At 46.3% G+C, this 71,716-nt stretch overlaps 2 protein-coding genes and 1 long non-coding RNA gene across 3 annotated transcripts; 1 reads left to right on the forward strand and 2 right to left on the reverse strand.

Annotated features, from left to right (window-relative positions):
- The first annotated feature begins 19,720 nt into the window (after positions 1-19,720).
- LOC120836229 lies at positions 19,721-36,210 on the forward strand. Its single transcript, XM_042287751.1, has 7 exons — positions 19,721-19,878; positions 20,540-20,621; positions 20,704-20,930; positions 21,743-21,794; positions 24,091-24,196; positions 27,175-27,319; positions 36,079-36,210. Exons 1-7 carry the CDS (start codon positions 19,843-19,845, stop codon positions 36,208-36,210), a joined length of 780 nt encoding a protein of 259 aa, XP_042143685.1. The 5' UTR covers positions 19,721-19,842.
- An 8,547-nt stretch (positions 36,211-44,757) lies between these two features.
- LOC121046314 (piggyBac transposable element-derived protein 3-like) lies at positions 44,758-46,243 on the reverse strand. The gene is made up of 2 exons (XM_042287731.1): positions 45,220-46,243; positions 44,758-45,158 (listed from the first exon to the last, which is right to left on the reverse strand). The coding sequence occupies exons 1-2, from the start codon at positions 45,799-45,801 to the stop codon at positions 45,006-45,008; spliced, it is 735 nt and encodes a 244-aa protein (XP_042143665.1). The 5' UTR covers positions 45,802-46,243; the 3' UTR covers positions 44,758-45,005.
- Positions 46,244-46,525: 282 nt separating this feature from the next.
- Positions 46,526-47,700, reverse strand: LOC121834001. Its single transcript, XR_006076975.1, has 3 exons — positions 47,339-47,700; positions 47,049-47,143; positions 46,526-46,763 (listed from the first exon to the last, which is right to left on the reverse strand). It is a non-coding gene; the product is annotated as an uncharacterized LOC121834001 (long non-coding RNA).
- Between the last annotated feature and the right edge of the window lie 24,016 nt (positions 47,701-71,716).

The raw sequence follows: 71,716 nt of genomic DNA on the forward strand, positions 1-71,716 counted from the left end.
CACGTGCTGCGGTCATAGCATCCACCATACACTTCCCTGGCTGGACCTCTACGGTTACCCTCTGGTCTCCCTTCACCCTGTTATGTACACCCCTCCTAACCCGTGCTACGTTAGAGCTCCCCACTACCAGTACCCTAGATCCCCCTGGTGCCAGCGCGCCTTTGTCCTGCGACTTATCTCCTGTCACCTGACTGCCCGACGCCTGCTGCTCGAAGGCGCCATTGAGCTGAGGTTCAATCAGCTCTCCAGCGTCGTCGAGCCCGCCTGCCAACAGGCCGGACTCCCGACCACCAGGGACCCCAGCCTGCAGACTGGTGGTTCGTCCCGCTAGAACTGACACTTCCTCCTTTCTTCCCTCGCTACTCTCACTCGCTCGAATTACCCCTTCCAGGCGCTCTACCCTACTGTCACACTCCCTCTTACGCTCCTCTAAACCCGCCTTCCATACTTCCCCCAGCTCTTCCGCCTGCTTCTCGAGGCCGACCCGCTGCTCCCTCTCATGATTAAGCTGCCTAGTCAGCTCCTCTACCTGGGCCTCGAGACCCACCCGCTTCTCTCCTTCTGCCTTAAGCTGGGCCTCAATCTCCCGAACTCTACCCTCCCATTCCCCAGTTACCTGCTGAAGCTTCACACAAAGCCGACACTCGAAACTCACCTCCGCCGCCACCTCCAGGCTCCCGAAACCCGTCTCCTCCAGGTAACACCACCTCCCACACCCCTCGCACTGCACCAACTCGTCCCCACCCTTGTCATGCCGACCCAAATCTAGACCCATGTCTAGACCGGGAACAAACCGTCCCTTCCCGCCAAAAATTCAAACAGAGCCTACTTTGCGAAACTAACGTTAACTGCTGCTGTTCAAACCTAATACTGCTACCGCATAGTCACTTCCAATCAACTCTCAAAAAAAGAGAGAGAAAAGAAGAAAAACTGGCACTTAGCTTCGGATGCTCGAGGAGAACCAGGAAACACGTCCGCTCACCGCAACTCGGTACTCGTACCGCGACGACGCTAACGACGCGGCGCGTTGCGGCAGAAGCGCAATCTAGAACGCCGTCTCTCGGCGACTAGCGGCGAACGCCCGGAGGTTCCAACTGCGGTCAGAAATGCATGGAGAACGTGAGAAAATCGTTGTTTCTTCAGTTTTGTGGGGATGTGCGGAATGGAAATCATTTTTGACATAATAATGAAACATTTTAGAATAATATGCGATAAGTTTTGTCCCATACAAGGACGTAACTTTTTTTAAAAAATTGCCTGAGCGGCATCATGCAGCAGACGACACGGCGACGTCACACCATTCACGTGACCCGCTCCGGCCAACCCGAAAAGCCCATCTCCGCTGCGAGCAAAAATCGTCTGCTTCAAACGCCATTGCCTTGGAAATTGCCTTCTCAAAATTTGCACACGCATCCGATATTATTAAAATTTTGATAAAGTGTTTAGTGCTTTACTAACTTCACGACAGACTAGTTTTGAAAAGTGTGAACTCGCCGTTCATTTTTTAATCAGCCGTGTTGTATCGATCTCCATGTATTCTCCCATAGGGCGGGCCGCCTCTTGGAACCCTGAGTACCACGTGACTCGCGCCGAGCCGCTCTGTCGGCCATCTTGTCGGCAAAACACGAGGTTCAAAGGATTGCGCTACTCTGCTCCGTAGGAGCTATATAGTGCTCTAGTTCGTTCTAAAGCCCCTTGATAAAAGCGTTTTTTACAAGTACCGCCAACCATTGTTGTGGAAGCGCGCGAGACACGTGCCATGAGCGGGTGCTCCGCCGCCATTCGCTTCCAAGGCCCGCTCATTTCAGTGCTGCGCCGCCATTTGCTTCCAAGGGCCGCTCGAGACATGGGCCACGTGCACTCGCGCATTTGACGCTACTTGCATAACAAGCGCAAACACATCGAGGGGCTTTAGTTCGTTCCACACTGCAGCAGAATCGTTCAATCTAAAAAATAAAAACAGAGAAAAACACCATGAACGGTTATAGGGTCTAGTCACGTGCTGAGTCATCGCCCACAAACATGACCACCAAACGATAAAGCAAAACTGATTCGGGAGAGTTGTGAAAATTGAAAGACAAAGCAAACTCGCCAATGGGATAACTGCTTTTGCCTTCGGTGGCCATACTTCTGTGTTGTGACTCGGCATCAAAAGGCAGTCTGACGTCATATAAATACTTGTAACCTCCTTGCCTACTAGCCCCGAGAACGAACGCAAGCGTCGCTGTTGTTCGAGGCGTTCGAGATCGTTTCATAGGTCACAAGGAAAGGGTACAGAGAGTTTAATCGCAAAAGATTACAATAGCACGAATAGAAATATAAAAAATGGCGCTAAACATAAAGCAAAAAGTTACGGTGAAGTTATCAGCGGCCAATCACCAACCGTCCGCAACGTGAGTACTAAAGGTGTCGCGAACCAGCCGGCGTACGAGTTCGACCAGGTTCGAGCTTCTCGAACCTTTCCCGCAAAGTCCGACAACGTGCGTACTTGGGCACACGTACGCCCAAGTATGCATGCGCCCACTCAAACACGCACGAATTAGGCACTCATACGCATGCGCGAACACAGATACGCGGATGCACGCGCAGGCACGGATGCAAATTCACGTACACACGCACAAGCACACCCGCGCACACGTACGCACGAATTACACACGCACGTGCACGCGCACTTATGAGCAGGCAAACGCCCACGCGTGCAAACACGCACGCAGATGCACGTATAACACGCACACAGATACGCGGGTATATATACTCACGCGTAGGCATGAAAACACGCATGTGCACGGGGGGCACGCACATAAGCATCCTCGCTCATGCAGGCGCACACGCAAGCAGACACGGACGCGCAATTACGTTCGCAAGCGCGAGCACGCACATAATAGAAAAACTAGACGAAACGTCACAAGGTGTATCGATGAAACAAACGCCGGCTATTTCCGATGGAACGATTTATCCTTGAAAAGGTGCAGCTTCGAAGAAACGAGCTGTCTAAAACGTCGTCTGACGAACTGACTGCATGGCACCGCGTATATTCGGAATGTATAGTACATAAAACAGCGGTCACTAAAACAGGCACACAAAAAGCATAACTGTTTCCAGTGCTTCGTGAGAAATCGTCACCCCAGTTGCCGAAACAAATCTTGCATTTTCACAGAGATACACATACAACAGAGAGGGATTCTAACCACGGTCATCTCACCATAGAAATAAACTACGCATTGCCAAATGCTCAGCGTCCGCCCAAATGTAGCCTAGCGACAGAGACTAATGTATTTTCGTGGCGAGAAAAACATGCTTCGGATTTCTTTCGAACGCACTCTAAAGAAATGTATATTATATCTACGATCGAAATTGGCGCCCCTTTTAGAGGAAGAAATGTAGTACTTACCGTACCAGAAGGAGCGTCGTTCTTGTCCCTGTACGATCGCTTTGATCACGCACAGTCTGCAACGACGGTAACAAGCGGATAGCCTTCGGCATCGATCTCGCCAGATTCCTTCGTGCGCCTCGCTTCTTCCACTCCGGCCTGTTGCATGGCTTCCCAAGCGGCATCTTCAACACCCCGAGTCAATTCGTTCTCGCAGCACTACGACACGATGACTCAACCTCACGATGCGTAGTTTCAGCAGAGGGTCGCTTACGTGCAAACTCTATTTGCGACTTCGAGACCTTTCGCTTGCCATATTTATACCTCTTTGGACCCATAGCTGCGAGGACGGCCTTTCTAGTTATGAAAACACGCACAGCTATCCGCCTGACACCCCACCCCGAGAAACAAAACCACTCTGTCTGGACGGGTCTTGCCGCCTCTGGACCACCACAAGCGCGTTACTGAAGAGCGCATGCGCGCGGAGTAATACAAAATCAGAGCAGCGTGCGTGGCGAAATGGTGGCGCCCTCACGCGGCGCTCGTCGAACTAGTCTTGACCGTCCAAACGAGGAAAACAAGCCACAACACCTTTTTTTCATTTCATTTATTTACTCTCAAGGCCGAAGCATTACAGAGAGGAGTGGTGAAGCAAAAAGAAAAAATAATAATAATACAACATGAACATAAACACAGCAGGGAGATTACAAAAAATGGTTGCAAATGGCGCTTTTGAAACGGTCGCTGTCGGTGATTGAAGCGATGGAGGCGGGGAGGTGGTTCCAGTCTGTGCAGGTTTTGGGAATGAACGAGTGGAAGTGCAAATTGGTGCGGCTGCTTGGGACGCCAACCTTGAACTGATGGTCGCTGCGGGAAGAAATGTACGATGGTGGCCACTGATCTCAATGACAATTGCTGGATCGCGCTTGCCGCTCCCGCAAGTGAAGCCACCGGGCGTCACTCGCTTGGGATACGATTTGCCGTTTTTGCTAGCCTTTGCTGCGGTTTTCCAGCGTGCTGACGACACGTTTTCTACTCGTTCGTTGTCATTCGCCGAAGAAGTTTTTTGAAGACTCTGTGTATTGTTGAGACTTTCCGTTGTGAACACGTGGAAAATTTTACGAAAGTGCAGTGTCGCAGGAAAAAGGCACAACGCGTCGAAAGGAAGGGCTGGCGGCGTGTTCAAAGCATCCTTGGCACGCCGAAGTGCCGTGTCTCTGTGCCTTCGCGCGCTTGGATACCGACCAAGAACCGACGCCGTGTGAATGTGTTTAGCGAGTGCAATGTGCGTGAAGCCGTATCAAAAGGTACAACTCGTCGAAAACGTGTCGCCGGTGTCGCGGCGCGGTGGCAATCAATTCGTCGAACGACGTTTCATGGACAAATCGTTTCGTCGACACTGCGATGTTTCATCGACAGATCGTTTCGTGGAAACGAGCGGGTGCTCGTTTCATCGACAGATGTTGCGACGTTTCGTCGACAGCTCGCTCTGCAAGCTCCGCCAGCTGCGCCTTTTCGCGCGGCCTTGTGTTGGATGGATGGATGGATGAAAGATGGCCGACTGGGCCAAGTATGGCGAACCAGTGCGCAGCCATCTTGCCTCACCAATTTAAACTATCAAATTTTTTTTTTGGCTTATTTTTTTTTTTTTTTTTTTGGGGGGGGGGGGGGGGGAGCTCGCCGATTGCACTGATTACGGAACTTACGATTTGAGTGGTTTCGCTCGTGTCTTTGCCCGAACCTTTGGGGGAGCGTTGTCAAAGCCGGGAAGTTTTGTTATCGACCAGTGTCCTTTTTCAAATTAGATTTTTAAAACATTCAACAATATGCGCAGCTCTTGAGGGCTACGCTTTCGGCATCATACGTGATCGAGGTGTCTGTACGTCATCGAGTGCAACCCTTCGCGGACTGGCCGCCGGCACTCCGACTGTTTTGAAAAAGTGGCTGAGTCATTTCCAGAGCAAGCGTATCTTTCCGCGCGTCGCGTCTTTTGGCAGAACACTCAAGAGCCAGCTGAACATAGCATAGATTGTCCACACGTCAAAACACTGAAGCTCTTAAAGAAAATTTGAAAGAATAAACGAGGCCTGTTTGTGGTGCACACAGCCTTCCTACCGTTGAAAATGGCATAAAATCGGTTTTCAAGCTAATTGGCATCTGGTCTTAGCCGCTAGCAATAAACTTTAAAGGAGACTGAGCATTTTCCTACGCGTGGTTTACCTTTACGGTGATAAAACACGGTTCTTTTCTCCTCCAAACACTGGGTATTCAACCTACTGTACTTACCAGACCGTATACGATTTTTAGTCTTTAGCATATTTAGCTTCTGGATAATGAATAACACAATAGTTCTCCATATGTTATGCCTATACTGAAATTTTGCATGCAGATAAGCTAATATGTGACCAAAGAACAGTAGATTTGGAAGCCGCTTTTTTATGAAAAGAGCTGCGAACTTGCCCCAGGTATCGGTCTGCTGGAATCGATAAAATAATAATTTAATGTCGCGTGTGGCTCTTACCGACAGATTTCATCCAGTGGTACTACCGTGTCCAAGGCCTTGCATGTGGCGGCTGCTCGAGAGAAGCTATATAATGCAATAAGATGCACGTTCGATATCAACTATGGTTTACTTTGTGTAATACGACTAAACTTCGTGTACTGTTTTATTTATCTGTGACCAATTATCGTGTTTGTTTGTTTATTTATTTATTTTTTGCATTGCAATGTAGTTTTTTTTTTTTTTTTTTTTTAGGTTTACTGGCGGGCAGCGTGCTCACGGTCCTCCTGGTAGTGCGAGCGTTATTGGTTTTCGTGCTTTTGTTATTTATTCTTATTTGACATTGTTTACAGCCCCCTTATTGTGTAATGTCCTTTTTAATCGGCCCTTAAAGGGGAACTCCGGCGACTTTTTGAGCAACCCCAACTAACTATATTTTTGAAATCGCCGTCCTTTAATCTTTCTAATATGTTATTTTGTATCGCGAAATTCAGAATAGTTATTGTGAAATCGACAAATGAAAATGACGCCAAAACGAAGATTCGAATATACCCGCGCTTTTCATTGCCGTGACGTCACGGCTTGCGGTTCGAGCGGGCAGTCTAAAAATGAACTATGCCGAGCATTTGTATCGTGCTGCTGCGCGGGAGCTGGAGCGACTTTCCAAAGCATTCATTTGACACCATAAAACTGCCTGTAATCAGTTGAAAACAAAGTCTACAGCCCAAAGAGTGAACCCCTGCACACTCATGACGTCACTTTTTCAATGTTGCCAGTAGAGCTTTTCACTTTGGAAAACACGATGAGGACCAAAATTGTAAATTCTGTAACTTCGCGAAAAAAAGTTATTTTGTCCAAATATTTGGGTTACTAGTTCAGCGATGTTTGTTGGTGTTTTCAGCAAGTCTTTAGGCAAATCGGGGACTATGGAGAAAACGGCGGAGTACCCCTTTAAAGGGATACTACAGCGAAATTTCGGCGCTCATTTTTTTGTCTATATGTGTTCAAAAGAGCAGTATCCCATGGAACATACCAATATCTTGTTAAAAAAGTCTCGAAAATGAATTTTAAAACGAATTAAACGATTAGCAAAGAGCACCTGGTGGATGTCGCTAACGCCTCGTTTGTAATGCTCGTCTAGGAACCTTGACAGCTAATGACGGAGGTTGTCTCGTCTCCGGCCACGACGAGAGAAGGGAGGAAGGATGAACTCCCCTCTTCCCGAGAATGTCTTTTGTGAGTCGCAGAAGTCGCTATTGTCCCCCTAGAAGATTATAGAAGATTAACCCGTCACTCAAAATTCGTACAAAAGCAGCCGCTTCGGTGGCTGGAACGACTAGGCCATCCTCTCGACGTCAGCCTCGCCGTAGCTTCGCTCGTCTTGAGACGACCTACGTCACGATTGCGTTGGATGTCACGTGCTCCAAGCTGGGCCTTCTCCGAGCGCTTGCCAGAGTGGGCCGTTTATAACGAAAAATACAGCCACCAGGCTCAAAATACAAACGTGCGATTGTCATTTACGGATATTGTGGATCATATTCAACCTATTTTTGAACGCGACAGGAATATTTCAAATTTCGTTGAAGTATCCCTTTAAGGATACATGACGATGAAACTAGTGTGACTAAACAGTTTTTTCGCGTATAAGCCGCAGTAGCCAGTAAAACACTGCATCACTTTTCGTTTTGAATAATTTAGGGTAATGAACACGCTTGACTTCAATTGAAGTATTAGGGTTGTAATGTTGCAATAAAAGGCTGCAAGCTGTAGTTTTGTTTTAAAATAACCAATATGAAGAAAAAAAAAAACAGTGTTCACGTCCTTTTCCGCAACCCACCATTGGATCAAAGTTTTGCTTTGTGCCTACGCATATTTTTCTCCACCACTTTTCTTCTTCCAGTAACTTTCGGTTCCATAAACGGGCATCGGAACTTGCAAATATCCGAATAGGCCGCGCGCGAATTCCTGCGCGCTCTTGCTTTTCCATTTGACACGGATGAGAGCGAGAGGATAGCGCAGTTGCTCACCTTGGAGAGCAACTGCGCTAGGCATCGTCTTTTTCATCTGTTACAAGCGCATGTACTGTTAAATAGCGTTAAGAGAAGGAATAAAAGGGTTTATGTACAATATTTACATTGTTGAGAAACGTTCTGATCCGTTGAGGCGTTCGGTATGTATTGCGTCGTTCGGTATTCGTTGAGGCTATATCGTTGCGCGCTTCGTTCTCTTCGTTCTGCTGCCCCGTTCCTTTCGCGATCCAGCATGTCCTTTTCATCGCTCTCACTCAAGAACAAAGTCATAATTAAATTATTTTACATGTACCTTAAGTTTCCGGCATTCCTTTCGGAACCGCAAAAAAAAAAAAAAAGTTTGTCGACGAAACGTTTTACGGTGGTGCTGTCGACGAAACGATTGTCGATGAAACGTCACACTGTCGACGAAACGTGTGTCCATGAACCGTGTGTCCACGAAAAGTTGTCCACGAAACGTAATTCCACGAAACGAGTTTCGACGAAATGATAGGGACCCGTCGCGGCGTGATCAAAGCTTCCTTGGCACGCCGAGTGATGCATCTTTGTGCCTTCGCACGCTTGGATACCGGTCAAGAATTGACGCCGCGCCAAAGTTCTGAACGTGTGTCGCGCGTAGATGCCTTTAGATCATTTATATATATCGGCCACGGAGTTCTGGATCGTCCAGCTGTTCCGGTGAGTTGCTATCAATAAAAGGGGGAGATCTGTACGTATTCTTATGTACTATATTAACCATGGCTATGTCCCAAATCTACTCTAATAGATTCCGTGGGAGCAAGAATAGGGCAACGTTGTACGTGGAGCCCGGGGGGTTTTCGAAAGCAAATGTACAAGACGGCGAGAATGAAAATCTTTGAAGCGCGGCCGATATGGTCGTGTGCAATCTGTTGACCAATTACAATTAGGCGAGTCGCGTAGGTTGATAATAAGCCAGCACTGATCAGTGATGAGGAGCTGTTGTGCACGGTATTGTGTAAATCGTCTAAGGACGAAAAAAAGACGTACCTTCTCCCCATCTCCCGTCGCTAGTGGACGCTGGATTAAGCTCCTTCCTAAACCGCGAGGGGAAAAGACGCTGATCCAGAGGCACGAACAGCTTCACGCACATTGCACTCGCTAGACACATACACAATGCGTGGGTTCTTGATCGGTATCCAAGCGTGCGAAGGCACAGAGACACGGCACTTCGGCGTGCCAAGGAAGCTTTGAACACGCCGCCAGCCCTTCCTTTCGACGCGTTGTGCCTTTTTCCTGCGACACTGCACTTTCGTAAAATTTTCCACGTGTTCACAACGGCAAGTCTCAACAATACACAGAGTCTTCAAAAAACTTCTTCGGCGAATGACGACGAAGGAGTAGAAAACGTGTCCACAGCACGCTGGAAAACCGCAGCAAAGGCTAGCAAAAACGGCAAATCGTATCCCAAGCGAGTGAAGCCCGGTGGCTTCACTTGCGCTGCAGCGAACAAGCGGGGAAGCTCGATCCAGCAATTGTCATAGAGATCAGTGATGGTGGCAGAAAGAGAGAGTCACTGAGTAGAGAATTGAAATGATAAACCTTGTGAAAGAGACAAAGACGAGATAGTTTACGACGCAATGAAAGATCGGGTAAGTTAAGATTAGATTTCATGGAAGTGACACTGGCAGTTCGAAAGTAATTTGAGAAGATGAAACGCGCGGAACGGTTTTGAATGGCTTCTATTTGAAGAATAATGGAGTTAATATGAGAGTCCCAGATTGATGATGCATATTCAAGCTTTGACCTCACTAAAGTTTTATAAAGTATGAGTTTCAAGTTAGTTGGGGCTAAAGAAAAATTACGCCGTAGATACCCAAGTGCGCGATTAGCATTACTAGTGATGTAGTTGACGTGATCTTGCCATGAAAGGTTAGCAGAAATGATAATGCCAAGATATTTGAAGGACGAAACTTGCGTTAGGCGAACACGGTTAAGTAAGTAGTCACATGGTAGGATGTAATTTGAATGACGTGCAATTCTCATTGACTTACATTTAGCAGGGTTAAGTTTCATTAGCCAGGTGTCACACCAAAATGAAATGTTATCGAGGTCAGACTGAAGAGCATGATGATCAGCAGGTTCCAGAATTTTGCGATAAACAACACAGTCGTCAGCAAAAAGTTTTATAGATGAAGAAATGCAGCTAGGTAAGTCGTTAATATAAATAAGAAAAAGCAAGGGCCCTAGCACTGACCCCTGCGGGACACCGGACGTTACAGGACAGTGAGGGGAGTTATGGTCATTGGCGGTTACATATTGCGTGCGATTAGACAAGAAGCATTCTATCCATTTAAAAATATTAGGGTCCATGTTAAGTTTACTTAATTTATACAGGAGCAGACTATGACAGACACTATCGAATGCTTTAGAGAAGTCGATGAAAATGCAGTCAACAGTGATTAAGTGATCTGCAGCAGAGAATAAGTCGTTAGTAAAGGCGAGTAGTTGAGTTTCACATGAGTAATTTTTTCTGAAGCCGTGTTGATGCATACTAAAAAAAGAATTAGTTTCGAAGAAGGACACCATATGACAGTATATGACATGTTCCATGAGTTTGCACGGTATACTGGTTAATGAAATGGGTCTATAATTATTGGGACAATGAGTGTTACCTGATTTGTGCAGAGGAACCACCTTTCCCACCTTCCAGTCGTTCGGGAGCGTACAGGATTCTAATGATTGTGCAGTTTTTCGATGTAGTTAAAGAACGGATGTACTCCAGCTATAATTTTAATATAATTGAATTCCGTGTTAAATTCCGCAGATATCCCACAAAGTCAGTAGATTTGCACAAAAATCAGTAGATTCCACGAAATATGTGTTTTGCCATGTTTTGCTATCTCCATTAATACACACTTCAAAGAAATAGTATAGAGTAACAAATAACATGGTAATAAACACAAATAAAAATGAAAGAAAAAAACAAGACCAGTTCTCAAGTAACTTTATATGAAGGACAAATTAAAATGACACCATAAATGTTTTTGTTTTAGTCATTATTGACTGTTTCGAGGATTATTCTTTAGAATCGAGACTGAGGCACTTTTGGGATCACAGATGAAGGCGACAGTGCGACGTTCACTTGTCGCTATTATTGAAACAAAACCGAAACAAGACGCTCCGGCAAGTGCGCGCGAACATGTCCAATGGAAGTCCTCTGCATGCTGCCATCTTTCCTCACTGGGCTGTGGAAGGTTTTTGAAGCAACGCTGTTGGTCCGGAGCACTGTTGAGGCTACGCGTTGCATGGAGAATAGAAGGGTAGGAGAGGGCATGACGTCGGCCGCGTAGCCTCCACAAGCCATGCTCGCTTGACGCCTGGCCTCTTTCTCATTTCCCTCCTTACTCTCCTCACTCACCATGCCAACGTGACCACATCACGTGACCATAGCTAGCCTTCGTCTTACTATGGGCCACTAGAATACACCACAGTCTAGCCTTCGATCTGATAAAACCTACCGGACGGAGCGCGCGCAAGCCTGCAAGGAGTCCTTCTACAATGAACCATCCATCTCACACGTGACATGTCACGCGCACCAATCGCCAGAGAGATCTGCGGTCACGCTGGGCACAGAATCGTTTAAACTTTTTATGACTAGGCTTCACCAATATTGCAACGTGCCCCCTCCTAGTACTTCTAACCTCCTTGACGCGTTGTCTGCTACGGGCTTATTTCTTTTTCGCCTGACCCAAAGTTTGCGTTCAAACGTGGCGAAACTTCATTCGTTAGCTTTTTAAGCCACCGAGGAATAGGATTATATCATTTTCTTGCCACAGCCTGCCAAATAAAAAAAAATAACTGAAATTTGGATGTCGATCCCATGCATTCCGCCGAACGAATGAATGAAAATTGCGGCTCTCTCCGCTCAACTTGAAGCTATTCTAGTAGATTGTATAGGAGCAGCCGAGAGTTCAGGCGCATGCGCAAACACCTCTCGCTCTGCGCCGCGGGCTGATCGGCTCACTCGGGAGAGGGACGTTACGGCGAGATCATAGACTAGCCAAACTCTCTCCATATATGGCTCTGGCCCGGATGTCACCATCGAACCTGCCGAACCTGCTCTGGGTGAATAGATAGATGAATATACGACTACGTCACTCGAATAGGACGGGCTTCTGGGCCATCTTGCCAGTGCTTCGTTCTTAATTCTGGGACATTATGAGTTTCCTTTGATGGGCTGCACTGGGAACTGAAGGGGCCATATAATAAATTTTTAATATGTTTACTAAAAAAAAAGTCAGTACATTTTCTTGTTTTTCAGTGAATCAGTAGACCCGGAACGAAATCAGTAGATCTACTGATAAATCAGTAGACCTGGCAACACTGGTCTGGACGGGTCTTGCCGCCTCTGGAGTCTGGACCACCACAAGCGCGTTACTGAAGAGCGCATGCGCGCGGAGTAATACAAAATCAGAGCAGCGTGCGTGGCGAAATGGTGGCGCCCTCACGCGGCGCTCGTCGAACTAGTCTTGACCGTCCAAACGAGGAAAACAAGCCACAACACCTTGGTTCAGTTTTTTCGATGTAGTTCAAGAACGGATGTACTTACAGCTATAATTTTAATATAATTGAATTCCGTGTTAAATTCCGCAGATATCCCGCAAGACACATTTGTAGTTAAAAATTCACAGGTTTTTAAAACGCGTTCTAATGTAAACATGTCAAAACAGCCAATTCCGACCGATTTCACGATTTAATATAAAATATAATAAATTTTTTTATGAAAAATATGCTCTGTGGGATAGTTGGACGAAGAATCAATCTTTTTATAGCAAAAAAAGTTTGAAAAAATCGGTGTAACGGTTATTAAATGAGAATTTTCGTAAAATGGCAGAAAATCGCGTGTATTCTCTATGGGGCTTGGAGGAGCGCTCCCTCTTAATTTCTAATTTCTTCTTAATATTTTCCTTTTCTAGTTGAGATATAAGTACCATCAAGCTCCGTCGTAGGTTCTATTGAACATACCGGGCAAGAACATGCTGTTGTACGTAGCAGTGTCATGCCGGTCATGCCAATATGTTGATCTGCGCCTGCTCAGTTTGCTGTACGCTATAGCTCAACATCACAATTTGCATTTTCATTCCAACCATTAAGAACTCAAGAAACAAAATGAAAGTTTTGCACATGGTTCATGCAAGACATTTGTGCATGGCATTAGGAGATAGATATTTGAATACTCACAGCTCTCCTAGGTTTCTCATATGTTGGGTTAAGCACGCACGTAACATTTGTTTATTTTAATAATTGCAGGAACGCTGTTTTGTGAAACTCTCGCAGCTCCTGTCAGGATGCCAGCCAGCCCCTTGGTTGGGGCACCTGACCCGCTGCCAAGTCACAAGAGTCATGGTGATGTAGACGGCCTGCTCTGCGTATGAACTCTTGTCAACCTGTCAATCGAAACCGAAACCATGCCACAATCCTCCCTGGCTAACTAGTTCCATGGGTGCGAAATGCGGAGTGCTGCATGCTGGAATTTTATAAAAGTAGTGTATTTTTCTTTAGACGTTTATGTTCTACGTCGAATTTTTGAACGATGGTGTATTCGCCCTTAGCAACACCCCTAGCAACGGTTTGTTGTGAAACATCAGACTTGCGGCTTTCAATCCAATCCAGTGTCGTAGCTGTCTTTCGCCGTGCCCGCGGCAATCGACGCTTCGCACCATGCTTCGCATTTCGCGGTCGCAGTTATTTTGTATTGTTCCTGCGTAGTCGTGCGACGTTCTACTCGCACAGTTCATAGGCCTTCTAGTTCCACGTCGTAGACACCAGCTTTACGACACACCCCGACTCCGAGACAAGACTGGCCGAAGGGCGACACTTTCACATCACAAGGTAGGCACCGAAAAACTGGCTCCCCCAGCCATTGGGCCGAAATTCTTTGTCGTGACATCCTGACAGCGTGTGCTGTATGCCGTAAATAGCCGCTGTATTTCGTTTCATCTTGCACAAGGGCGACTTCCACTATAGTGCTCCCATAGGATTTAAACACGGCGTCAGCTGTTTTGTGGCACAGCCTCCAGATTTTCCAACGATATCGCGCGAACGTCGATTGTCCCGTGGATCAGCGCTTTATCGCGGCGTGAAACAGCAGGTCAGTGGGTCTACTCACGTGTGGCAGAAGGCACACGCTAGCCTCGCTGACCTGCTGTTTCACGCCGTGATAAGGCGCTGATCTACCGGACAATCGACGTTAGCGTGGCTTCCGCAGCACTCAAACCACGCACTTGCCGCGAGAAGAATGTCTTGCGTTTCATTCGCACTCGGTTTCGTGCGAAGCCAAACGAAGCCACGAGCAGCCGCGCTTCGGAGAGCCGGCCTCTTCCGTTCGTGCGATCTTGGTAGCGCTGTCGTCGAGACTTTGGTCAATAGGAGAAGCGGGCAGAGCCAGGGCTTGTACGAGACGCAGATAGAAGGCTTGACACGCCAACCAGAAGCCGCAAATAATCGCCTAGCAGTGTTAGCGCGAAAAATTTTAACCTGTGCCAAAGAGTTTAATAGAGTAACTGTTTATGGCTGAAAATACAGTGTTGCCAGATGGTCCCACCAAAAAACCGCCAAACGGCTGGGAGCTATAGCCCAAATATAGCCAAAGCCATAAAATAAATATAGCCCAAAATAGCCAAGACTAAAAAGAACGATTCTTAAGCCTGTTATTGACAATTTTTCATACGCGCAAAAAACATGTTAAATTCTCTTTTTCAACCCTCTGATGCGCCACTTTTTGTGTGCATTAGGTCCCCTGATATATAAAAAAAAATGCTTCAGAAGGATGAAAATTTCTGAAACAATTAATTACCCATCCTTTGTAGGATTTCAGAAATAGAAAACATACATGGACAGCTGTATTCTGAGGCCCGGGAGTTATAACCATACAGTAAAAGAACAGAATGCAGGAGCAGAAGTGCCAGAACTGGGAGTTTCAAACCAGCACCCCTTATATCTAAGGTTCTTACCAATAACCCACCCGTCTATTTTTCTTTGTGTAGAATATGAGCGTCCCCCGTTCCGGTACACGCTATTTTTGATTGTGTTTCATTTCTTAAAGTTGGCGATGCCTAAGAATTTTCGCAATGGGCACCAAAGCTGCGTTTGGAGAGTTCAGTCTACGTCCGGGTAGAAGACGCGCTACTGGACCTGTAAAAACAGTGCAATTTGTTTGTTTGATTTGCTTCACTGCGCTGTGGGGAGACCACTTGAACTCTGCTAGCATTGCTTCTCTGCGCATTGTGAAAACCCCGACGTTTGTAGAAGTTTGAAGCCATCCTCCTTCCTCTCTCTCCTCTCAACTAGCCAAAAGATAAACAATTTTTTTTTCGAAACTGACTAGAAGTTCGAAAATTAACTAATCGAACCTCAAAGTTCGACGTCGAACCGGAGGTTCGTCAAGAGTTCGCCGCACCCTTAGATATAGCCCAAAAATAGCCACATAGCCAAACGCGAAATTTTGACGCCAACTAGAAAAAAATGTAGCCCAATTTGGCTATATATAGCCCAATCTGGCAACACTGTGAAAATATAGTCTACGTGATGCTTCGATTATGATCGTGCAAAAAGGTGTAAGAATCGAATGTCCCGCTCGAACTCCGTTTTGCTCGGACAGAGTCTGACCGCTCGGACGTGGCTCAGACGCCTGGCATACAGATCATGTCGACCGTTCTCCTAGATATTGATTTTGTATGACCGTGATAGTACAATCACATGCATCATGTTTTCATTCGCCAAGGGTTAGTCCGACGCACTTATTAATTTTGTTTCTCGCGACCACTGCCAGGGTATTATTTGCGGCTTCTGGCTGGCCACATTCAAATCTGTGAAGACGCCCTGGGACACGCCCAGCCCGCTTTCGGCCAATGGCGCCTCTTCATTTGCTTCCTATACTTTCCAATGAATGGCCAAACTCTTTCTATGTATACACCTTTCCAAAAAACGCTCCTAGGCCACTGCCATGTTGCTGATGCTGATGCGGCTGGTGCGACTCTCGCGCCCTCTATCAGCTAGAAATTTTCTGCCACCCTCTGGGACTGTGAAGACCCGCTCGGCGTGGTTCTCTACCTACGTTTTTGCGGTTTTGCATTCAATGTTTTCTCGCCCCTCTTGAAAGTTTCCACTTAATTTTTTTTATGCGTGCTGCGTACCCTTTTTGTGTTATCTTCCACTGTGATAAATAAGGCTGGTAAGTACCTGCCATTCAAGCTTTTCTGCTCGACATTCACGGGAAAGGAAGGAGGTGAAGGACGTCGAACGACCCTCGACGCGATTTTGCAAACATTGTTCTTCCCCCTCCCAGAGATAATCCGCGTAGAATCCTCAGTCGTCTCCAAATATAGCTGTCCGGGTTGGGGTGAGAAACGGGTCAGTCGCGTTTGTTTCTTTGCTTTGGTGCGGTTATGAGAAAAGGTAGCTCTTCCCAAAACGGGCCCCAAGACGAAGTCATCTCTGATTCCGTCCGATCATCAAGATGTGACTGTCGTCGACTGTGACTGTGTTATTTGAGATCTTTCTCAAATACATTCTTTTCGGATAACGCTGCATCGTGTGGTACGTACGATATATTGTTTGAATGTTACCACTTCCTCAATTGTATGTCCGTGTCCTGTCCATCGGTAAACACGTTATTTGTGAGCATGAAAAATGCATGCCTTTCGGCCCTCTTCTGTTGCAATTTATTTTTAACAGCAAAGCGCTTTGTCGTTTCACATGCGGTGAATCCTGCGGCGCCGTCAAAGCTTATCGTAAGAAATAAACACAAACAACTAGAACTATACATTCCAATCGAACTCGTTCTGTCGCGCGCGTACCCAACAAAAATAGTTCAGTTTTTTTTTTTTTTTTTTAAATGTGGGACAATGCTTTCTCAATGTCCTCGGGAAAATACATGTAGCATGAAACACAAAATATAGCGGGAAACGACGATAATTTATCCGCCAGCAGTGTTTGAAACTGCGCCTACACAGGCTGCGCCTATTGACATCACAGTCCACTCGGTTAGGGTTAGGAGGGACGCTGGTGAGAGTCTAGCCTCAAACTCAGTGACTGGGCTCGAAAACAGTTTGTTGCCCCTGGGGTTGGGTGTTTTTTGGAAAGGTGTATAAGGATGGCTGGTTGGGCTAGTTGGTTTTGCATCATGATGTAAAACACCAAAACAACAGAGACGAAAAAGAAGGGAGAACTGGACAGGACGTGGCGTATTACACCATGGTTTCTACGTATAGCTCTGCCCGCTTGGTCTGGAGGTCGATGACACGAAAACTCTATCACGGGTGACGTCAGAACTGTGCAGTGTGCAACCACGTCCTTTCTTATCTGCTGGCCTGCTTTCTTCAAAGCGACGTGCTCCTGTCTCATCGTAACGGCTGTACATGCCGCTTCGGCAGCCCTGATTCCACAATCTTCGCTCATCACTCTGGACAGCTGCCGAGCTCACGTGCTCTGCGGCACGAGCAGTTCACGCAACTCGCTCGCGCGACTTGTCGAAGTGTTAAAAACAGTTGTGTGCAATTCCGCAACTCCGCCTCGGAGGTTGCGACGGGGAGGGCTGCACATTTGCCTCTACCGGACTCTGAGCCACGGGCATTTGCTTCTTGCGCATCCAACATTGTCATGTGGCAGGAACCCTAAACGTTTCTTCAACTGCTGCCATAGTTCTACGGAAATTTGTGCAGCTGAGTAAACCTACGCATAGACCAATTTTCTTGAAGCGTGGACCAACCACTGGTCTCTATTGTAGTAGGCTGGATTCAAATCGGAAGTCTGTCGGTGGCGCCACCGGCAGCCATTGCTTGGCACCAAGCAATACGTGCCTTGCACGGGACGTCATATGGCTCCATACCATTCCTGTGCCCGTACCCTCTGGAACATACATTTTGGCAGCATCGAATCTGTTCTTCTCCGCAAAGTTCTCCGAGAGGAAGAAATTCATTGGTCCTAAATGTGTGCTCCGGAAGGTACGGGCACTGGAGCATGGTCCGCAGCAATGGTGGCTGATGTGACGTCAATGCAAGTCGTGTATACACGCAAGTCTATGGGAGAAACACACAAAAGAAGGAAATTAAAGCTTCTACACAGTGTTCGAAGGCATGTATTTTACGATGTGCTGCAATAATTTTATTGTGTGTTTGGAGGTTGAATTGCGATTTCTCAAGCATTCGAATGCCCATTAAAATATTGTGCTATAGCACCCATGGCTGATCTGGAAAGCTTGCTCTCGTGGTGGAGTGAACAAATAAACTTGCTGTCAATAATGCCGTCGTGGGGGAGCCCAGAAGTTGCTGAACATCAACAAAGTTCCATATTGGCAGCGTCTTTCCGGGAGTGAGCGAAATCATAGCAGAGCCTTCAAGCTTGTCACCTGCTAAACCCGACTCATTGAAATCGCCACCGACTCCGAGGTACCTCTAGGTAACTCTCTTCTCAGTGAGCTGCTGTACATTTTTTGCCCAGTAGAGTCACTCTCGACAACAAAACATTTCTATATAACAACCGCGAGGGTTGTCAGTTTTAATGTTTGTGCACTAGCTATTTGACAGGCTTCCCGACAGCAGCCAAAAGATTCAGTGACGACAACAGTTTACGAGAGGGGGAACGTCACTTTTCTTTGTCTTTCCCATAGAGTTTTATGCATTAGCCAATGTCAAGTGATGGGCGCTGGTGGCACCACTCCTCCCTATTAAGACGAGCCTCGATCCGTGATCCAGCTTACTACAACAGAGATCAGTGGCACCAACTAGCCCAGGTACTGATGTCGCTGGCTTTCTGGCGCAATATAATAAATAACATGCTGAAAAGAGCAGGGCCATGACATGACGTGGTGAGGCTAGCCTCTGTGATGCAGCTTCTTCGGTAGGTGCATCCCCTCTGACCTCATCGCCCGTCTGTCTATGCTGAAAGAAGCAGTGGTAAATCTCCTTCGTGGGATTGCCAATGGGAGCAGCTTCATCTCCATCTTTGGCAAACTCCACCGGCGAACCAACTCCATTGTGACGTCTGTCAACACGCACGACTGAGTTGAAACTCTATCGGGATTTTTCCCTTAAAGTGTCCCCACTGAGAATCTCAAAACACCGCGGTGAGTATAACAGTAAAAATATTATTTTTAAGTTGGCAAAATGAATAGCATGAGACAAAATTAAAAAATATATTCCTGAAATCTGGTTGCATGAATTAGTACCTAATGTACTGAAATAATGAATACAATCAACGTTAACTACAACCCTTTACGTTGCGAAGACAGTTGTGGCCGACAACGCTAAGAAGCGCAAGCTAGGTCGCTACGTCTCGGCACGACAGTTTGCGCTTCTCCTGGACTTTCTCGGTGAAAGTCGAGTTTTCTCGGGGACTGCTACAGAGAGCTTTGTTACCAAGGAGGAGCGAGATACACTATGGGGCGTAATAGTTTGAGAGTTAAATGCCCTTCGGCCATAAAGAATAACTTTCTGGAACTCACGTGCATGCCAGACGTGGGCTTGCGACCTGAGAGTCTCGTGTCCCTAACAGAAGACCGGTGCAAACCTGCCAACTCTTCCGAATTTTTTGTAAAATGTATGAATTGGGACTAATTCTACGATTTTACGAATCTTGCTTCAAAGTTTACGAAAAAAAGATACTTTTTTCATTTCTATTTTTTTAAACATTTTTTTCGTAAAACCGTTGCTGGCGGTACCTCACACTGCCACAAGAGGGCGATAGGTGCCGTCCACGGCAGCGTTGTGGTTTTTACTATCCGTCTATCTGGTGGCCACATATCCAAAATCAATCCAAAGCCCAAAGCCTTTGTTTGTGTGTTTGGCGGCGCATGTTGGTTTGGCGTGTTCAGACGTGGTTGGGCCTCTGTTTCGGCCAGTTTCGAGGCGAGAAGTGCAGCGTCTGTGTTTGTTACACGTGTAATCATAGCATTCCCCTGGTTGCGGTGGCTTCGCGGTGCAATGGCAAATTCCAAACCTAAAAAGAGGTACTTTCAGGTGTTCTTGAAGTCCTACACGTCGGAATTCCAGTGCTTTGTGCCGTCCAAAAAAGGAGAGAAGTTTGGATTCTGTAGCACGTGCACGTGTAATGTAAGCGTTTTGCACGGTGACAAGGCTGACATTAAGCCTTGCCACCTTGCGAAACAGCCCCCCCCCCCCCCCCCCGCAATTGCGTGAGTTTTACGAATTGTAATGTCCACAGGTTGGCAGGTATGCCGGTGGGGGCGCGAGTGATGGGCCGTCCCTAAACGCGGAGCAAGATAAATTATTATTTTTTGTGGGGACGGATTTCTCTCGAGGGGGCGGGCGTGCGCCCCCGACAGTGGACGCGCCGCTGTGGGACTTCACGGCTGCAGCAGCAGCTTCGATAAGTACCGTGAATCTCTTGGATCATGAGCAGACACCATGTTGCTTTTTACCTTATTGAACACTAATGTACAAAACAATGTGGTGCGAATGTATTTCCTCGTGGTGTTTTTCACGAAAGCTTGGATATCGGGGCTGCAGCACATTTCTAGACCCACTCGGAGACAATAAATCCGTGACATTCGAAAAAAAAAATAATATTGAGTTTAGGGTGCACACTATTAGACACAGGTATAACTAGAAGGGCTGTATAGCGTTGTGGTGTGTTACATAGTTGAATTATATTATGCAGGGGTCTGTGGCTGAAGGCGACATGGCAAAGGGAGGAGAGGAGGAACGTCCTGCGCAAGTGGCATGCCCCCTACCACCGAATGGTACGAACGAAAAAGATGGGAAAGCTGCGATTGTTTATTGCAGTGTGCACGCTATTACAAATGTGTTTCGTGTCATTAGCAGTGCAGCATCCACCAGGTGCCATGCCAGTCCGGAGAACTAGGGCCAAGTCTGGAGTTGATACGGCACGGGATCTGCTGTCCATTCAGCAGGACCAGCTGGCTGTCCAGCGAGAACTGCTGGCCACACAGCAAGGTCTGCTGGCCACCCAGCAGCAGCAGCTGGCAGTTCAGCAGGAAATGCTGCTCGTGCAGAGAGAGGCAGTCGATGCACTCCGTCGACTTGCAAGCGTAGGTGTTAAGAGAACTGTAGTGTAGTGCACTCCCAATTATTGTTGTTAGGCTGATTTTGGTCAACCCTACTTTAGCCAGTTAAGTTAGAAGGCAGTGTTCTTAGACTCAGACTGAAACCAGATATGATTTGTATGTGTATTTGAAGTGTCCAACAGCGAAGGCTTTATTTTGTTTATTTCAATGAAACCTTCCAGTGCCATAATGCTAATGAAAATTGGCAAGCCTTGAGACAAAATTTTTTCAACTTATTGAAAATTACCATACTGTGCTCGACAATCCGAACTACTACGTCTAAACCGTGGTTCAATAATCCACTTCATCGTTTATCTCATAAAAAGAAAAGATGTTTCAGGAGCGCTAAAAAAGGAAATACTTGGCCTAAGCTTGCCACTTGCTCTTCCGAATAAAAAACTATTTTAAAGGGGTGTTAGCACACATTCTTTCTGATAACTCTAAGCAGACATTCTTTCTGCAAACTCTACCAAATATGTTAATAAACAACCCTCGCAAATTTTGGAGATTTGTACTCTGAAATTAATCTAGTGAATAGCTCTTGTAATAACATATTGAATAGTGAATGTGTGAATATTTAAATAGTGCGTTTTCTGATGCTTTCACTATTTCTACACCCATTAATGGAATTTCTCCTGTTATAGAGAATGATTTTCCAATGGATTCAATTGTTATAAACATTCAGGGTGTTTTCAGCGGTATAGAAACCCTCAAAATATCTCCATCATGTGGCATAGAGGAAATCATTACGAAGGCTCTCACTAACACTAAATTTTCATCCGGTCTTTACCTCAAAGATATTTGAGCAGTCCGTGGACACAGGGGTGTTGCCCTCTGACCGGAAAATTAGTAAGTAGGCCAATATCACTCACCTGCCTCTACAAGATCCTCGAGCATGTCATTTACAGGCACCTGATTAACTTCCTGGATTCCTGCAATTTCTTCACCAATGTGCAGCATGGCCTCTGGAAACGCCTTTCTATTGGGACCCAACTACTTATTCTAACTAACGATTTGTTTAAAAATCTTGACACCGGCTTTCCTACTGACGCTGTTTTGCTTAATTTCGCCAAAGTTTTTGCTAAAGTCCCGGACAATCGCATTCTTCTTAAACTTTCTTTCCTAAAACTAGATCCTCATGTTCCTAAGTGGATTGAATCATTCCTTATTCATCGCTCTCAATTCGTTTTCACTAACAGCACATCCTCCTCTTTCTCTCCCGTTTCTTCCGGTGTTCCACAGGAAATTGTGCTTGGGCCTTTGCTCTTTTTAATCTACATTAATGATCTCCCTCTTCACATCTCATCCACTGTTCATCTTTTCACTGATGACCTGTGCTGTTTATAGACTAATAAAAAACCCATATGACCATGTTGCACTCCAGAACGGCATTTAAGGGGAGACACTGCTCTTTGAAGCAAAATTTTACTAAGAAAACACATTTTTAAAAATGTGTTTTTTGAAGTTTGGCAAGCACTTATCATCTTGTCCTGAAGGATTTTCGACATATTGAATGAGGGCTACAAATATATTAAATAGGCTGTCAGGCTTTTTGTGGGTGCCTTTTAGGCATCCGGCAAAAAATGATTTTGAAACTGGAAGGTTCAAAAGTGTCATAAGTAATTTATAAATCATCCTAGAGCTTTCATTTATACCTTATTGGATTGCACATACCTCTCAGTTCACTGATCTATGTTTATTTTCTGAGCTCAGTATTTTAATTTGCGTTAATCCTTTCCATAACCATTGCAAATTAAATTTTTAATATTAATAAATCTAATTAGGTTACCTCAAAACAAAGTACATATTTGTAGTCCGATTGTAATGCCAAATAAGCCATGTAAATTTCATTTTATTTGAATCGCAAGTTATATAAAAAAGCTCTTGAAGCAGTGTGTCACACATGGCAGATGTGTCTCAACATTAGCAAATGCACACACCTTTGCTTTACACATTTTTGCTTCCAGCCCTTAAACTCGTTAACATTCAATGGCACTACCATTCTGACTGCTACACAGTCAAAATATCTAGGCGTTCGTTTAACCACTAATATATCCAGGAATGTTCATGTCGACGAGACAATATCATCCTCAAACCGCTCACTCGGTTTTGTTTGTCGCAATTTCAACTCTGCCTTTTCTATCCTTAAACGTCTCCTTTACGCCATGCTTGTTCGCCCTAAACTAGAGTATGCTTCAGCTATCTGGCACCCACATCAGTCTTTTTTTAACTAACGCAAATCGAATCTGTCCAGAATCGTGCTGCTCGATTTATTTTTTCTAATTAGTCTCGCCTTTTTTGTGTCACTGCAATGAAATGTCAATTAGCTCTTCCTGATCTTTCCGTTCGTCGCAGAATTTCCCGTCTTTGCCTTTCCATAAAATGTACTATTCGGAACCATTACGACAGTCTCTCCTCAGCCAGCCCAGCTATATCTCTGCAAGACTCGATCATTCGTGCAAGATTACCCTTCCCAAGACCATTTCAACATTCCCTTCTACCAGAAGCTATTGTAGACTGGAATGGCCTTCCAGATGATATTGTCACCATCACCGATAACGCTAAAATCAGAACTGTGCTAACCATGCACTCCCCTCTGTAATGCCCTTTGGGGCCTTGAGGGTAATTCTAAGTAACTAAAGAAACAAATAAATAATATTCCGCCACCAGCGTGTGTTCGTGTAATTATAGGAAACTGGCCTCGTTACTGAAGGACTTGTCACGCGGCAACTCTGCCGTCAGTGTAACTAAAATGCATCATTCGCAAGCGCAGGCAAGGACGCCACCAAGGCAGCTCCAAAGGGGAAAGAGAACAGAGTAAGGGTGGATTTACTCGCCCCACATACGCCTTTGATCAGACTTCTCGACTTCTTTCGTTAACACAGCCATTCTCTTTTCTTCTGTGCTTTAGGAGCACCTAAAATGCCAGTACCTCGTTGTCTACGAGTAATCTAATAAGGTGAATGGTGAAAACTGCTCTGCAACATGACTGCACAGAGCTTACCAAGGTGAAAAATTGTTTGGCAAAAGTTTCCTATAGTATTGCTTGCAACGCGTCTGAAAACCTCTGGCGTGCTTTTAACTTTACTAATGTGTTGCGTAACAGTTTGCATTTTGTGCATAATGCCTTCCCCTTTTCCTGCAGGCTGTAGAGGGACAAGCAGCAGCAAGTGCGCACCAGTCGTCCGCACTGACTTCGCTAGTGCTTCAGCTCGTCGGTGTGCAGAATCTCCATCCGCCAGCCGAATAAAGTGGGTCTCTATGCTCCATTTCATTTTTGGCACGGGTTACACCACCGTTACTTGAACATCTCAGTTGAAAAACTGCCATAGGTGTCCGCTTTGCAGAATTGTTAAAAGCGAGCAGTCGCAGTCCCGCTGTTCTTGCTGCAGCGGCCATTTTGTAAACTGTGGCTAGACCAAACAACATCTGTGCCTCGATGGGCTTCTCAAGCGTGGCACTGCTCCCCATTGTAGCTCGCTGTGGCTCGCGTGTGGTGTCCGCATTTGAAGACCAACTTTCCTTAACTGGTATGTCGTAGTAATCTTAGATTACGCCACAAGCGAACTTGACATGCAGAAAGAAGGAATTTTTATCAATGTAGACTGCTTTGTAACATCTTCCAACTATTCATATTTGTTTATTCAAAGTGTTCAATAATGGCCGGAGTGTCTCCTTGGTGCACTTGTTAGTAACAGGAATACAAAGGATTTCCAGCAAGGAAGCCTAAGGAAGCTCGAGCACTTCTTAAAGGACACATGCAAAGGACTAATAAAGTTTTTTTAAACAGCCTGGTTGGGAAAAGGAAGTCATAAAACAAATTCACAAGGAAAATAAAAATTTTAAGAGCTATATTCACGGCGTATACGAATTTGTAGTTGGCGCCGGCGGGCGCTGCGGAAAAGTGGCTGCTAGTCGTCACGTGACTGGTCGCTATTTGTCACGTGGTGCTTCCGCTCTATCGGAAGCTTCCTATGGTCTCTAAAAGTTAGTTATTCATCTTTATTTCAAGTGCAACAAAACACAAAGATTAATCGGTAACTTTTCGAACCCAAAGAAAGCTCCTGAAAAAACGGAAGCAGACGTGATAGACCTGTGTGCCGGTCAGATGACGGCGGCAGCGCTGCGGGGTAGACAAACTTGCGCGGCGGTGGCGGTGTGGAGAAATGAGTTGACGGCGGCGCACCACGCTCAGCGTGCAGCGGCGGCGTGACTGTGAGTCGACTTTGAGACGGCGCACAGGTCTATCACATGACTTGCGGCGGCTCCCACGGGCGCAACTACAAAATCATTTTGTGCCGTCAATATAGCTCTAAAATTTTTTTTCTTCGTTCTAATTTTATTTTATAACATTCTTTTTCCATCTGGTCTGTTTACAAAAAAATGTTTTTTTACTTCGCATGTGTCCTCAAACCCCGCCCCCCCCCCCATCCCCCCCTAAAAAGAAAATGCAATACTTTCAGTGCTTAAATTAACTATGTAATGTTGACAGCCCTTATTGATTCGATAGAACCCTGGGGTGAAAATGTCCGTCAACTGATTCCAGATGTTTGGAATAGTTACCAACTTGACCTACCGGTGACAGGAAGTTACTATGCGCTGATAAACATTTCGGCTGGGTACGTGTTAGCAAATGCATGAATGCATATTCAGTGGTGGAACTGCCGCTCCATTTGCACCAAACTGTGCCAGAAGGAATAACCTGCTACATGCTGTTCCAAAGGCTGTTCTTGAAAAGGAGACTGAAAGTGGCTGGCACATGGCATTCTTTGCGTTGCCAAGAATGCCATGTGCCAGTACTATGTGCAAAGAGTAGGGCTGAGCGAATATTTTAATTATTGGGGTGGGTTAACTCCTTGAGTGCACTTCTCCTCAAGAATTGATGCACTGCGGAGAAGCAATACCTGCGGAGCTGACACCACGATCTTCCGGCTCGCTTTGCCGCAGCTCAGCCGCACACGGAGGCGAAAAACACACCTTAAAAGTGGTATAGCGCATGCGTGCGCCTGGTGTAATAAAAAGAAAAAAAATAGTGATTGTTGATATTTACGTCACAGTAAAATCTTCAAAATCTAACTGTGGTTGTTATGCAAGTGTATATGTTAGGCAGCAATGTTTTAGCAACCTGTGTTCATTATTTATCCTTGTTTTGTTTTAATTCAGGTATGAAGAACATATATTTGTATACGGCAAGAATATTTACAAATCCCCTCAATTAGGTGTGGCTGGGCTCTCTTATAGGTTTCATTTTAATTCAAATCTGTCATTTACTTGCCACCCCAATGTAGGTATTGGACTGCCTGAGGCCACAGTCTATAAATGTAGCTAGATTAAATTTAACAGAGCTCATAAGCGGGCAATTAGAAGCTTGGGAACAAGCTTTGTGAGTACAGCCGAATATTTGTTTAAGCATGGTGTACTAGTAGTGAAAAGCGTGGAGAAAGACGCAGCAACTATTCAATATTCAATTAAAGAATATTCGGCCAGAACCTCTATTTAATTCGAATTCGCTTCGAACCTAACACCCATTATTTGCACGTGCCTAACGAAGAGTTGTTGTTCTTTGTGCAAACGGTGCTCACATCGATCGCAATGAATAGATAGCGCTACTCATTGTTATCAGTTAAAGTAACTATGTGCTTTGCTTAGCTGCTCTATGAACAGTAGTAGATTGAATACGAGCGAGGGCAGCGTGACATTCAACACAAAAGTGTCCGTTTGTTGTCGAACTTGTGGCAATTACCTCACCGTGATACAAACCCTACAAAGTAGCCAAACATATTTTTTGCATCAAACACAAACCGAAGACGCCATCGGTACTCCTAACAGGTTAATTGAGACATCTGGAGAGTTACTGGCGTATGATTGTTCAATAAATAAATAAATATCTGTAGTGGCCAGGTCCCTGTAGGTATGGTGCCTTAAATAGTTTTCCACCACCAACAACTACAGTTTTTCCCACAGGCTACCTCCTAAAGAAATGGTATAAAACTTTTTGAGGTGAAAGCTCCACATTGTTTGCTCCAAAAGTGGGAATCAGCTCCAAAATGTGTTGTTCCCTGCTACAAGAGCTGCTCCAAATCACCTCTTGTCAGTTCCACCACTACATATTCAAAAACAGTATGGTGACAATGAAAATAGGCTTAGGAGGTCTAATCTGTTCTTGTTTGTGTTGCGTCGATGAGGAAAAAATGTTCTTGTCACGTAGTCACATATTGTTTATTAACAGGTTAGGTTACATGTTGAGACCTCATGGCGGTTGCATGGAACAAGAAGAAAAGGAATGGCGCGGTGTGCGCGGGAAGTCCACCGGAAGACGCTGGCCCCCTGGTGGCGAAATACACAAATGCAGCAGTTTGGCTTCTTGGATACTGGCACTGAAGCATAGGGGCAATCAGAAGAAGTTGTCGAGTTCTGTGCGCATAAGTTAGGTGTACAGCTTGGCCCCTCTAATCTGGAGAAATCGCACCAGCTAAAGAAATTCCAGCCCGAGAAAACTAGACCGATCATCGTTAAGTTTGCCCGTTTCTAAGACAGAGAAAGCATTTTGGCCTCCGGTTTCAAATTGAAAGACGCCCCAAGGATATTTCTGCGTCTGTACGACTTGCCCGCAGCAAACCTTTTGAGTACAGAAAAAGTACGTCGGCCAGTTGAAAACAAACTAGCAAAAGATTTCTTTTAGTACTTTATCGTTAGAAGTTGGAACCGCGTTCCCGCAAGATAAATCGTGATTTGATAGAACTGAAACGTGATCCGATCCGAAACCTTGCCGGCCAGCAGCTTTCACGCGATCGGTAGATCTGTTTGGTGTACTTTAACCTTGCACCTGCTTGTCACTTCGAATACGATGACTTCGTTAATCGTAGTCTGCTGCTTCGATATTCAGTTGCACAATAGGATAAACTCGAAATTTGGTGCCCTGTTCCTCCGCGCAACTCCGCGTCCGTTGCTTACGCACGTCACGTGGTTCGCACATATAAGTACTATGTCGAGCACGTGTGGGTTGTGTGATAAGCAGAGCTGGTTTGCATTTTGAGCAGCTGAAAGCCACTAAGAAAATAATCAGACTTGTACCCGTCACTGAAAAAGTAACCGATGACAGTTACAATCACTTTGCTGTATAAAGTACCCGACTACAATTACAATTACAGCCTCAAAGAAGTAATCGAAAAATTACTCTAAAGTAAGCAATTACTTCCCACGTTACTTTTCATTCAAACTTTTTTTATGATTGCATAATCCGTGGAATCTCGTGCTCAGTTGTTAAAGAAAAAAAAAAAGAAAGCCTCGACTGTTTTTGCTTAAAGCGCGAAACACACGTACAACCAAACCGTCCGATCCGACGTCTGACCGCGCAATACGACGGTCGGAGGCAAGGGTTTTCAACGCTCTCCGATGCTGCGGAACCCCCTCGCCCCCCAAGGTCATTCCGGCAGTCCGCACGTCGGATCGGACGGTTTGGTTGTACGTGTGTTTCGCGCTTAAAGCTGAGTGAGTGATGGCACACACCTAATCCCTCACAAGAGGCTAGATAAAGTCATTTTTCATACCCATAAGTAGTCTCCGGTGTAGAAATAAAAATGTACCCACGAAAAAGAAGCATAGTAAAGTGGCCTACTAATCCTCACAGCCTCGTGCTTAATAATTTCGAAAAGAAAAAAAAGCCCGTTGCCCGGAGGTGAATAACTCCCACTCCCTCCCCCCCCCCCCCCCCCCCCAAAAAAAAAAAAAAAGAAATGAGGAAGATTGTAATGGGGGGTAATTTTGTAATCGATTACAGCAAAAAATTAATTCAATTAAAAAGATCATTACCCCTTAAAGGAAGTATTCGAAGCGTCACAAAATTGCAGTAAAAATAATCAATTACAAGTAATTTTGTAACACGTTACGTACGAGTCTGGAAAGTATAGAGGCTCACAAAGTTTCAAGTTTTCACACCTTTTACACTGTTATCCCATCTACCTAGGTCCCTAACCACTCATGTTCATCTGTGCTGCTAAGCGCGATTGAAATTGCTCCCGTGCGTGTCTAAGACACAAGCTGAAGTGCAATGAAAACTGATCTGAGCTGCTCCAAGCCTGCTCCAGAACATAGTTTTAGCTGCTCCCAACCTGCTCCTAAACAGCTGTTTCAGTTGCTCCCGTGGCTGTTCCCAAGGACATTTCGTGAGTTCCACCCCTGCACTAACTACGTCACCGGACCTTGTCAAGTCCATTCAATACTGCGATGGGCTCCGTGATTATAGGTTACAACATGTCGACTTGCCACTCTCCGTTCTTGTCAAACATTCTATTTCCAAAATCATTCGCGATTATAATGAGGCTGATTATAGATGAATAGATCATGGGTTGACAATCTTTTTTGACCATTACATTTAAATTGTCCTCTTCCATCAGTAGAGGAAACCGGCATTATTTAAAGCTAAAATGAACAGTCTTATAAATATGTTTGTTCCGACAGCCTGAGTATGCACTGATTCAAATAACCCATGGTTCACCAAAATGCTGCTCTTTTTGCATAACAAGAAAAGGCTATTTGCAAAGGCTAAACGTGTTAACACCTCAAGCTTTGGGTGCTTATAACTTTGCCCTTAAAAACTACAATAAAAAGTTGAAATTGGCTACTAAAAGTTTTTTTTTTATGACTCGCTGTTTATTTTGAATGGTAACCCGAGGAAGTTTTGGAACATGGTGTCACCAAAAAGCAATAACTCTGCCATCAAACCAAGCCGCGACAATGGCGATCCCATACAAGAAAGCGACTGCTCTGCAAATTACGACCTCAGCGAAAATATTACGTCCGTGGGACGCCGCATTCTCAACTAATGCCGATAATAAAAATGCGACCCGCCGCAAGCCGCTGCTCCTTAGCGGGCGGCAAGCGGTTTGTCGATCGCCAAAGCAACATTGGGCCGTGACGTCAGTATGCTTCTCTTTTTTTCCTCTGGTCCAGGAGTTGCGCGTAGTGCGCTTCTTTGAGCCACTACCACAGCTACTTCGGCTTGCGATTGGCGTGTTTAGCCGTTGCTTTTATCTGTAGCCCGTGTAGCTTCGGTATAGAATTTTGTTTATTTGCTTGTGAGGACTTCAAGACTCGTTTTAGCGAGCAACTCGGTGCGCCCAAGACTGCCCAGCTGTTCCTCGAAAGATGCCGAGCGCAACTTGTAGCGCTGTGGGCTGCTCAAACAACCCGCTGTGCAACCCGGAGGTGCTTCTTCACAAGTTTCGAACGGACCGGAAATTGAAGAAAGTGTGGGTGAACGCTGTTCGATGAGTGGACTTTGGACTTCGGCTTTTATGCGCCCGAGGAAAAAAGAACGAAAAAACAGAGGTGTACAGCCCAGCACTCGTGTGTTCGGCCGCCGCAGCTCGCGCCGTAGAGCCTCAAAGCTTTGTGTCTGGGACTGACCCGCAGCGCGAAAGTGAGAGGGCCCCCAGTACTGTACGTCACTGGCAGCACAGCGTAGAGCAACGCCGCTCCATCCACAGAGCCCCGATGACAATTTATGTCTAGCGACGAGTACGGAAGACCACACACACGGCGACAGCCGCAGAGTACGGCACCGAACGAGTTCACTTGTTTTCCAGTCGCTAGCTTTTGGGTATACAAGCGACGAGTACGGCATAGCGCACGCATGGCGGCGGCCGCCGAGTACGGAATCGTACGAGTTCACGGGTTTTCCAGTCGCTAGCTTTTGGGTATATGCACTAGCCCTTGCTACATATGCTGGATAACTACCACGTATACAGAATTAAAACAAAATCAGCTTACCTCCTATCTTTAGACGGCTAGCGCAACAGAGGTAGGTGCCGCTCGGCGTGCGTGCTCGTTGAACGAGAACGATCCTGACGTCACGTTCACATAGCGGTTGATTTCGAGCGTTGCCGGAGCCTCGAGCGGCTAGTTTCGGGTTTGTTGGCTGCGCCCCAAACAAAACTTTGAGGCGTCCATATCTGTAGAACTACGCACAATAACGAGAAAAAAATTGCACCTTGCAGTTCAGGGACGCTGACTAGACTAAAAACAGTCATAATCCCAAAACCGAAAGTATGGACCGGAGTTGCCCTTTAATGTTTGCTCGGCTGAAGTGGAAAAGGGTGGGAGGAGCTTCCACTTCGTTCTTGACCTGTCACCGACTCTAGGTGCATCTTTTTAGCCACACCGGCACTGGTGAAGAAAATTGTAGGGCAATGTATTTACGGTTCTATCTCGATACACATGCCAGAAGTACACCACCTTGCACTTTCTTACACATGCCAGAAGTACACCACATTGCACTTTTTCACACCGGTGCAGGTAGTGCAACTAAAAAAATGCACCCACTCAAAAAAAAAAATTTGTATCGGCCCACCAGAGCTCTGCCAAAACCTCTTTGAACACAGTGTTTTATCAGCCAAATTTTATGAAAATGTGTACCAAAAGAAACCCTGACAGAGACATTTACGAGAGCAAACAAGTGGACTACATTGACTGCTTAGGCTTATAAAGAGAAACAAAAAAAGTAAAAAAGGAAGAAAAAAATATCTGCATTACGATTTAAGAGCATGTCATTGCAACGAACTGGTGAGCATAGAATGTGTGAAGTTCTGCGTGCACATGATGTATGTGGATGCAGAAACATGCCTTCACCCCAACCCAATAAGTGATTTCCCACATCAGAAGCCGCCTTGGTGGCTCTGAGGCGAGAGCACCGGCCTACAGGTCCTCAGGTGGCGGGTTCGAATCCCGACCGAGGTGCCCGCAATATGACGGAGGCTTATTGCAGAGAAGGCACTGTGTAACCGAGCTCCGCAGGTGGTCCAAATTAATCCTCAGTCCTCCGCTGGGGCGTGCCAGATGCCCGTCATAGGTGCCAGATGCCCGTCATAGGTTTGGCACGTAAAACCCCCAAATTTGACTTTCCCACATCAGAGCTAAAATTTGTGCAGCCACCCACATTACATGGATGTAGAACTGTACACCTTCTGTGCTTCCCAGTCTTTGATGAGATATGATTAAGCTTGCACAGCGCGACTCCAGTGAGCTGAATGATTACGGCAAGCATGCCAACACCGCAGAGCATGACAAGCTCGATGAGAGAGGGCGTCCACCTTCCTGACTTTCCGACGCTGCATTGCTAGTGTTCTTTCTTTGAGGCTCCTAGTGCCAGTGTCGCTGTTGGTGTCGCTACTGTCATCATTGTACCCGCAGTCAGACTCTTCCTACACAAAGGGGTCTGGGGCAGACTCCGGAACGGAGCTGTGTAAGCAAACATTGTGCAGAATAGCACATCCTGTTGCTAAATTACGTGCTCTTTCTGGGTCGTAGTGCAGAGCGTGGTACTTCTGCAGGCACCGGAACTGGTTTTTCAGCTTACCAATGCATTGCTCAACAACAGCGTGTTGAGCGGTGTTGGCCGAGGCCAGACTCGACAAGACGCACCGCTCAACACGCTGTTGTTGAGCGCTGCCTCTTGCTGGGGTTGCCAGAAATAGGGGTGAGTAGCCAGGGCTCCAGAGGTAGCATCTGTCACCTGCAGACAAAAATGGAACCGTATTTGCCATGAATGTTCTCGCATAACATTTCCAGGAGTTGTCTGAAAGTGCACTTGTACTAAAATGGGGCTACTGGTATGGTTTTATGACTTTCGAGAGGACCTGCTGATTGAAAGTCAAACTGGCAGGAAAAAATGTTATGTAGGTAATTTAATTGGCTTGCTCAACCATGTAAATAATGTCTTGCAAACCTGCATCGCCCATTGTTGTTTACCTCAATCTTGGGTAGAGGCTACAAGGAACAGCCACCAGATCTTTTGTTTCGTAAGTATATGTGACCTAGCAATGTCAGTTGTGCTGCTCTGACCATTGGCCACTGAGATTGGTCGTTTAAAGTTATCTAGAAGCACCATTTTTTCCTGCTACACAAAGAAATTTGAGCTATCAAACATTTTCATCCCTGAACCAGTGCTGGTAGCTTGTAATTGGAGACTTGAATGGGCAGATTACGTACTACGAGATGAACACTTGATGGGTCCAGTGACAGCGTTACAAATATTACAGTTATACCCAGGTTCTACATTTAAAATAAAAGATACGTCGAATAAGAGTACATTCATTAGTGGGAAGAATGGTACAGATCTTGGGGCTTTAACGGAGACAGAATAATCTCATTGGCTCGGGCCAGACTCTCTCGGGCCACAATTATTTGGCTCCTGGGTTAGCATGCTATGAATTTTGGTGTAAGTAGGAAATAGCCCAATGCAGGACGCCAACCAACTGCTCTTCGCTGCAAAACCGAACTGTCGGCGCATGTCAACCGAAGCACGTTTTTGGGGCTGAGAAACGTAAGCGGAGATGATCGAGCAAGAAGAAAAGTATGCCAGTCATTCCAGAGTATCATGCCTGTTCTGTGAGCATCATGGGAGAGGTACGATTACAAGAACCAGAGGCACCTTGTCTCCGGCTTAGCGAGAGACCTAACGGCCATCGACTCATCTGTCTCCCGGACCTGGTTTCCTCTGTGAATCTTTACGTTTGGCCCTGCGTTTCGGGGTTAAAGGCCGACGACCAGACTCGAGATTCTGCAAGGCAGAATTTTCTCCTCACCATGGGAGAGGAGGAAGCGAGGGAATAGTGGAAAGCGCAAAGTGGTCGTCGGTTTTTAAGGAGCAGACGTATGCAATCCTGGAAGTAACAAACAGCCTGTCGTGGGAAAACCAAGGTTCGGCACGTGGGGGCAAAAAAGCCTGCACACGAAATATAGGCAGCATGCCCGGCTGCCTCCTTGATACCGAAGCAAGCCCTTAAACAATCAGCAAAAGCAGAGCTCTGTGTCATAAGTGTGCCGGGACTCCTCCAACTAGACCCTGAACCCGGAAAATGCGACACTTGGTCTCCAAAAACTGAGAAAAAACAGGGTGACCAGATTCTGACAAAGACTGTATTTCGACTGACTAAAACAGGTTATCTACAATCAAACAGCAAAGCGTGTGAAGGGGGAAATGGTGAAAACTAAGAGCTGAAGTGGAGAGGAGCAACGTCCTTTCCACAACGGGTTGTTTCGTGCGTGCCCGTTTTCTCTTCGCTGGGGCCGCGCCACTACGGGAAGGGACTGGGGAATGTCTCCTATATTTCTAAAACTTGTCGCGCAACCCGTTGCAAAATGGCCGAGTGGCTTCCCCGGCGGAATGTATCCTGAATGGTCGCATGATCTGACCTAGAGACCCGTTAAAATAATTTTTGATAGGGGCTGTAGTTTCACGAAAAGGATTGGGACAGACCTCACAGGTCTCTCAAAAAGCTATGATGGGTCTCTTACACCCCTCAGGAATTGTTAAAGGGTACTCAGGCCTAGAGGGAGGACCCTCCTCCCTCTAGGCACGGGAGAAGAGGACGCCAAAGCGGTGTTTGCAAGCCGACGGGAGGCTAAATATGTTTAGTATATAGAGACATGGGTCGCCTTTCCTTTGGGGAAGGATTTCTATGATGTCGTGCTCCACGTCGACTCCGCCAAGATTTTTGTACGAAGCGGTTAGATGTCTACGAGTGTGGATGGCGGTATTGGGTTCCTCGTTGTCAGGAGTTTGGAAGGCTCTATAGACGGCTAGTTTGACCGCGCGGCGGGTTTTCTGAATCACTATGATATCGGGGGGAGTTTGGAAAGACTGGAGGCAGTGTTAAAGATAGCCACGCTTCAGTCGGAAGCTGTGGTAATTCCATTGCCAGATAGTGGTTTGGTGCCTACTGAGGCGTGGCGGGCGTGGGAGAGGTAAAGCCATATTGAGGGATGCACTGTTAGAGGTAGGGTATGGATGGTGGGGGTGGTGGAGGAGTTTAGGACCCCAACTGGGATGAGATGTTGGTGAGTTGGTTTATTTGACTGGTGAGTTGGGCCAATCTGGAGGAGTACTTTGAGACAGCGTTTTCTATCGCCGTACAACGGCTGTAACGTTTTGCTCTAAGGTTTGCAGTCTGGCACTGAAAATGCGAGACATTTCGGTCATTGACGCTGAGTCGGTGTAATTTGTCTACGATTTTGAGGCCATAGTATTGATTACTCTACGCTTGACAGACTGGGCGGTGCTGTCAGGTGAGGATATGGCAACTGCAACGGGTTGTGGGGGAGGAGTAGGAGTTGGCGCTGGAGGGGTAACCTTTCTGTTTAAGGAGGGGTCGTAAGTCTGCATTTTCCTTCTGAACGGCAGTGATTTATTGTGTGAGGGTTTGGACCTTTTGCCGTAGAGTTTGGACCTTTTGCCGTAGGGTTTGGACCTTTTGCCGCAGAGAGGGGCAGTGATGAGAGACATCCGACGGGCAAGGAGAATAGCCGGGTCGTGATTGCAGTCGATTAGGTATTGGCTGATGTTCTCCGGTGGACCGTAATCTGGCACATTAAAGATGATTCCGCGTGAGATCTTCGCAGGATTTGCCATATATGTGGCCAGAAAATAGTTCTCTTCGTCCTTCAGAGGGGGTGCTGAGTAGTATAGTTTTGAATGGCATTGATTCGAATTTTATCATCGCGTGCCACGTTGTAATTGGTCTGGGCAGTGTTAAAGACGAAGTCTTGCAGCTTGCCTGTGCTCATCGAGCTTAGGTTGAGGCCACCACGTGCACGGATGATGATCTTGTAGTCGTCAGGGAGTCTTGCGAGCTGCGGCGGGCGCGTCTTGAAGCCAGGCCTTGGCGAGCTGCGGAAAACCGGACGCCAAACGCGCCTCGCCGCTCGACTTGGTCGTTTACGTCGCCATCCGTTGTTGACCCTTGCAAGTTTTTTAGCCCTATGTTTTGCAGAAAGGGAGCTACGCTTTGTAATTTTACAAAAACCAACCTGTGAAATATACCTTTGACACAAAGTTCAGATTGCTATGTGCAGGCGCCAATTTTTATGGCCCATTTTAGATCGAGCCTGGTTATTTCAGTCACCCTATACTTACTGCCAGGTTGGATCACATTGGCATCTTATTAGCCTTCCTTTTCTTCACTTGGCTTTTACTAGTATGCTTTCACAAAAGTAGGAGTGAGGTCCTCGGTCGACTTCGGCGCGAACCTTAGGATGAGAGAAAATGGCAAAATGGCCCGTTTCCCGCCTTTCATGTACTTTATGTACCCGTAGATCATTGTGAACACTACGAATTAGTTTTCTCAACCTCTAGGTGGTAGTGGAACGACTGGTTGGCAAGAAGCTATCGAAGGAACAAGCGAAAGTGAGAAACCAGAGCAACCAAGGCGAGCAATGCTGGCGACACGCACGGAGTGACAGCGGATTGGATCTCGGATTGGATTGAAAGTGTCAAAGACAGTTGGTTGTAAATTAGAACGGAGCAGTAACTTGTTACCAGTATAGGGTTGTTGCACAATACCATGGTTCAATGCTGCTACCTCTTCGTGGATCTGATCAAAACCCACTGGAATCCATGTTGGAGGCATTCATTGCTGTTATCCTATGTTTTGTGTCCTTTGGGGCCTTGTCTGCATGGTACTTTGTGCACCCACTCGAGGTTGAAGACAGTCAGTTGCTCTGTGATTGTTTTAGCCGTAAAACTTGGTGTCAAAGGAGCCACGGCCAGCAATATTGGTTTTTCTAGAATTCCGGAAATCATTAGGAACCAGGACAAGGCAACGCTCGAGCAATCGGTTTGCCGACATTATGAATGGCTCCCAACGGACACGCCGGCACAACCTCAGCCAGGCGGGTAAAGACAGGAGTAGAACACGGCAAGTCCTGGGCGCTAACATCTCCAGTCCCGAGAGAAAGAGCGAAAAAAGGCAGAGAAATAAAGCAAACAAAAAGTTAGGCGTGTTCGTTTTGCCGCGACAAGTTGAAGTTGCTCGAGCACTTGTCAGGTTTATTTAAATTTATCACTGCGCGACTCCTGTGTTCTTCTGCAAAGACAGAAAATAACAAGGTACAGACTTTACTGGTGATGTTTGGCTGCATCTTGGTGCATATAAAGGCTTCGGCAGCGATAGGGCTCATCGAAATCGCGAACTGGGACCGCCGATCTCCGCTTCTATGTTCCGCCATTTCGAAGCGGCCAAACGCAGGGGACCTTTCGTTTCGGATTATTATGTTAACTCTACACTCTTAAAAAAATAATTAAAAAAGGAATGGACGGGTGTTGACTGTACTCTTTTTGGAGAGAATCCGGGTTATCGCAAGCTATACTCTCTCTAGGGACCAGGGATATGAAAAATACATGCAAATATGTATCAAAATACAAATACAAAAATACTTCGTCAAAAATGTATTTAATTACGAGTCTAATTACATTTAAAAAAATTGCGGTGGCTTAGCTCGGCTATGCCAGGATATACGTAGCGTGAGCTTAGGCGCATAAAATGAGAGGTGCTATCAAGCAGCTCCGGTGCAGCGTCAGACTTGGCTACTGCGCAATGGAGGCACATAGCTGGGCACGCGGCGCCGCCAGTGCGTCTGCCGTGGCTGTGACGTCACTCCTCTGGAATGCGAAGACTGGCGAGGCGAGCGCGGTGGCGGCGGAGCCCGCGGCGACTTGGCCTCCGCCCCGCCAGCTGTGCGCCGTGCGACGTCACTGCTCCTCGCACTTGCGCAGCACGGAGCATGGCTCATTATGCCAGCCACGCGAAACTGCTCAATTTCGGCCAGTGTAGCTCACGCTACAAAAAGCATTTAAATACAACATACAAATACAACCAAATCTATTTGTTCTCTTCCAAATACTTTTCTAAATACATTCCTCAAAATTTGCGAGAGCGACTTCAGGGCACCTGCAACGGGTTTCTACGTATCTCTACGCACACTCTGGAGTAAGTTTGCGAGGCTCTAGTAACGTAATAGAAATATAATCACAAAAAATGTAATCAGCTTGGACGTAATAGGTGAAAAAGTACAGAGCCTCAAGCAGCTTTTTTTGTCGATTACATGTTGGTATAGACCAACAAAGAACTGAGACGACCAAGACACGGAGCACTAGCTAAAGAATTTTTTATTGTTGCAACTCGCACCAGTTAACGAAAATCTGGACGACACACGCATTTAGAATGTTCCAGGCAAAATTATGGATGGAAATCAGGCTGGAAAGCATCACAAGTTGTCACAGGCGCTTATTTAGCCAGTCTGCCTGTGAACGTCGATTTCATCACTATTCTTTCCCTGGACTAGCACCGTAATCACAAAGTCACTAAACGCTTGTGCTTGATTAAGAGACACTGCATTCGGTGCAGAACGTAGTTTTCTTTCTGCTCTGGACAGTGCCAATAAATTTGAGGGATGTATTTTCGCCCACAAAATTGTATTTAATTACAATTGTATTTGAAATACCCACCTTTTAGTATTTAAATACACACGTCAAATGCATTACCCAATTTGTAATTAAATAGAAATTCAAAATACACAAAGTATTTGAAATACATATTTCAATTACTTGTATTTGAAATACCGCCTATCCCTGCTAGGGATAGGTAATCGTTACCTTTCCACGACTAGTGTATGTTTTACTCTCCCATACGAGTGCTCACTTAACTTTTCTATAGTCACACAAATGGATTTGCAAGAGTCAGGACTGTCTACAGGTTTTGAATTTCAGAGTTTGGTGCATTATTTTAACTGCCCTTTTTTGCTCCTAAATACAATTGTTTAAGCGACAACCAGTCTGTCGTATGTAAGAAAAAGTGTTGCCTGAACTCTGTACTAAAGAGTTAAGCACGCTCTCCAGGAAGAGTTATTGTAACCTTAGAAGTGGTGCCTGCACTCCGTATTAAAAAGTTTAGTGTGCTCTATAGCAAGAATTAATATTACATAACAGCAAACTTAGCAGTTTATATGATCCCTTCCTGGAGACTGCTTTACTCTTTCATACAGAGTTAGGCAACACTTGAAGTGGGGATTTAATTACTCGCACTAAAGAATTTTGTAGAGTAAGTACAACCCCATTTGGAAGTGTTGCCTAAACTCAGAATTAAACAGTTAAGCACACTTTCCAGGAAGGGTTCACACGAACTCTGCTCAAGTATAGTGTTATGTGCTGAGTGTAAAATCACCCAGTAAAAAGTAACGTAAATGCCTGCTAACAGAATTAGGGGAAGGGAAGTGTACAATTGGCTCCTTGTTAGTCAAACGTTTGCTGAAACAAAAAAAACTCTACTGGCAAGTGGCATTTTTAGCCTGTTGAAGTGCGACCACTGTACTTTTATTTTTGCAGCTGTTGTATCAAATTTCAATACCTCCCTTGATTTCTCTGTAATGTGGAATAGTACTTCTGTCCTTATTATGGGAGCTGCTACATACAACTTGAGACAACTCAAGCACTTTGCAATGAACAGTAGCCCTAAAATCTAAAAGCAGCTATGTATATGTTCACAAGGGGAGGGTTGAATTGGAAATGTGGAAGTGCAGCTGAAAAAGGACATAAAAGAGGGAGCATGAGCCTGTTCGGAGGCCATAGGTTTTCATGAAAAGTCAGCATAGAAAGGATAAAAAAAGTAGAATAGAGCTCAATAAGCCAACACTTTAATGTTAGGACATGGGAAAAAAAGGCAAAAATGGCACACATATTCCCTCTGGTGAACAAGTTTCTTACTTTGTGATGAGATCCAAAGCCAAGGCAGACTTTATATCGTACTTCAAATCAATGAAGTGCCCAATCCGTCCGTCACCTCAAATAAGTGGTTCTCCAACACCGCAGTTATGGCCTTTGAGTCCTCTTTGTCAATTCGCATCACCGGATAGGTCAATCTGTCGTGTCGGTCCTCCTGTGAAGAATGAATGCTTAAATGTAGACTCAGCAGTATGAGAAGGGAGGAAGCAACTCACTAAGTGTAGAAGGGTATGCACTTGGGCTAGTTGGTGATCCATATTTCCGAGGGAAAAAGCGCTAAAAACAATGAACAAGTAGAAGTGTTGTTGGTTTCTGTTACTTTTCCATTGTTTTTAGTCTTTTACCCTCGGATATATAGCTCGCTAAGTGCCCTTAGTTAATAGGAGTGCATTCATTTGTAAGACAAGAGACCATTTGCGAAAATCCCAGGAGCCATTCACAGGATACGTTCCAATAGTTGTCTGGTACTTGTTTTCTTGCCGATTAAACGAGAGTCCGAATCGAACACTTAGGCAGCACTCACTGCTGGCTCACTCAGCCGCAACTACCCACGACTGTTTGTATCCCCTCTGATATGAACATCTAAGAGAAAAATGAACCACATCTCTCTTTTTTTCCTTTGTATGCAGTGGCAGCCATAAGGGGTTGCATTTATTTATGGCAGGGAATCCCCAAGTTTGCATACCCTATTAGTGGCATCGGAAGAAGAGGGCAAGGCAAGGGGGGCAATTGCCTCGCCCTGCCGCTTCTCTCTGACTGACATTTTAAACTATTATAGCAGACAATATGGGAGACAGGGACGGGGTTTAGCTCCCTAGCACATCACCCCTCCACCTTCCAAGCAATACAAACTCAGCTGGCTCCTGCCCATAGCGATGAAAGTCATAGCTCTATATAGACTAGCCTTAGGGGTAGGATGAATGGAAGTTCTTAACTTGAAACTTGAGATCATGTCCGGTTTTCAGTTTTGAAGGCGTGAGGTCGCATCCATGGATAAGGACATAGGGGGGCTCCGAATGCGGCCGAAGCGCCACCGGCTTTCACACCCGAACTCCGACCAGGCAGCGTTAGCTTTATATGAACGGCGGGTGCTACGGCCGGGGACGCCCCGGGCACGTGACGGTTAGTCTCCCCTCTGGCTAGGTCAACGAAGGCCACCGCGTTCGTTGACCTAGCCGCGAACCCCCTCTCAGCAAGGCCCCCCGGACAGCCCGACGCGCACCACGTATGGCTACCTTGGGCCCGACTTCCTTCGTTCACCTAGACACCGGCGCGGCTGCGCCATCGCCCCCAACCCCATCCCGGTGTCCGGCCGACTATCCGCCGACCCTCTTGGTCCACACCGACATACGAAGGGACCAAGCACCCCGCTGGGCCAGGAGTGACAGGCACGAGGAGATCGGGGGGTATGATATTGCCCCCGATCCGCTTAAGGCAGGCCATGGCAGCTAGGGCCACCTCCTCAGCCGTCCGGGAATAGCCCATCGGAAACGCCTTTGAAAACTTCTCCTTCTGCTCTTCGGGAGAGCCAGCCAGGCGGCCTCACCGTCTTCGCCTCCTCGGAATCTGAGGCTCTCCGCCGGAGAGAGCGAGTTGTGATCTTTGGCGACAAGATCCCTGACATTGAACGACAAGGGCAGGATCGGGCAGCCCCCCTCCTGATGTTTCCCCGCCGTCTGCACCAGCCGGAGCAACGGGTCCCAAACGAATGGGGCCCGCGGCGGCGGCTTAGGGCTCCTCTCGACCGCGACAGTCTCGCTATGACGTCGAGTCTGCTGTACCCACTCGGCCGGGAAGTCTGGTATGTCAACGGTGGGACCGTTGATACATTTAAACAAGTCGAAGGTCCCGACCACCTCAAGTTGATCTCCCTTCCACGTCACTGCCAGACCCCGCTGCGTGGCCACTGCCGACAAGGTCGCGCGAAGACCTTCCTTGGCCTCCCCAATGTCTGGCAGCGTCACGGACCCGCGTTTGCCAGCAAAGAAGTCGTCAACCGAGATATCGGCCAGGACTGGGTCTGGTAGATCCGGAAAGACACGACGCACTCTGTGAGTGCCAAAGGCACGAGTTATAGTGGTGGACAAGGCCATAGGGTTAATGAGGCTCGGGTCGGCAACCCAAGCCGCTCTGGCCTCCAGCAGGTCCCTGATGAGCGGGTCCTGCTCTGCCTCAAGTGCCTCGACACGCTTAGCAAACAGATCATCTTCCCATGATCCTTGCAGGTCTATGATGCCAGTCAGATTGTTGGTGCAAAGGGGAGTCAGTGGAAAGCGCCGAGTGCTAATACGCGTGGACTCTACCAGACGGTGCCGGACAGCCCACATGACAGTAGCAAACGGGTCATCGTCAAGCCTGGCCGCATCTCGGCCCTCCACTGTTCTAAGTTCGACGGCATTCCCCTTTCCACGGAGAATGAGGCCATACTGCCTTTTGAGAAGAGATTTGAAAGAGAACATGGGAGTTCTTAAAAACTTATTCAATGCCCTCTCTCCGAGACTCAACCACGAACGGATAAGAACAAAGCAGCCTCACGAGCAACAACTGTTCTGAACCGTAATTCGCGTAGATGTACGACGCTACCTCAAGTGCGTCCAGGATTTCTCTGGAACGTCCTTCTCCGACCCTTCTCCCACAGATCAGATGTCTTCGATATCGGAGGCCCCCAATTTTTAGATTGGGGCCTCCGACATCGGAGACATTCGGGGGATATCGGGGGGCATTCGTCCAATTGGTATACAATATGTTAGGAACGTTCTTAATATTTAATTAGTTTGAGCAACCTATTGTATTTCAATGCTGACTACCGTATATCATAGTTTATTTCACAACTTTAGAAGTTAGCAAATGCAGGTGACCTCTAAGTTTGGGGACACCATTGATTAAATATTGTAATTACAGCTCTACATGAAGCTCATTTACTATAAAGTACCATTAAACCTTAATAATATAAAAAAAACTGTACCTACTGAAATTCACAAACTCAAAAAAAAAAAGAAGCAAAATAAATATAACAGTAGCCCAACCAAGAACATACAGCTTCGATTGGTCAGTGTTAAAAAAATTGAAAAAAGTGCCACATTCCAAAACAAAGCACGCATCGTGGCGAGCCCAAGCTGTGCCATAACTGAAACTACTAGATAGCTAGTGAGCTGCTCACATGCACCACTCCATCATGCATGTGCACAATAGATGTGGGCTCTGAATTTCTGATTTGCATGTGGCATGGACTGGTTGCACCACTCTGAAGGCAGCTGTGGGCACGCGCATTATGTGCCAGAGCGCATCCTTCAGTATGTCCAGTAATGCTGAGGTGAAGTTTGCCCAATAAGTTGAGTTTCTACATGGCTTCATCTGTTGAAAACTGCTCTGCCAGCATTTTGTGATGCTTTGTGTGTGTTCATCAAATTGAAGATTATATATTTATGTCAGAACCGCTGGAGCCTCCTGCTAAACAGGCGTGTTAGTTTTATGAAGGCAACAAGGGCGGCAGTGGCTCCCCGCCCCTGTCTACTCCCCCATCGGAAAGCAAAGAAAGTTCTGTTGAGAGCTGGGGTCTTAAGAGATCGGCAGAAGTTCCATACCATAATTCCTCGACAAGACAAGTTGCGAAGTCCTTCAAGATCATGAGGGTTTTGATTAGCTCCATGGCAGGAGCTGCAAGAACAGCAGTTTCCCTTGTTTAGTGAGCAAAAATTATCTCCAGCAGTCACACTGTAATCAATAAATTGTTCATATGCAGTAAGGTTCAAGGTTCAAGGTGTTTAATGGCACAACTTCCACACAACCGAGTGCCTGAGGCAGCCAAAAGGCAGAAGCCCATACAACCAAGTGCTGGCTGCTTCCTCTCTTTCTCCCCAGCTGGAACAAGTTTCTGCACTCTTGGCATTCCTAACTAAGGAGACAATCAGGTCTTTATATGACTTTGATATGGAAACTTGTCATCAGTGTAAGATGGCGTGCAAAACGATGACACTTGAAGAGGAGCAGCCAGACGCTGAATCCTTGTATCCCTCACCATGGTCGCTGAGCAGGTGGCACCATGGTTACAACTGATCCTCGGCCACAGCAGTAACGGTATGACCTAGGACGGTACCCTGGACTAAAGGGTGTTCTGCTGCGGTTCGGATCCAGCTGTGCGGGAAATTGGCACCTTAGAGATTTCTTTTTCTAGGACAGGGTTTATGCATGTTGAAGCATGGCATCAGAAGTTGAGTTGTATCAAGAGCGTTGAGAGTAAGTGTTCGGAGAGCTTGTCCAGTTAACTTCTTGTCCCAGCATCTCAGCATGACTGTAATCTGCTTCAACATTAAAAATAAGTCTGTAGGTAAGTAGCTAAACATTCGGATGGTTACTAATCTGCTGCACCTCTTCTTTTTGTGGAGTGCATGACGACACTCAGCTTAAAAAGAGCTACTAGAATATGAAGATGCCATCAGTACAACGAGAATATGGTGAATGTAGGCATAGCGGAATGGAAGTCCTTGTTACACCTGGTCCACAGATCACGGAAAGTTCGTCGGAGTGCTTTTCACTCTGAATGGCATGCACACGAACTCGCAAACCGAAAGGCATTGTTAGGCTCCTTTTGAATTACCAATGGCTTGTCTGGTATTGGTGCTAGGACTTACCAGATCGACCTTGGAAAATATGGCAAGCTATTGTTGAGCAGTGTAATGAAGGTGCTGATGCAAAAGAACTGTGTTTTTCTGTTTTGTAGCAGCTGTATATGGCAGAACTACATCGTACAGCGCATGAATTATGTGCAAAACTAGCTTTTTTAAGTTGATGAGTATAATCAGTGCGTAGAACGCACACATTCATACATGGATATGTTAGCAAAAATAAAAACTAATGTCTCGTTGCAAGGACTCACACAAAAAGCAGAATTTGTTGAGAACCACATGTAAACTGGTAAAATCACTGCAGTACAATAACAACAACAAAAAAGCTATTTTTATGTTGGCACACCACGCTTCCTCCGCATTAAATTGTGCATACGACCGCTGCTGGAAATTCTGAGGAAAGCAGTCTGAGTAGCCACAGTCGGCAGCGACCCCAGACATGCTCAACGGGGTGCGAACCGGACCTGGATTGGCCTCGACATCATTGTCGTCGCACCCGTTTCGCACCCAGGCGGAGCCTGGGGCGCTCAGCACGTACTGGGCCGTGGCGGGCAGCTGGGCGAAGAGGCCAATAACAGCTGTACGTGTTGAAGTCTTGGAGAAAACACAGACGGCAAGCGTCGACGAGTGGCTTAACCCTTTACTGCACAACTTTTTATTTTTTCACAATTTTATTCCAGCAGAAGTAGAATACCACAGTTATCACAATACTATCACTAAAATAAATTTCAAAGTTTCGGAAAAATTTATATCGAAAAAAGATAGGTATGTTGCATATTTGCAACAAGATGGAAATAACGAAATATTTATAGCCGAATGCTAAAAATTTGTGAACCAGAGCCAAACTTGTATTTACAGACATCAGTGAGAGATGTGGCCTCATTTGCTTGTGTGATACAAAAGAAAGCAGTTATTCTTGCTTGTTGAGCACAGGTGAGTGCCACACTTAGAGCAGTAGCTCATACAAATGCCCTTGCATCCAGGAAACTTGCAACGCTGTCGCTTCTGACTCCAAAGCACCCAGTGGCCAACCTGAGCATAGAAGTATGAACAGTGAGGTTTGTAACACAGATTAATTCGCCAGTGATAATACCTGATCAATCCTGACATCTTGAGGTGGACACGGTGCTGAAGGACCTCTTGTCTTCTTCAGCTGGATGCCTTGCTCCACGGACTCATTGCTGGGCCTTCCCCTTTTCTTCAGTTGATTTTTTCCTGCTTTGCAGAGTGACGTGGCGAGGTCCACCTTGAACTCTGCTAATGGCATGAGCTTTCGTGTTGGTTGATCGGAAGTAGTCTCGGCACTCCTCCTGTACAGCAGCCAGGCATTTACAGCCGTCAAGTCGAGAATATGAAGAAAAATACGAAAGTACCATTTCTTCGATCGGAGATGGGCGCGGTAGAGGGAGATCAGAGAGTCTAAGAGATCCACTCCTCCCATGTGCTTGTTATAAGCGCCTATCACCGACGGACACGGTATGTCGCGCCTCTCCTTTTCTTTTTGGCTCCACCTTGGCGCAGTTAGGACAGGCTCTGCCCCAACAAAGGTGGACAGCAAGGTGACGGCTCTGTTGTCTTGCCACCTTGTACACGACAGCTGAATGCCATCCAGGGTCGCTACCTTCTCTTCAAAGCTTCCCCTTCCTTTCTGTTTCATTTCCTTGTCAGATGGCATGCTGATACCCGTTACTCGGTTGATCCGGACTGTACCAATGCAGTGCACGGTTTCTTTTTCCAGGTACACCTGAAGGGTTGGACAGTTGAAGTAGTTATCGAAATACACTTTGTGGTGGACTCCTCTTGGGATTAACCTGCACAATCGAACAACAATGTTCCCGCTTGCTCCACAGTCAGGCTCTCCTGCACGTCTTGGGGCAGAGTTTTCTTGTCCCGTGTACAGTTCTAGCTTGTACGAGAAGCCACTTACTCCTGAGAGAACAAATACTTTGTACCCCCATTTTTTTGGTTTCTGGGGACAGTACTGTTTCAGTGCACTTGCGCCTTTGAAAGGTATAATCTGTTCATCCACAGACAAGTGCTCTTCAAGCGGTATCAGCGACAACTGTTCATTTACAGCATCGACGAGCGGTCGTATCTTTGCAAGCCGGTCTCTATCAGGATCATCTCTTGGGCCAAGAGAGCTGTTGTCCACAAAGTGAAGGTTGTGCTTCAACTGTTCGAAGCGTGTCACCGTGAGGTGGTCAGCTACTTGGCTTACTCTGGTAGCTTCACTCCAGTACCACCTAGTGTTCTTCAGCTGAATTATAGACATCCACATGCAGGTGCCTAGAAAAACTTCAATCTCCTCGGCACTGGTGCAGAGGGGCTTACTGGCATCCTTCTGGACTGAGTACAAATTGCTCTCATTTGCAATAAGCGAAATAAGAGCCCCTGGAAAGATGAACTTGAAGTATTGGAAAGGTGTTTCCAACTCTGAAACTTCCTGCGGAAGCTCATTTTGTCCAGTGAACTTCACTGTTTCAGGATCCCGCATCAGGCTTGCATTCTTCCAGATAATTCTTCTCTTAGATTGAGTTGATGACTGATCAGCTGGTTGGCTTGCGGGAGCTTCCTCTTCGTCAGAGCTTGTACTCGCCTCGCTTGAACTGGCACTACATTTTGCAGGGGGTTGGACATCTGGGGTACAAAAAATAACAGCGTCTCGCACAACTCATACAATGAGCAGTAAAATAAATAATTTGGAGAGAAATTCTACATTGTATAGGGGACTATCTTCCCTGGCGGTTCTAAGTGTGCTCTTTGAAAGCGTGAAAACAACCCTACAACTTTGCAATTGTGTGTAGTTACACCTGACGAAGGATGGTCTCTTCCGAAAATCTCTGTCAATGAAGCCTACACTGCTTCTAATTTTATTCTCTACGTGAAAAAAAGTTGGATTTCCAGAAAAAAACATTAACTTACAATCAGAGTCATCGTCACTGCCGGAGAGCTCGCTGTCCTCACTGTCGGAAGGAATTCCACGGCTGTAAAACCGTTTGGGGTCCATTGTGTCTGCTCTACGAAGAAAAAACACCGTCGTGCACGTTGTTGCATCTGTGCAACATAGCTATTTTTTGCTTCCAAAGACAAACTTCGTCGATAATCTTAAGGTTTTTAGTATTTACATAATCAGCAGGACATTAAGTTGAGTCACAAATTTTTTGTTTTGCATTACACTGTATAGAACGTGATATGCAGTAGTCAAGGCTTACCTGTGTCACTTGTTGAGCGTCCACGTGGTGGCTGTCACGCTTTTTAGAGAGCAGTTTCGCCGCCTGAGTACAGATGGCAGCACTGGACGGCTCGCCTCGCGGATGTATGTTGCAGAAATGCAACAACGTGCGGAACTAGCACTGAATGCATTTTGTAGATGTTTTTATCGTCGTTTATCGCTATGTTGCGAATATGCAACAAGGTGCAGTAAAGGGTTAAGGCTAGGTACTTCTAGCAGAGTGTGTTGGATAGACTGCAGCTCACGCAGGAAGAACTGTGTCTGTCCCTCGTCTATTTTCAGTGTTTTTATTCTCACTGTGTGAACTGTGGCCTAAGGCTGCAGCGTCACGTGGCGAGAGTAGCAAGGGGGCGTTGTCACTCGCAAGCTTGTGGATGTCTGTCAAAGGGCAGCGGGTAAAGATGTATTTAGGAAGTTGTTTGAGCTTGCCTGTCCATAGTCTCAATGCTCTCTTTAAAGCGGCGTAGGACTGACGGGATCATGCAAGCCTTCTTTTTCGGGCTCTTAGAAGGCCACCTCTCCTGAGACTCCACCTCACAAGCCTGAGCCTCGCGGCTCATCGCTTCGGGACAGGGGCCCGTTCGTCTGCAGCTCCGCAGGGTGCGCACTGGAACCCGATACCCGAGCAAGCTGCCTTTAATTTTCACCACTCCAGGCTTCTTGCGCATCTCGATGAACTCTGTTGACTTTGCGCTTGAGAGCGGCCTTTTCTTCGTTCACCTCACTACATCGCACAGTTCTTCAGATTCTGGAATTGTTGAATTAAGGTGCATTTGGTTATATGCACTTCGATCAACCAGTTACTTATAAAAAGAGGAATGCTAGGGGGGAGAATTTTCGGCATACCTGGCACGTTGACAGTCTGCGCGTGGTAGTAGCCCCCCTTGGTTGTTATGTTGCCGCTCCAGAAGACATTGTACAAAAAGTCTGGGTTGAAATCCCCGCACGTAACGGGGCGGAAGTCTTATATTTCTTCTAGGGACAACCGCTGTCGTCACGGTCTATTTTATATCCCACCAACGCAAATAATTCGCACATCACTAATCCAAGCTCTATGTATAAATGGTACCAAAGCTTCCATGGAAGCTCATAAGGCGCGAATATGGCGGCTCATTGGGTGCAGCGCCATTTGTGAGGTGTGCGGCATTGCCGCTAGTCATGCTGGCCTGCGACGTACGGGAAGTGACGCCTTATTAAAAACAAACAGAAAATGACGCAATTTCCTCTTGACTGCAACATCACGATTGCTCTTCGCTAGTGACACAAAATTTAAATGCCTTTCGCCAGTGACACGAAATTGAAATGCTTTTTTTATGTGTTCTACATGCCTGCGCAACTACTGTCCTTCATAACTTGCTTCATACAAAGTAAAGTGAATGGTACTTAAGCAGGCACATAGAATACGGAAGAAAAACAATTAGACACGTTGGCATTGCTACTTGTAGTGCATTAGACATTGGAATCTATCACTTCCATATAATCTCTTTAGCAAAAGAACCACTTTTTTCATCAGTTCTGGGAACCACCAATAAGTTAATATATTTTTGAAATTATCCAGTGTGTTACAGCACGTCAATGAATGGATGCTTATTATTCAAAGTGTCGGAGGGTTAGGCGAGTGGCCAAGAGAAGGCGCCACCGCTTGGGAGACGGGGGGTGCCCGGAAAAAACAATAAACGCCAACTCGCCGGACAGTACTGACTCCCTGCCCAACCGGTACATGGTGGCATTTTCGTAGTTCTTTCCTTCGTCCTCTGTCAGCTTCAAAGAACAAAGAACGTCCTCCCCTTCGCGGCCCATGGCGTAAACGTGTTTACTTGCGTTTCTTGAGAGCGGAGACGCAACTCGGTGATTATCCTGTAGCGTTGCCATCTCGTGAACCACGTCTTCCACGTGTGCGGCTGGTGAAAGTCGAACTTTTCCAGCAGTTGTGTTGAAATCGGGTTGAAGTAGCTGCTTCCCGCTTGAACCGCTGCTTTTTGATCCGTCATGTTGGACCGGCGTTGTTGCGCAGTTAAGCGTGTCCGCTGCTCCCACTGCTGCTTCGGTTGTGCGTGCCGTGCCCGCTACTGTTGCTCTTATCGCTGACAAACTAAACCACTGAGAGACCTACTTCGTCATGATGCAGTCTGGTACTGGGGAGAGGCTCAGCAGCAAGCCTTCCAGCAGACCAAGGCAGCTCTCATCACAAACTCGGGATTGGCAATGTACAACCAAAGAGACCACTTGACACTCTTGGTCGATGCCTCATCCTATGGATTGGGTGCTGCGCTCCTCCAGGAGTCCCAAGGCGAGCGATGACCAGTTATGCATCCAAGGCACTAACGGAAACTGAGCAACGCTATGCCCAGATTGAGAAGGAGGCACTAGCCATCATGTGGGCTAGTGGCCATTTCCGCACATACTTCCTAGGGCTCCAATTTCATATTGACACTGACCACAAGCCCCTTGTGCCACTTCTCACCACGAAGCATCTAGATGAACTCAGACCTCTTCTGCAACGTTTCCGCATGCGACTACTGGAGTATGGCTTAACGATCTCCCACATCCCGGTAAAGAAGATCCACCCGGCAGATGTGCTGTAACGCAAGCCACTTACTGGAGCAGGAGAAAAGGAAGCTGCCGACCTGGAGGAAGCCGTTCTGGAGTATGAAGTTCTCACAGTGGATCTGTTACCTGCGTCAACAACACGCTCTCACGGATCAAAGATGAGATCGGGAAGGATCCTGTCACGTCTGGAGTTCTGCTCTACGGGCTGGCCGAGCATGAGAGCTCTACCACCAGAACTGCGGCGATACTGCGAAATAGCAGGTGAACTCGAGGCTGCATTACTGTTTATTGGTCTGGGGGACAACTACAGCAAGTAATATTAAGCAATTATTTACATTGCAAAAACGCGCAGTTAGGTCAATTGATAATTTACCTTGGACTGAATCGACTTCCCCTAGCTTTATTAAACATGGAATATTAACGTCAGACAATCTTTTTTGCCTAAAGGTTGCAATTTTAGTTCATACTCAAATAAACACGAATCCCGCAATATTTTACGAAACATATTTATTTAAGCAAACAAATTACAATTTGAGACACCAGCAGTTTTCAAAACCTAAAATAAGAACTAATTACGGTACACAAAAAACATCCTACCAGATACCCGATCTTCTTAACAGAAATTATTGTGTATTCGAATTAGCCCAGACAATAGCGTCCGTGTTTCTTTTCAAAAAATACCTTACGGTATACTTCAATGTGCCTAGTGTGTATTCCTATTATAGTTCACATCAAAATAGATTGTACATTTTTGAGTGTCATATTTTTATCTTCTCAGATATTGTTTTATTTTTTATTTATGCTGTTTTTGATTCATTTCCTGTGCCCTGCTGCTGAGTGCTGTAACGGGGGTTGGGGACCTAGTCAGGTGATTCGTTTTCGCCTTTTGTCCCAACCTCCCTGACCTGACTGTCCCAACCTCTCTCGCCACGGTGCGAGCTTGAAACGGGCATCGTCCCATTAAGCCCATTTCCATGCTTTAAGCAGTAATATCGTCCAGTTATTTTAATGAATATTTGTCCCGGGTTTCAGCACCAATATTCTAAATATTCCACCGACAGTGTCTTATTCTCTGTATGTGGATGATGTGCAAATTTCAGTTTCTTCTTGCAACCTGTATAGTTGCGAACGTCAACTGCAACTGACAATCAACAGAATGAGCAAGTGGGCAGCCGAAAATGGGTTTCGTTTCCCCCCGACAAAACCGTATGAGTTCCGTTTTCGCTGCGTCGAGGGTTGTCACCAGACTTGTGCACGTTACTGAAAAATAGTAAGGAATTACAGTTACAATTACTCAAGGCTAAATTGTAATTTATTACAATTACAATTACCCTTCCATAAAAGTAAGTGACCGTTACCCCAAAAAGTAATCCGTTACTTTCGTGGCGTTACTTTCAAGAATATTGCCTTCAATTAAGAAACAAAAGGAAGAGGGTTATTCAAGTTTTTATTGTTGCAACCTGTCCCATTTGCGGACAGGCGGCGGCGGAGTATCGGGTATCGTTATTGGAGTGATCGGACCGATCGACTAAAATTCTCGATTCTCAAAATCGCAAAGCTGTAGAAGTCATCATACATCTAGCCAAAACTAGAATAAGAATTGATTTATGCCCATCTTACTATACCGGCATATATTGCCAGGCAATAGCAAAACATCGTTGTAACAGTAAGGTGATAATTAAATAGTAAATAAGGTTTGGCTCGATATTCTCCTTCCTTTGGTTCTGAACAGGTTGAGCCTCGGTTGAGACGTTGGTGAATAAATAAAAGTTTCCAGTAAATGAATATAGTAATCGAAAAAAAGGAAACTCATAACAACAATTAATTAGAACGTCGGTTAAAACAAGGAAATGTAAACGCACGTTTGTCGTGTGTACCTTTTTTGGTGCCGTTTAAAAACGCACGGAGCACGAATCGACTGCATTTTACTCCGGTGTTCTCCAGATAGACGTCCGCTGATGCCACGGGCAGCGAAGGGCATAGAACGAAGTAAGCCGCGCTATGGCCCCACTCTTGAGTTTCACTCTCTCCCCAAGCCCAGAATATCAAGTCTACGTCAGCCACCATTTTGTTTTATTTGTAAGAATATCTGCTTGAGATAAGATGCGTCCTGCTGGGGGAAAAACGGGAAGAAGAAGAAAGGAAGACTATTACCATTTTGGAAAGTGCTCACAAAAAGCTGACTCACAAAAGGGGTGACTGAGATGCAGATAACCTGGCTGGAATTCACAAATGAAGTGGGCCAACTCTAGAAGTTGGACTACAAAAAATTAAGTAGCTTTTAAAACAGGGTAAGGTGAAAGAAACAGAAGAAAAAATACATTCTGTTTTCGAGAAGATAAGTGTGCAGCAACGAACGAGGATGCTTGTGGCAATAGCACTTTCACATATCACATCTCTTTTTAGTGAATTTTAGGGTATACGGAGCATTGTCTGGTGTTGTAACATAATGAATATGGTCGTAGTCACTCAAAACCGAGAAGGACATTGTTAATTCTTGTCTGTGCACTTACCGCCTCGAGCTTTTCAAAGAGGCATACACCCACTTGGTGTCCTCTTCCCGCCTTCGATAGCAAAGAAAAAACAAAGGGTCTAAAAAAAGCGGATATAACTTGACCCGACTCCCCCCCCCCCTTTTTTTTTGTGTAAAAATGTTTTTTATTTATTTTTTTTTTTTTTACATTGTTGTTAGGGTCTAAACAAATATAAATTTAGGGGCTTGGTGTTGAAAACAAAAATGGTTTTGCGGAACTGAAGGGTGCCAAGCCTCGCTTTGCGCGTGAGAGTGTCACTGAGCTCGACTTTACCAAAATAAAAACAACCCTTCCTTTAGAAAAAAAAAGTGGGGGGGGGGGGGTCTTCAATAAAAAAGTAACGGATTAAAAGAAATCCGTTACGTAAAAAATGTAAGGGAATTACTTTAAAATTACATCAGAAAATATGTAATTATTCCGTTACTAAATTACTGATAAATGTAAGAGATTACAAGTAATTTCGTTACTTGTAACGGATTACGTACAAGTCTGGTTGTCACCGGATACTACCTTGCATCTGAATAACCTTACCATCGCTGTAAAGGAGGCGCATAAGTTTCTAGGCGTGATATTCGACAAAAAGCTAACATTCGTACCTCACTTGAAAGAACTAAAACAAAAATGCCTACTATCTTCCAATATTCTTAAGGTGCTGTCACACACTACTCGGGGGCCTGACAGACAATGTCTGCTGCGAATTTATAACTCTAGTGCGGTCCCGGTTGGATTACGGTGCACCGGTATATGCGTCGGCACGACCATCTGCTTTGAGGATGTTAGACCCAATCCATCACTTGGGGCTGCGTCTAGCCACAGGTGCCTTTCGCACGTCGCCCGTGCTGACTCTGTATGCTTAAACGCATCAGATGTCGCTTGAGCGACGCAAACAATATCTTAGTCTGTGTTATGCCTACAAAGTTTATAGGGATCCGTACGAACCTTCATTCTCCGCTCTGCGGACCTCTGCATCACTGCGCCTTTTTGAGAATAAGCCTAGTATTGTTTGGCCCTTGAGCCTTCGGACTGAGAGCATGGCAAGGTCGCTGCACCTTTCTTTTGATGAGCCTCCCTTGTTGAGACAGGCCTATAGGGTTGTTCCTTGGGACTTGGTGCCAATCTCTTACGATTGGTCCCTTTCAAGGTACAGCAAAAAGGTTGTTCCTCCTTTTGTTCTCTTGCGGGAGTTCGCAGAGCTAGGGCAGAAATATAGTGACTATCTCCACTTTTACACTGATGGCTCGAAAACGTCGACTTGCGTAGGGTGTGCAGTTTGTTCTCTCGCTTACAGTTAAGTTAGGCAACTCAACCCTCTAGCAACTATTTTTACCGCCGAATTGTATGGTATCCTGATTACTGTTGAATATATTCCAGAAAATAACATTAACAAAGCAGTTCTGTTTACTTCCAAAGTGTTCTCTTAGCTATTTCATCTTTAGCAGACAGTAAGAATGCTCTTGTGCAGTAGGTTTGTTTTCAGATAAACAAAGCTTTCCATCTAGGAAGAGTTATAAAATTCTGCTGGGTGCCCAGTCATGTGGGCATTCCTGGTAACGAGAATGCAGACCACCTTGCACTTTCTGCAAAAAACTACACGGAAACGTCTCTTGGCCTGCCACACCAAGACCTCAAGCCAGCCTTAGAGGGCAACTCCGCCCGAAACTCAAAATGAAATAAATTACTGGTATCGCTGTAGTGACACAAAATACAACACCAGCCAAAATATTACGTCCGTGGGACGCCGCATTCTCAACTAATGCCGATAATAAAAATGAGACTCACCGCGAGCCGCTGCTCCTTAGCGGGCGGCCAGCGGGTTGCTGATTGTAAAGCAACATTGGGCCGTAACATCAGTATCGTTCTCTTTTTTTCCTCTGATCCGGGCGTTGCGCGGAGTGCGCTTCTTTGAGCCGCTACCAGCGCTACTTCGGCTTGTGATTGGCGTGTTTAGCCGTTGCTTTTATCTGGAGCCCGTGTAGCTCCGCTATAGCCTTTTGTTTATTTGCTTGTGAGGACTGCAAGACTCGTTTTAGTGAGCAACTCGGTGCGTCCCAGACTGCCCAGCTGTTCCTCGAAAGATGCCGAGTACAACTTGAAGCTCTGTCGGCTGCTCAAACAACCCGCTGCACAACCCGGAGGTGCTTTTTCACAAGTTTCCAACGGACCGGAAATTGGAGAAGGTGTGGGTGAACGCTGTTCGGCGAGTGGACTTTGGATTTCGGCTTTTACGCGCCCGAGGAAAAAGAACAAAAACACACACACAAAAAAAACAGACGTGTGCAGCCCAGCGCACGTCTGTTCGGGCGCCGCGGCCCGCGCCGGAGAGCCTCGGAGCTTTGTGTCTCGGACTGACCCGCAGCGCGATAGCGAGAGGGTTCCCAGTACTTTACGTCACTGGCAGCACGGCGCAGAGCAACGCCGCTCCATCCACGGAGCCCCGATGACAATTCCCCGCAGGGGGCACCTGTGAAAGCAGGTGTTTGGAGAGTGGCGTCTCCACGGACCCCGAGCCATGCGGGTTCGCCCGCCCACGTCTGGCTGTGCGTGGCTTTCCCGTGTCCGGGGAAAAGGGCATCTTGGTGGTTGAGCCGAGCCCGGGGTAGGGTTGGACCCTTCGGGGCCCCCCGGGTGAGGCAATACACCACTTCGGCCCCTGCTTCTCGTAGACGGGAGTCCTGGTAAGGCCCGGCCAGGATGATTCAGCCTAGTCGCCTTTTCTTCTACTATCCCCTCCGATCCTTCACTCCCACCTTTACTTATACTTCTCCTCTCTCTTTTCTCTCCATTCCCCTTTCACCTTCTTGGCGGCAAGGGCCAACCTTGAGTGGAGAAGGACGCTAGTCTAGACCCATTCTTGGGTATAACATCTGGGTAGGTGCTACTTGAGTAACGTGCACAGCAAAGCCATTTTTGTTATGTGCCGTTACCCTGTCCCATGTTGGGCTCCATGGTGGGTGGCACACCGGAGATGTCGAAGATCTCCCATTTTTATGTGGGTTCCAAAGCAAAACTTCCTTCTGATCAATCTCTGAAAAGAGTTCGCACCGAAGCCACCGTTCCTCTAAAGACTACAGATAACACTCAAGCCTTCTCAAAGTTTCTAGTAATACACTGCGAATACGAACTACCACTTGGAAAGCTGTCCCCATTCCTTGTGGCAAAAACCTTGGAATCATGTGTTGGAAAATCTTTCAAAGCAAAGAAGCTTCGCTCTGGAGACCTCCTTGTCGAGGTTGAAACTGAGCAACAAAGTAAAGCGCTCCTTGGACTTACTAGTATAGCTGATCGCAAAGTCACAGTAACGCCACACCGATCTCTCAACACCATTCGGGGCGTGATCTCCGAAGATGATCTGTTGGAAAGTACTGAAGATGAAATCCTTGAAGGACTAAGCAATCAGGGTGTGATTGCAGTGAGGCGTATTACCTTTCGTCGAGAAGACCAAGAGAAGCCTTTGAAGCACCTTGTGCTTACATTTAACTCCACGACCCTCCCCCAGACGGTCAAGGCTGGCTATCTCAACTGCAAGGTTCGACCGTTTATACCCAATCCGAGACGTTGCTTTAGCTGCCAGCGTTTCGGACATGGGGCAGCCACTTGCAGGGGACGGACAACCTGCGGAAAATGTTCAAGCAATGATCACCCTACTGACAGCTGTGCAAGTGATTTTTCCAAATGCGTGAACTGTTCAGGTGCTCACCCTGCATACTCCCGTTCATGCCCAAAGTTTAAAGAAGAAAATGAAATACTAACACTGAAAACCAAAGAAAATCTGACCTACTTTGAAGCACGAAAACGCCTCTCATTCCTACAGAGAGGCACCTACGCCGCTGCGGTCAGCAAGGGGGCTGCACCGACAACGGCTTCCGTGGGGACACAGGTCTGCCTTTTAGACCTTTCTGCCCCGCGCAAACCTCAAGCCCCCAAAATCTCACCTGGAATCCCTCAAGAACAGAGGGATTCAACTCAAACCGCATCCTCAAAGGCGACGGCCCCGCGCCGTATGCCCGCACGTCCTCGTGAGAAAACTGTGACGACAGAGTCACAGTGCCTTGAGGGGCGCCCTTCATGTTCCTCGCATCGCGAGGTTGAGGCAATGGATGTCTCCAGCAGTCCGCCGGAGCCTCCACCTGCTTCGAAGGTTGGTAAAATCTCGTCAAAATTTGAGGACCCAAAGAAAAAGACCAAAGCGACAGGTCCAGAAGCTGGCACGTAGCAAGTGCTTAGTCGTGGACGCTGTTTCAACACCCAAAAATTTTCATTAACACTTCATACACCTCACAGCATCACTGTTCTTTGTCGCTCACCTGCATTACCTCACTCACTCTTAGGGATCAGTTGGGACAGAGGAATAATGGCGACTCCCTCGCCAGTGGCGTTAGCCCAAAGTCTCGACCCCCTTGGAGGTCAGAGGGGGCAGCTCCACAAGGATCAGCCAGAGGACTATTGGCGACTCCCTCGCCTGGGGCACTACCTCTATTTGTCTTTCCCCGAAGGCTTGGTCGGAACTGCCCTCCTGTTGACATCCACACCCATTCATGTCCTCTTTCGTTTTTTATTAAATTAGTTTTTAGATTTTTCCTTAGAACCCTAGTTTGTGAGTGGTGCATTACAGCTTTAGCTGCTTATGCGCTAAGGCTACGAACTCGAGGTCCCGAGTTTCAAAGTTGTAACCGACAATGAGTCTTATTCAGTGGAACTGCCGAGGTCTCCTACATAATTATGACGATGTTTGCTCCCTTTTGGAGGAATATCGTCCACTGGCAGTGTGTCTCCAGGAAACTCACTTGAAGGGAAGTCAGTCAGGAGTCTTTAGGCACTTTCATTTTTTCCGCAAGGATAGAGATCACTCGTCTTACTCTTCTGGCGGCGTGGCCATAGTAGTGCAAAAATCAGCTGCATGTGTTGAGGTTTCCGTGCAGACCGCCTTGGAAGCAGTAGCTGTTCGCATTCTGTCAGACCGCCTGATAACCCTTTGTTCACTTTACATTCCTCCAAACTTTCATTTAAGGTGTGAAGATCTTGAGTCACTCATCGCGCAACTCCCCCATCCATTCATTATTCTTGGCGATTTTAATGCACACAATCCTTTATGGGGCAGTACTAGACGCGATACTCGTGGAGCAATTGTCGAACGGTTTATTTTATCTACAAATTTGTGTCTGTTTAACGAAAAGAAACCTACATATTTTAGTGCACCCACAAACTCATTTACATCAATTGACCTCTCTATAAGTGAACCTATTTTATTTTCACTCTTTTCGTGGCAGGTTACAGATAATCCTTTAGGTAGTGACCACATGCCGATTGTTTTAAGACGAAATAACCCAGGTGTGACCCTCCCCAGCCGAACTCCCCGCTGGAAATTTGAGAAGGCAAACTGGTCACAATTCAGTGAATTCTCACTGCTGGCATGCACATCTCTTGACAAGCTTTCAATTGATGAAGTGAACGAATACTTAACGAATTGTATCCTTCAGGCAGCCATAATGGCAATCCCCATGACCTCGGGACGCCTCCCACGCCGTCCCAAGCCTTGGTGGAACGAAGAATGCTCAGAATCACGAAAAAAAGAAATCAAGGCATGGAGCATATTTCGACGGTATCCGACATCAAGCAATCATCTTCAGTTTAAGCAAATGAAGGCCCGTGCACGGTACATTCGCCGGCAATCAAAAAGAACAAGTTTCCAAGGGTATGCGACATCAATAAATAGCCACACATTCCCGAAAGAGGTCTGGGACCGAATTAACAAAATCAATGGATGTTATACTGCTTTCACCATCCCCCTGTTATCCTGCAACGGAACCTGTCCAGAAAGTCTAGAGGAACAAGCCGATATTCTCGGGGAACATTTCGAGTTTGTTTCAAGTTCCAGGCACTATTCACCATCATTTCTTCGGCTAAAACAACAGAAAGAAGCCAGGACCATAAAGGCACCTGGCAGTGCACGGGAGCCGTACAATAGATTCTTCACCCTTATTGAACTAAAGATGGTCCTTCATAACGTCAAACCCTCGGCAACTGGTCCTGACGGTATCCACTACTTCATGTTGAATCATCTCCACCCGTCTACACTTGATTTGGTTTTATACCTTTTCAACAGAATATGGGAGGAGGGACGTTTTTCATCAGCTTGGAGAACGGCTACAATTATCCCTCTACTTAAACCTGGAAAAAACTCGGATGCTGCTACTAGTTACAGGCCAATCGCATTGACGAGCTGCTTGTGTAAAACCCTCGAAAAAATGATTAATAGACGACTGATGCAGCACTTGGAAAAACATTGCATCCTGGATAAACACCAGTGCGGTTTCCGCTCATTCCGCTCAACGCAGGATCAGTTGGTTCGATTGGAGACAACTGTTCGAGAGGCCTTTGTCAATAGACAGTACTGCCTCTCTGTGTTCTTCGATCTCGAGAAAGCATGCGATACTGCCTGGCGGCATGGAATTTTGAGGGACTTGATTGACATTGGTATCCAGGGCCGCATGTTCTTTGCCATTGAAAGCTATTTAGGTAGACGCACCTTCCGAGTAAGGCTGGGGTCTGTACACTCACGATGGTTCGTACAGGAAAACGGTATTCCACAGGGCGGTGTCCTAAGTGCTACTCTGTTTGCTATAAAAATCAATTCTATCGCGCGTGTCATACCACCATCGGTCCACTATTCGCTATATGTAGATGACCTCCAGATCGCTGTTTCCTCATGTAACCTTGCAATCTGTGAACGGCGTGTTCAACTGACTATTAATAATGTGACAAGGTGGGCTGACAATAACGGATTTAAGTTCTCCACGGAGAAGACTGCTTGTGTTTGTTTTTCACGAAAACGTGGTGTGATGCCGACGCCTTCGTTGACCATATACAGTGCACCAGTTCAGATAAAAACTGAGTATAAGTTTCTAGGGCTTATATTCGACTCCAAGCTCTCTTTCAGCCAGCATATCAAAACTCTAAAACAAAAATGCCATAAATCCCTTAATATTTTAAGAGTTCTCTCCCACATGACTTGGGGCTCCGATCGACTGTGCCTTCTAAGAATCTATAGGTCGATTGTGCGGTCACGCCTAGATTATGGATGTTTGGTGTATGGATCAGCGAGTGCATCAACACTGAAAATGTTGGATCCAATCCATCATGCAGGGATCAGACTTGCCACTGGTGCATTTCGTACATCCCCTGTGCTGAGCCTCTATGCCGAAGCTAATGAAATGTCTCTAGAGAAAAGGCGAGATGTCCTAGGTCTAATGTATTCCCTTAGGATACGGTCGGTAGTACAACATCCGTGTCGGGAACTAGTCGAGGGAACACGTTTTGAACGAACCTTCCAAAGCAAGCCCGCTGTTAAGCCTCCCTTTTCTTTGCGGAACAAGACTGCGGCCGCATCAGCTAACCTTCAGACAAACCCACCTGTTGCTCAGCTTTTGGGAACAGTGGCACCGTGGGAACATGGTCTGCTCATCACAGACTTGTCACTTACTGAGTACACTAAGAAAAATACCCCACCAGAAGTTTTAAAACAGGAATTCTTTGAGCTACAAAATACATATAAAGACTACACCAGCTTTTATACTGACGGCACAAAAACCGATTCCTGTGTCGGATGTTCCGTGATTGGACCATCACTTAAATGTGTGCGGAGGATTAATTCCAGTGCAACTATCTTGACTGCCGAGTTATACGGTTTACTATTGGCCACAGACTATATTATCAAAAATAGGCATACATACTCTGTAGTTTACACTGATTCACTAAGTGCTCTGAGAGCACTCAGATCCCTTGAGATAGCGAAAAACCCTATAATAACTCAGCTACAACATAAAGTGGTTGCTGCGGCTAGGGACAACAAATTGCAGATAGTCTTTTGCTGGGTGCCTAGTCACGTGGGTATTCCCGGCAATGAAGCTGCTGATCGTGCCGCTTCCACATGTGCTACAAGGAAGGTTGATCTTCACGACATACCCTACCAAGACTACAAAGCGACTGTAAAGAAAAGTATCAAGTGTAAATGGCAAGAGGAATGGTCCCGCGAAACCAACAACAAACTTCATGTTGTGAAGCCGATGCTACAGGAGTGGGCGAGTGCCCGTCATAGGGACCGTTTTTTCGAGGTAATCCTTTGTCGGCTAAGAATTGGCCACACACATCTAACACATGGGTATCTGCTTCGTCGAGAGGATCCACCTGCATGCGAACACTGCTCAAAACCATTAACAGTAGTTCATATCCTTCTTGACTGCCCCGCATATCACAGATACCGCCAATTCTACTTTGCCCAGTTTTATTCAGCACAGATGCCTTTACACCTTGCTCTTTTGCTTGGAGATGAACCTTTTATAAATCATACAAATGTTTTTAAATTCCTAGAAAGCACTGGACTTTTACATCGACTTTAAACTTGCTTTGCAATTTTAAATTTTTCATCCACATTATTTATATACAGATTCATGCACATCCTTTTATTCTATCACTGGCCACTAGAGCCCTCTTTCCTCTCTAGAAACCATTTATGAAATAGTCACGGACTTTGGCGCTCTATAGCCTTAGATGCTTTTGCGCCAATAAAACTCAATCAATCAATCAATCAACCCCGATGACAATTTAGGCCTAGCGACGAGTACGGAAGACCGCACACACGGCGACAGCCGGCGAGTACGGCACCGAACGAGTTCACTCGTTTTCCAGTCGATAGCCTTTGGGTGTACGCACTAACTCTTGCTACATATGCTGGATAACTACACTATACAGGATTAAAACAAAATCAGCTTACCTCCTATCTTTAGACGGCTAGCGCAACAGGGGTAGGTGCCGCTCGGCCTGCGTACTCGTTGAACGAGAACGATCCTGACGTCACATTCACATAGTGGCTGACTTCCAGTGTTGCCGGAGCCTCGAGCGGCTAGTTTCGGTTTTGTTGGCCTCGCCTCAAACAAAACTTTGAGGTTTCAATATCTTTAAAACTACCCACAGTAACATGAAAAAAATTACACCTTGTAATTAAGGGACGCTGACTGGACTAAAAACAGTTATAATCCCAAAATGGAAAGTATGGACCGGGGTTACCCTTTAAACAAGTCAATTATTAAGTTATGGCAGCTGGATTGGGACACACAGATCGATAACTAACTCCACATTATTAAGCCCAACTTAGAAGTAAGGGAGAGTTCCTCCCATAAGGACCGCCGTTCGGAAGTCCTTTTGTGCCGCTTGAGAATTGGTCATTCTCGATTGACACACCTGCACTTGCTCTACGGTGAAGATGTCAAGCTCTGTGAAAAGTGTGAGAAAGTGTTAACTGCCCTTCACATCCTTTGGAATTGTAGATTTCTTGATCATCAACGCCGAAGATAGTTTCCTTAACTTTTCAGAAACCACCTTCCATTTCATCCTTATTTTTTGCTTGGTGATAGACCTTTGGTACCATTTGCTCGCGTTTTAAGTTTCCTACATGCAATTTGCTTTTTGCACCTGATATAGGTAGACAAGTAAGTTTAGATGTAACTGCATGCTAGGCTTTTTAAGTTAACTTTCTTGGCGCAATATGACCACAGTCGCTCTTGCGCCTATGAACCCCAATCATCATCACGCGGTTGGTACATACTTGGATAAAAACAACTTGAGGAAGAAGTTTTCACTAGAGCTCGTTGATAGTCAGCCGTCTCATCTCATCTCCTGTTTTCTTTCTATGTTTTTTTCTTAAGTTCAGGCTGTTTTAGTCCATGCTTTCATTTTTCTATTTTTGGTTGAGAGGCAAGGTGTCTCCGGCGCTGTGTTTTTTCTTTTTCACAACGACCAACTAGCTCAGTTCTCGACTCGCTGTAAGCACCTCTCGCCGTAAGCAGAACCGCAGAGTGCCACAGGAAACTAAGCGTCTGCGGCGTTCGTACGAGAGCGTAGGACGAAACCTACATCATTGCCCTGCTATGCTTCACTAGCTGACCTGCTGCCAGCGTTGCTCACCCGCTGTCGGGCTGCTAACTCGGCTGGTACAACATTTTTAATATTGGTTTTAATCGGGAATGCGACGTTGGTTCCACGTGATATTTTGGGTATGACCTTATTTTGATCTCCTAAAGCGATATCGGCCCCTTTTATAGAATCTATGTTTTGGGGGAGTTGCCCTTTTAAAGTAGTTGGTCAGGGACTGGAGCAAAGCCTATTTTTCGGGCAAGAAAACGGCGTGCCTGAGCACTGCTACCAGGACTGGTACTGACGCTCTGAATATCTTAAAAGCTGTCATCCTGGACACCAGACAGTACACCAAAAAGGGAAAATTTCAGATTGTGATAGAGCTTCATCATCGTTAGCAATACTGCGTCCGCGTTACTGATGCTGAAGTCCTTCCTCTTGTTCGACATGCGAGACTCCACATACAGGTCGCAAATGTTGTAGAATAACTTAAAATGGCACACAGGTTAGTGATACAAGGGCCGGTTTGTTTTTAACCCGTACAATCCCGAGCACTTGTTCTTTCTCAAGCTGTAGGGTATCAGCTTGGCTTCCAATGTCTTTCTTCGAGCTGTGAAGTTCAGCCTTGAAGAGCTGAAACACTAAAAACAACTCTGGTGTCAACAAGAATTATGTTGACGTGACTCTCATACTGGGCACGCAATGTTTACTCTCTCCCCTTTACAAAAATTGTTATACCTTTCTATAGAAAAGTTTCCAAAAAAGTCAATAGAGGATATAGAATGTCAACAGCTTGTCTCTTGCTATTAAATGTCAACAGCTTCTCTACAGAAAAGCATCAGAGAAAGTCTGTTGACATCCTATTGAAAATTGACCCACTTTTTTATTGAAAGTCAGCAGACTTTCTGTGATGCTTTTCTATTGAAAATCTCTTGAAAAGTCAGGATTGAATATTAAATGTCAACAGCTTTTCAAAAGAAAAGCGTAAAAAGTCGGTTGGCTTTTTATTGAATATTGGCCCACTTATTAATTGAAACTCAACAGACATTCTGTGATGCTTTTTGTTGAAAAGCTGTTGACATTCAATATTCCCTGTTGACTTTTTTTACAGCATTTCAAAAGAAAAGTACAGTGCTCAACGAAACGAAATGGGCCAGCGGAACGCGTGGCTCCAGAACTTGCTGCGCCATCTACCGATAAAAGACGGGCTGCCTGGTGACGCGAGTCACACATGCGCAAAACTGATACGAGCGCTCAGCGGCTGTTCGCACACAGGCGCGCAACCCCCGATAATCTGCGCAGGCCATGATTTTGCCGAGTGACCACGTTTATTTTTCCTCAGAGACACTGTCGTGATGATGTGCATGAGTTTATCTTGCTTCAAATATATAAAAAAGAAAAGATAAAGCTTCATTTTTTATTCCATAAAAGGTTGATGAGCCAGCGCGTCCGGCCTTTTGCAGCTATAATATATTAATGCAGATAGTTTTATTTTTTCGTGGTTTTATTCAATTTTAGCGAGCGTCTGACAGTCATTAAAAAGCGTGTGCTGTGTCAACATAGTTTATTTGACATGTTACACAATGCTGCGCCTACCAGAAAAAAAATAATATAAGTAACGTGCTTGTTTTATTATCAGCACCTTACTCTAATATTTGCAGAACTCTCCATTGGCTTCACGAATAGCATTCATGCGACGCGGAAGGGATTCATAAAGATTCACCACCAACTCTGGACATTGCCGCAGCCTGTCCCATTCTTCCTTCACAGCATCCCATAGCTGGTCAGTCGTGACGGAGTGAAGTCCTCGCCGCGATAGCTGGATCTTCATGTTTCCCCAGATGTTCTCGATGGGGTTCATGTCAGCCCCTTTTGGGGGCCATGGCATAACCGCCACTCCGCGTTCCTCTAGAAGGTCACGCACACGATTTGACTGATGAACAGGACAAAGGTCATGTTGAAAAAAAAAAGCATCCGTCAGGGAAAGGTCCCTCAAGAACGTAAGGAATGAGCTCGTGCTCAATGACGTCGCAATACGTTTCGGAGTTAAGCCTCTGGATTCTTACAAGTGGACCAAGTCCTTCCGCTGACAATGCCCCCCAGACGTTAACGGTTTGTCGCCCACTCCTGCCCACACGCTGCAAGTAAGGGGCATCATACCTGAAACATCAAAATCACAAATTATAAGATCCGGCTTGTTAAAAATTGTCGTGTTGCTCAAAAGTAACATACCGTGCACCTCGCGGTCTCCAAACTTGTTTTCCTTGGTGCCAGTCAGTTGAGAAAGAGGACTCGTCGCTGAAAACAACGGTTTTCCAGTCTTGAATCGTCCATGATGTCTTTTCCATGGCAAACCGCAGGCGGATATCTTTTTGTCGAGGAGTTAAAATTGGCTTCTTGCACGCAGCATAGCTCCTAATACCCGCTTCTGCAAGACGGCGTCGCACAAGTTGGTCACTGACATTCAGACCAAGTTCGCCTCGAATGTCACGGGCCGTAATAAAAGGCTGGTCGACTGCAGCCGCGACGATCCATCGATCTTCCTCATCGGTAGTGGACCTTGGGCGGACGTCGTGAGGAGCGTCATGGATGCGGCCGTTGTCGTCTCGAAACGCCGTGAAAATTCGGGCCACTGCGGTTCGGGTCCTTCCTGTCATCCGGGCGACTTCTCGTTGGGGCATTCCCACGCGGCATAGGGCCACAATTCACCAGCGTTCGTGAATTGGCACTCGCGACGGCATCTTCACGAATGGATACTGATGGCAGTGAACCGACAATTTATAGAAAAATAAATGTGAAGTGAAATGGCACTGTGCTTTTTATTAAAAGAAAAAAATATTGCCCTTTTGTTCCTTTTCTTTCATATTTGAGACAAGATAAAAGTATGCACAGGGCGTCAAACAGATCGCGATAAAACCACGCGGCGATTAAATAATAAAAAAAGGCTATCACTCTGCAGAGATTACCCATCGGGAGTTGTGCACAGCGTGGGAACAGCCGATGAGCGCTCGTATCAGCTTTGCACACCTCCGACTCGCGTCACCAGGCAGCCCGTCTTTTATCGGTAGATGGCGCAGCAAGTTCTGGAGGCCACGCGTTCCGCTGGCCCATTTCGTTTCGTTGAGCACTGTACCATCAGATGTTTTTTTGGCTCAATGGAAAAGTGACACGGAAGATATGAGATGGCAACTATTTTTCATTAGCTTTTCAGTTTACTTTAGTGAATATTGTACCACGTTTCTTGGTTACTCGAGGCTATTCATATTGCACGTTTGCCTTTGACATTATGCCATTCATTAACCCTCTTCTGCTGCCTTTCCATTGCATTTGTAGTCCCTACAAAAAACTGACTACCAGGCACTTTTGATCACATTGTATAATTAAAAAAAAATTTGAGATGGTTGTGATACGTCATTTGTGTACTTATAACTATTCCTGATGATTGAAATCGTGCCATTGGATTTCACTCAAGTTTATTAGTTCCAATACTACAAGTCTATTCTTTCGAGTCCTTTGACAGCATGTTGTTGTTTTTTTTTTTACTTCGCATCATCCACCTTGCAATGGCTGCAGACGTAGGCTGGGGAAGGAAAACGTTTTTGCTACAATCAGCCAGAATCAATACTTTTGTTGAGGAACCAAGGAATACGAAGGCAATTACGCTAGACAAATCGGTCGGTGCGACCTTTTCCTTTACTATTCGTTTTTCAGACTGATAAAAATTACAAAATGCATGAGCTCCCGCCGCTTCTCTTCTTCCTCATCGCCCGGTTGCAACATCCTCCCCGAGCCTGAAGTTGACTTGGACGAATTTCCAGCAAATAAAGTTTCTGCGCGGGTCTCTTTATGAGCGTACCGTTTTACTGTTTCACGAGACAGGCACGAACAATTCTGTCAGTTCCGGGGTACGTCTCTATGATTCTCCCCAGTTCCCAGAACAGCTTGGATGCTCGGTTATTTTCCACTATGACTACGTCGTCCACTTTCAGGGAGCAAGTATTGGTGACGGGATATTGATGAGCTGACCGCAACTCCAACAGGTACTCAGACTGCCAGCGTTTCCAAAAATGTTCCATGATTATTTTTCGATACTGGAACTGGCGAGCTGTTTCCTTCTGTGTCACGCATCCTGGGCGGTCGTTAGACAAGCTTGTTTCTGGTAGAACTGTCAAACTTTGCCCTATTAAGAAATGTGCTGGCGTGATGACTGAGGGGTCTCCTACTCCCGAGTAGAGATATGTCAGTGGTCTTAAGTTTACCATTGCTTCCACCTCAGCAAGGACAGTCGTCAGTGCTTCGAAGCATAGGCTGCTTCTGCCCAACACTTTCTTAAGTGCTGCCTTGACAGATCGAACGAGCCTCTCCCACCACCCGCCCCACCATGGAGCGGCCTCCACAATGAACTTCCAGTTGATTCTGTGTTCTGCAATGTATGATTTGAAAACTTCTTGCACCAGTGCACCCAATGCCTTCTGGATGTCTTTTGATGCTTTCTTGAAGGCTAGTGCATTATCAGAATATATGTCCAGTGGTATGCCTCTTCTTGCTATAAAACGCCGGAATGCAAGCAAGGAAGCTTCAGCAGTGAGGCCCGTTGAGAGCTCGAGGTGAACTGCTCGCGTGGAGGCGCATGTGAAAAGTACGATGTACGCTTTGCTGCAGCTACCGTCGTTTCTTTTTGCGTACAGCGGCCCTGCGAAGTCGACTCCGGTTACCTCGAACGGCTTTGCCTTCTTGATTCGATCTGTCGGTAGCGGAGCTTGCTCAACAGCAGTTGGCCTCGCATTCAACCGTGAACATACGAGGCAACTTTTTATTACCTTCTTGGTCAGCTGCCTAGCACGTATTATCCAGTACCTCTCTCGTAGGTAACACATTGTGCTTGTTACTTCCCCGTGCATAACCTTACAATGAGCGTGCACCACAATTAGCTTGACAAAGTCATGGTCGTTCGGTAACAGGACTGGATGTTTCACATCGAGACTTTCCGTCAACCTCTGCAGTCGTCCTCCGACCCGCAGGATTTTGTTTTCGCCAAAGAGAGGATGATACTCTGCGAGTCTTACATTAACCTCTGTCGTATTTTTCTCGCGGAGCATAATATCCGTCTGAAACCTTTCGTTTTGTATCTGCCTGATCCAATACTGCTCTGCTTTGTCCAACTCTGCCGCAATAAATCCACCTCGTATTTTGTCATTTCTCTTCTGTGCCTTGTTAGCGAACCTGATGACCCAGGCAGTGATCCTCAGAACCTTCTGGTAATTCTCGTAACTTCCGGTGTCGAACAATGATGGAACTTCTTGGCCTTTCTCCAACAGCACATGTGTCTCTTCTTTTACTTCGAGTTGAGGCGTGTCTTCCAAGAACACTGAAGAATCTGGACATTCTGAAGGTTCTTGACTCAGCCAACTCGGCCCTTTCCACCAAAGAGAGTTAGCACGAAGCTCCTGAACGCCTAGTCCTCTGGTCAAGAGATCCGCCGGATTCTCTTGACCGGGGCAGTGCCTCCAGTGGTCCGGGGATGTCATGACGCGTATCTCTGCCACCCTGTTTTTTACAAATGGCTTCCATTTTTCAGGGACTCCTCTCACCCAACTGAGGGCAACCGTTGAGTCAGTCCACATAATGTAATCAAGTTCCACGTCATAATATGACTGTTTTATGTATCGTAGGAGTCTGGCTCCAATATTCGCCCCCATCAGCTTCAACCTAGGCAGTGATAAAGGTTTTATCGGTGCCACTCTTGTCTTCGCAACAACTAACATGGTAGCTGTTTTTCCTTGGTCATCGGCTGTTCTAAAGTACGCACAAGATCCGTAGGCTTTCGTGCTTGCATCTACGAAGACGTGTAGCTGTACCTTGTTGGCTCCTGCCTGGATGCCTCGCTTGACATGTCTTGGTATACTTAACGAGTGCAGTTGAACAAGGTCCGCCGTCCGAGCGTGCCATTCAGTGATCAAATCAGCGGGGAGTTCTTCATCCCAGCTGATTCCCAATGTCCACAGCTTCTGAAATAGCAGCTTAGCTGTTAGGACGAAGGGCGCGATCAATCCAAGAGGATCGAATACTCTTGAGGCTGCCTTGAGGATGAACCGTTTAGTGTCCACATTTGCTGAGAGGAATTCAAGCAAAGCTTCAACTTTGTAAATAAAGCAGTCCCCTTCGTGATCCTACATCATTCCAAGTACCTTGGAGATTGGTGAAGGTGAGAGGCTTTTTTCTTCGGTCATAAATTTTGGCTCCTCCTTGTTGAACTGCTCCTGCAGTTGCTCATTGTTCGCAGTCCATTTCCGGAGTGTCATTCCTGCCTGTCTCATGACGTTCCTGGAAGTGTGGTAGAGCCTCACGGCATCCTCAATATCGTCGGCTCCGAGCAGTAGATCATCAACGTAGAAAGATGTCCTGAGTTTCTCTGCTAATTGTGGGTCTTCTTCGCAGACCAACTTCAAGTGATGTTGTATTGTAGCTGTGAGCATGAATGGACTAGACGTGGATCCGAAAGGAACCCGAGTCATCCTCCACTCTTGAATTTCTTCCTTGTTGAAAGGGAAACTTGGCTCCTCAGCAAACCAAAGAAATCTACAAGCATCACGATCATCTTCACGGGTGGCAATTTGTAAGAACGCTTTCTTAATGTCGGTGGTCGTTGCAACTGGGTACCATCTAAACCGAAGCAGGACCTGCAGAAGCTCGGGGTTCAAGTTGGGTCCTGTTACTAGGCACTCATTCAACGACCTGCACCCTTTGGCATGAGAAGATGCGTCGAAGACGATCCTTAACTTTGTTGTTGTTGCATCTTCACGTATTACTTCTTTATGCGGCATGTAATACATGACCTGCGCGCTGTCGCTTTCGTTTCTGCTCTTTATCACTTCTGCATGCCCATCACGCAAATACTGTCTCATTGCATGATCATACCGCTTGAGTAATCCCTCCCTTCGTGAGATTCTTCTCAACAAGCTCCCTACACGTAAAATGGCAACTTCCCGGTTGTTTGCCAGCATATCAAAAGTGTCTTCTTTCCACGGCAGAGCCACTTCGTATAGTCCGTTTTTCTTAATGATGTTTTGCTCAAAGTGTGTAATGGTGTCTGCATCAGTGTCTCCGAGCTCACTGTCGGCAACTCCCATTCTGTCTAACTCCCAGAAGGGCTGTAGCGCCTCTTCCACTTGGGTTTCCTTTGTCTTCGCTTGTAGGACACATATCATCAGACTTGAATCCCATTGGAGCCTTCCCACCTGTCTTGAAGGACCTTGCAGCGTCCAGCCCATCTTTGTGTTGATCGCTACCAATCCGTCCACATCTGCGCACCTGATCACGTCTCCTGTGCAGAACTTCCACAACTGGTCGGATCCAATCAACAGACTTTTTTCAGGAACTGTTTTTACACCTGGGAAAATCACGTCGTTTGCCAAATTCTTACTGCTTTCTCGCAGAAATCGCACAAACGGGATGTCCGTTGTTGGCGTAGATACGTCCTGGCAAATGACCGGGATGGAAATTGCTTCAAAGGTTATTTCTGTATTGTCAAATTGACTTTTGAGCTTTACCTCCACAACGGGACTGCGCTCTATAACCTTCGAAGCATTACTGGCGAAAGTGTTGAGTGCTATCTTTGTTCTCCGCAGGACTTTCAGCCCTAGGCGTTGCGCTACCTCTTCTTTTATAAATGTGCGCTGACTGCCACCGTCGATTATTCCCTTGACATAGCAGCTGCCAGCGTTGGTCACTAAAAATGCCTTGAACTTCTGGAGATATATGCCGTCACTAAACTTCTTTTCTGAGCGCGCGCCGGAGCTGGATGCAGACACGCAAATCGTATCGTTACCTTGGGGCGAACGTTCCTTCATCCGCCTAACAAACTCAGGATCGCACATTGTGGTTGCATGTCTGGCTCTGCAAACTGCGCAACTGAGGTTTTTTCTGCAATCTCGTGCTCGGTGACCTTTCAATGTGCATCGGAAACATCTGGAGTCTTTTGATAACATACTTAATTTTTCCTCTCTCTGTTTGCTGCAATCAAAAGATGGCGTGGTGTGCTTCTTTGAATGGCAGAAAAAACACTGAGAATGTGTAGCATTTGTTGCGTTATGAAAAGCTGATGCTGATGCAAACGACTTTACCTTTGTCTCGTGTTTACCTCGAGCATCCTCAAGGCTACTTCTTTCTCGGCTTTCTACTTCCACACGCAGGAAGCGAAGCATTCCATTCAATTCGGTCACTGACTCCGACGTAGTATCCGCTGACCTTGAAGTTCCAGCCGCCGATCCGTCTCCTTGGTCTTGAGCTGCTGCGTTGGTGAAAGCGGTGTTGTTGACTTGCCGGTGATACTCCACTGTAACCTCGTAAGGCAACGCCCTGACAAGAATGTCACAGAGCATGGCTGAAAAACTTGACGTGGGAACATTCAAAGAGTTTAGACACCGAACGTTGAGTTGTGTGGTGTCATACAGGTTTCTCAACCCTCTCACGTCATTAGCTGAAGCAACGTGCGGTAGATTTCTGAGGGCATTCAGATGCTGCCGCTCTATTCTCCTCTTCTCTCCAAACCTCTGTTGCAAGATGGTGATCGCTTCGGCATAGCATATTTCTGTTGTTGGTAGCCCGGCAATCGCCGCAGCAGCATCTCCCGTTAGACACCGACGAAGGTAGTGGAACTTATCTGTGGTTGTTAAAGTTGCATTGGTATGGATGGCTCCACCAAACTGCTCCCAGAATGTGAGCCAGTTGCTTTGCTCTCCATCGAAGGTAGATAGCTCCAGCTTCGGAAGCTTTGGTCCACGTCTCGCTGCGTTGTCTTGAATGCCGGTTTGGTTTCCGGTGCTCGCCGCCGTAGCTATTATTCTCTGCGATTGTAGGGACTCAATCTTGGTCTCGAACTCGCTGATCACCATGACGGCTTCGTCTTGGTATTCTGCAGTGGCGGTGCACTCACTTTCCAGTTCTTGGATTGGAATTAGCGGCTCTATCTCACCGTCAAGTAGTCGGAGCTCTGCATTGCTGGTAGTGAGTCTGTCCTTGATCGAACGCACTCTTGCTAGGTCGGGGCTGGGATCCTGGAGAATCCGATTGCCGTCGTTCATTATCCTAGTGTTCTGTGCCCGCCGAGCCGACCGCCTAGCCTTCAGCCTCTCCATTGACTATTCGTATTTACGAGGCCGTACGGTCGCCTGCCAAGGTTCCGTCGCTGTTCTTTTCCCAGTGGTCTGCTCCCGCCAAGGAACTGCTGAATTCCGTTGCAGCTGCAGGATTGAAATTCCCTGCGGCGTGTAGCTTGGGCCCTTGTGATGCGGGACACTCCCGGGTTTCGGCACCATATGTTGAGGAACCAAGGAATACGAAGGCAATTACGCTAGACAAATCGG

Source organism: Ixodes scapularis, unplaced genomic scaffold (genome assembly GCF_016920785.2).
Source record: "Ixodes scapularis isolate PalLabHiFi unplaced genomic scaffold, ASM1692078v2 ptg000247l_1___fragment_3__unscaffolded, whole genome shotgun sequence".
In the NCBI taxonomy this organism is placed as follows: Eukaryota; Metazoa; Arthropoda; class Arachnida; order Ixodida; family Ixodidae; genus Ixodes; species Ixodes scapularis.

Bases quoted from the DNA above. Each gene is read 5' to 3' on its own strand.
- LOC120836229 (XM_042287751.1), top strand. From the start codon at position 19,843: ATGGCAAATTCCAAACCTAAAAAGAGGTACTTTCAG. The intron at 20,622-20,703 runs GTACGAACGAAA...TGTCATTAGCAG, and splicing joins ATGCCCCCTACCACCGAATG to TGCAGCATCCACCAGGTGCC. The intron at 21,795-24,090 runs GTAAGTAGGCCA...CTTTTCCTGCAG, and splicing joins GCCCTCTGACCGGAAAATTA to GCTGTAGAGGGACAAGCAGC.
- LOC121046314 (XM_042287731.1), bottom strand. From the start codon at position 45,801: ATGCCATCTGACAAGGAAATGAAACAGAAAGGAAGGGGAAGCTTTGAA. The intron at 45,159-45,219 runs GTATTATCACTG...TTCTATGCTCAG, and splicing joins AAGATGTCAGGATTGATCAG to GTTGGCCACTGGGTGCTTTG.